At 58.6% G+C, this 68,736-nt stretch overlaps 3 protein-coding genes across 3 annotated transcripts in view; 2 read left to right on the top strand and 1 right to left on the bottom strand.

Moving 5' to 3' along the window:
- Positions 1-17,066, top strand: part of LOC115641302 (protein jagged-1b-like) — a 17,294-nt gene extending 228 nt beyond the window's left edge. Inside the window, exons 2-13 of the mRNA XM_030544349.1 lie at positions 2,148-2,450; positions 7,796-7,859; positions 8,246-8,500; positions 8,731-8,791; positions 9,697-9,827; positions 10,677-10,796; positions 11,745-11,858; positions 13,217-13,330; positions 14,234-14,280; positions 15,248-15,424; positions 15,924-16,026; positions 16,446-17,066. Of these exons, the coding sequence (XP_030400209.1) occupies positions 2,148-2,450; positions 7,796-7,859; positions 8,246-8,500; positions 8,731-8,791; positions 9,697-9,827; positions 10,677-10,796; positions 11,745-11,858; positions 13,217-13,330; positions 14,234-14,280; positions 15,248-15,424; positions 15,924-16,026; positions 16,446-16,759 (1,803 nt within the window). The 3' untranslated portion in view covers positions 16,760-17,066. The remainder of the gene's footprint in view (positions 1-2,147; positions 2,451-7,795; positions 7,860-8,245; positions 8,501-8,730; positions 8,792-9,696; positions 9,828-10,676; positions 10,797-11,744; positions 11,859-13,216; positions 13,331-14,233; positions 14,281-15,247; positions 15,425-15,923; positions 16,027-16,445) is intronic.
- Positions 17,067-23,372: 6,306 nt separating this feature from the next.
- CALM3 (calmodulin 3) lies at positions 23,373-34,743 on the top strand. The gene is made up of 6 exons (XM_030544467.1): positions 23,373-23,455; positions 29,541-29,571; positions 31,087-31,230; positions 31,761-31,867; positions 31,999-32,134; positions 33,443-34,743. Exons 1-6 carry the CDS (start codon positions 23,453-23,455, stop codon positions 33,469-33,471), a joined length of 450 nt encoding a protein of 149 aa, XP_030400327.1. The 5' UTR covers positions 23,373-23,452; the 3' UTR covers positions 33,472-34,743.
- An 18,376-nt stretch (positions 34,744-53,119) lies between these two features.
- Positions 53,120-67,819, bottom strand: PTGIR (prostaglandin I2 receptor). Its single transcript, XM_030544678.1, has 3 exons — positions 67,744-67,819; positions 66,551-67,432; positions 53,120-54,029 (listed from the first exon to the last, which is right to left on the bottom strand). Exons 2-3 carry the CDS (start codon positions 67,400-67,402, stop codon positions 53,799-53,801), a joined length of 1,083 nt encoding a protein of 360 aa, XP_030400538.1. The 5' UTR covers positions 67,403-67,432; positions 67,744-67,819; the 3' UTR covers positions 53,120-53,798.
- Positions 67,820-68,736: the final 917 nt, after the last annotated feature.

Below are 68,736 nucleotides of genomic sequence, written 5' to 3'. Positions count from 1 at the left end.
AGGCCACCCCGCTGCCCAGGGGGCGCTTGGAATTGGCGAGGAGCAAGGGGGCCTCTGGCCCGGGCGGGCGCCCCAGTGGGTGGCCTCCAGGAGGAGGCAGCTGAGGTTCCTCCCCCCCAGTCCTGTGCCCCCCCCCCGATGGGGTGTGGCATAAATTGAGGTGGTGGGATTTAAAATTGACACGAGGGCGAATGCTGGGAACCCCAGCTGGGGAGAGCCCATCCAATGGGTCAGACTCCCCTTGGGTCCATCCACACCCATCCTGCCCAGTGGGCCCAGCCCTCCATGGGGCACCTGGGCCTTGCCTCACCCTGGGGATGCCAAAGCGAATTCTGTGCTGGGGAAAGGAGCCCCCTGAATTCTTGTTTCTGCCTGGAGCAGGGGGCGCAGCGGGGTGGCTGGGCAAACGCCTCCCTGTCCAGGCTGCTCCTTGCCCAAGGGTCTGAGCCCTGCCCAGGCAGCTCTTCTGGCACATTCCAGCCGGCCTCCGCCCACCACACCTGGGCTGGCTCAGCGGTTGGATGGGAGACTGCTGAGGAAACGCAGGGTGCTGCAGGGAGCTGGGCGGGGGTGCTAGAGGGTGCTGTGCTCCTGGAGGGTGCTGGCTTTCCAATGAGACGATCAACCAAGATCTTAGTGACCTAAGCGCCCTGCCCGTCGCAGATGTGACCCCAGGCATCCCGCTGGCTAAATCCACTGTCAGTGATTCCATTTGGCTTCCCCCCCCGTTCCCGCTGTGGACTCAGATGGAGGCATCTTCCGGGCAGTCCAGTGCTGCTAAACGGGCTGCGCCCCACCCCAGAGGTGGCTGCATCTCAGCACTGGGTGAGGGATCCCTGAATAAATAGCAGTTGCGCCTCACGCCAGAAGTGGTTGCACCTTAGCATAGGGTGAGGGATCTCTGTATATTTGTTGCCTTGGGCCTGCTGCTCCATCTAATGGTGGGTCCTGTTTCCTCAGGCTGGGCTTGGAGGCTGAGCTGGGGGGGTGCCACCGGGGTCTGGATCTTGGGTTTGGCGTCTCCCTGCCCAGAGCCAGAAATGGTCCCCAGTCCCAATCCCTCCTTCCTCTGAGCCAATCTCCCTGGGAGATCAGGGTTTGAACCCCAGGTCCTGCACAGGCTGGGGACCTGCCAGGGGACCAGGTGGGTCTGCAAGGGGATGGGAGACACCCTGGGGGGCAGCTGATGAGACTCCATCAAAGGCCCAAGTGCCCCTCCCTCTGAGGAAAGCAGAGCAGAGGTGAAAGCAGGCTCATAAAACACCAGCAACGCCCTGCTATTCCCCGGGAGGTTGTTTTCCTTCCGGCGGTGAGGTGGTGGGGCCCTGGCACCCTGGGGCAGAGCAAGATCTGGTGAAGTGGAAACATTCCCTGCCCCCCCTTTCCTCACACTCAGTTCGGGGCTTGCCTGGGATCAGAGCTGGAGGTGCTGATGTGAGGGGCGCAGCAGTGGGTGCAGAATGCCTAGACCCACACCCCAGCCCTTGAGGAAGGGGAGGCTCTGTGGGGTTAGCTCCAGGTGTTCACTGTCCTGTGGCAAGGTCCTTAGGTACTCCGTGAGCTTCCTGGGTGTCAGCATTGATGTTTTCCCCCAGCGTTACGCGCTGCCTGGATGCTGCGCTCCGCCCCAGAGGTGGCTGCATCCCCATTGAACTGCTGTTGCAAAGCCCCAGAACTGTGGGGTGAAGCCAGGGCTGGGAGAAAACTTGGCAGCCATCTCTCTGAATTCCCTGGGCTGGGTCCAGCTCCCAGCCCTCAGCCTCAGTCCCTAGTAGTGATGCCTGGTGGGAGTTCGCCCCTCCCTGCTGCTTGCTTGGGGGCCTAAGATCATCGCGACACCCCCCCCTGCCCCTGCATCGCATGCTTACTTCACCTTGGATGACAGCAGGAGCTGGCAACGGGCAAGGGGCTGCTGCTGTTACTGCCAAGGGCGTGGACATGCCGCTGCCTCCCGCTGGATGGAACCAGCACCACTGTGTTTCATGAGTCCTGTACTACTCAGAGCCGGCAAGGGATTCTCCCTTCACGCCTGCAGCACAATGGGAAGAGCTGGGCTTTCAGAGCTGGGGGGTTCTGAGCTCACAGTGAGCAGGAGGGGAGGTGCGGGGGACTCTGACCCACTGTAACTGGCTCCTCTCCACTTCCAGGTCCCTGAAGCAGCTGGCACTTTCGAGCTGCAGATCCGGCTGATGCACAACGAACGGGGGGTGCTGGCAGACGGGCGCTGCTGCCGGGGCGGGGCAGAGCTGCCATGTCCCACTGGGGAGCAGTGTCGGACTTACTTCCGGGCCTGCTTGAAAGAGTATCAGCTGCGTGTCCTCCCTGGGGGGCCCTGCGTGCTGGGGGCTGGCGCCACTCCCGTGCTGGGGGGCAACACCTTCACAGCCAAGCCCAGGAGGGGCGCAGAGCATGCAGGCAGGATCACCATACCATTCCAGTTCGCCTGGCCGGTAAGGACCCTTGAGCTCTTCCACTGGTGGGTGGGGGGCTGTGGTGTCAGACTAGGCAGCAGCAGCTCTGGGCTGAGGTGGGTGTGCAAAGGGGAAGGGTTTATCTGCTCTGGGTGTGCAAGGGTTGGGCTTTATCTGCTCTCGGTATGCAAGGGGGAAGGGTTTATCTGGCCTGGGTGTGCTGGGGGGGTATCTAGTCTGGGTGTGAAGGGGTGGGATTTATCTGGTCTGGGTGTGCTGGGAGGGAGGTATCTGGTCTGGGTCTATAAGGAGGAAGAGTTTATCTGGCCTGGGTGTGCTCGAGGGGGGAGGGATAATCTGGTCTGAGTATGAAGGGGTGGGGTTTGTCTGGTCTGGATGTGCAAGGGGGAAGGGTTTGTCTGGCCTGGGTGTGCAAGGGGGAAGGGTTTATCTGGTCTGGGTGTGTTGGAGGAGTATCTGGTCTGGGTGTGCAAGGGGGAAGGGTTTGTCTGGTCTGGGTGTGCAAGGGGGAAGGGTTTATCTGCTCTGGGTGTGCTGGGGGGGTGTATCTGGTCTGGGTTTGAAGGGGTGGGGTTTATCCAGGCTGCTGGATGCAGACCGCCCCTGGGGTTCTCCCAAGCTCGCCACCTGGGGCTGCTGCCAGTCTCCTGGGCTGAGCAGCTCCTGGGGACGGGGCCATCCCCCGTGCCAGCCCCAATCCATCCATCATGCCTATGCCAGGGGTCCCCTCCAGAGGCTCCATTCAGAGCAAGGATGGGTTGGGAGAGTGATCCTGGCTGTAACCCAACCAGGGCTCACAGAAGGTGCCTGTTGAGCTGTCATGCCAGCTGGAAGCAACAGATGTGGAGAGGGGAGCAGGGTCTGGTGGTTAGAGTGAGGGGGCTGGGAGCCAGGACTCCTGGGTTCTATTCCGCTCTGGGAGGGGAGTGGGGGCTAGTGGTTAGGGCTGGGAGGGCTGGATTTTAGGACTGTGAGGCCATGTTGCTCACCTCTCAGGCAATGGTGCGAGGAGGCCCCCAGGAAGAGGGTGGGGTTGAGCTGCGGAGGGTGGTGCATCTGGTCTCTCCTCTCACCCGGGAGACTGTGGCAGATGCTAAATCTCTCTCCATCTGTATGAATTAGCGGGAGGCCTAGTCTGCTCTGTGATTTATCGATCCTGGGCTTTGTCCAGCTCCCGCCCCCCTGGGCATCCCAGCCCTTCGCTCTCCCACTTTCATTCCAAAACCACTTCCGTCAGGCAGCGTTATCAGGCGTCGCACAGAGCACGAGACAGTCCCTGCCTTGAACAGCTCGCAGTCTGAATGCACAAAGATTGAAGAGAGGAAACTGAGGCACGGCAGGGCAGTGGCTCAGAACCCAGGGTTCCCATTCCCTGGGCCATGAGAAGCTGGACCCCATCACAGGGGCTGGATCGATCTCTCTGCTTGTGCATTCCCTGCCCTCACTCCTTCTCTGTGGAAGCTGGGGGGGTTCCCTGCTACCCTTACTTTGGGACTTCCCTCCGCCCCGCTCCCAAGACACTTGCAGCTGCCAAAAGAATAGACTATGAACACACACACCCTCCCTCTCATGCCCCCAGCTCTCTGCATCCTCCTCGCACTGGGCTAGGGGAGCCACTGACACCATCTTGTTCTTGTAAACCTGGCAACAGAGCCCAGGCATCCTGGATCCCAGCCCCTCCCCCCCCGTTCTAACCGCTAGACCCCACTCCTCCCAAGTTGGTATCTCCATCCGGCTCTCTCAGATGCCCTCGGGAGCAGAGGGCCGGGCAGAGATGAATGCACACAAAGGGCCCAGCTGATCTGTATGCGGAGAGGCCCATTCTGCCCACTCACTTGGCCCAGGCACCTCCGGCCGAGGGATGCTGGGAGCCCGTGATCCGCCCTGGTGGCATGGGGCTTCCTGGAGCCTTGGCGGGCTTCGGCCCCAGCGGGTCAGCAGCCAGCCCTGCATGACCTTTCCCAGGGCCGGGATCCAACACTGCTCGCTGATCCCAGCATACCAGGAAGGGGTCCTGGGCTCTCACAGCACCCACACGCCATCCCCATTCCCCACCGCCATAGGGAGAGGCAGGGGGCTCCCGCACAGCGCTGCCTGCTGGGAAAGGCTGGGACTGCAGTAGCCAGGACCTCCCCCCACAGTCAACTCCTGCCCCACTCCCTATACCCCCCTCCCCAAAGAACCCTCCTCTGCATCCCATTTCCGGCACCCAACCCCTTAGCTATGCCCCAGGTTCCTGCCCCCAGTGTGGGTTTGAGTTCGTCGCCGTCTACTTGGCCATGGCCGCTGCTCAGCGCGGGGCCCCAAACTCCCTTAGAGCGTGCCCGAGCCACCGGCTGGCGGCGCTGCCCGGCGCCCTCATGCCATGGGTCCCAGCGCTGAGTCACAGATGTTCACGGGCTGAGATGGGGGTGTGGGCTGGAGGGGGCCACGGGAAAGAGCCGGAGATGGGGCCTAGAAGCACAGCGCTCCCTAGCGCCCTGCTGAGGTGCTGAAACATGGGGTGCGGCCAGGTGAGGGGGGGACAGCGCCCCCCAGTGCCCGGCTGGAGGTTGCCTTCATAGCAGTAACTGCTACCTCACGGTAGGACAGTGTCCCTTTGTAACGGCTCGGAGCAGCCTGCTCAGGGCCAGCCTGAGAGCACACACACGTCAGCGCACACGTGTGTGACATAGGCCAAGGCTGCCCACGCCCCATGGGGAGGGGGCGGGTCTCATCCGGAGCGAGGGCCCCTCCTTGACTCTGCCAGTCGACAAGGCTCCCAGCGGGTGTCTCCGCTGGGATAACGGGGGTTGCGCCGCTGGCAGACTCAGCAGGGGCCAGGGATTCATTGGGCTGGGAAGACGGACCTCCCCTCTTGGTCCCAGAGGCAGGGTCCACTCTGCATCACGACTGAGGGGCACCAGCAGAGCTTGGAGGAGGGGAGCCCGGGGCTGGGCTAGGAGGGGGCTGCAGGTCAGGATTGGGGGGCATAGGCAGAGCTGGGGGGATGCATCAGGCTAGGAGGGGGATCCCTTGGGGGAACAGAAGCTGCAGGATCTGCCTGCCCTGGGGGAGCAGAAGACCCTCCTTGCCCATAGAATGATGCCCCATACCCCTCCCCCAGCCTCTGAGCCACCCCACTGTGGCGGGGGCTGCTGATGGACCCTGGGTGGGGCTGGAGCCCGGGGCGCTCTGCAGCGCCAGGCAGGCCCGGCCCTGCATGGAACAGAATTTCTGGCAGATGCCAGCAGTGGGAAGTGAAGCCCATCACGCCTAGCCCACAGGGCCTGTGTGTCAGATGCTACCCGGGAAGTGCGGGGCTGTGGCCCCGCCGCCGTCCCTCGCCCACACCCAGGGGGGAAGCAGAAGGTAAATAACTTAATTAAATAACTTCTCTAATTACGAGGAAGACACTTACCCTGCACCCTTGAGCCAGCAGGCAGGGGCACGGATGTACCATCTGTTATTGGCCAGGCTAGCAGAGTATGTGTGGCGAGCTTCCCCGTAGCAGTGCCCCTGCCGGGGCCTCAGGTGTGGTGAGCTGTCCTGCAGCGGTGCCCTGGGCTGGATCCACAGGGGAGTTCTGTCCGGGGCGAGGCTGCTGGGCCTGGGAAGAGCCTGGGGGGTCTGCTGCAGCCCCCACCCCCATACACAGGGCTCCCCGCTCCCACCAGACACAGACCAGAGAGTCAGGCAGGATTGCAACAGGGCCAGGATGCTACTAGAAGGGGATGTTGTGGGGGCAGTGGGACTGGTTCAGGGGTCCCTGGAGTATGGGTGAGGAGAAGGGAACATGGTGCTCCCACCCCTTCTACTTTCAGAGAGTGGGAGGAAGGGGATACCAGGCTGGATGGACCCAATGCTCTGATCTGGCACACCAGGGAGACCGCGTATGTGTGCACATGCACCACTGCCCTCTCCTGGGTTCAGTTGGACCTGCTGCTCCATGTGTCACAGACCCTATACTGCTAGCAGCTCACAGGGAGTCTCCTTTAGTTGGATGGCATTTGCAGCAGCTGAGCTCTGTCCCCAGTGTGGTTGTTCCCCCAAGTGTTACAGAAGCCCCAAGGGGATGGGGGACCCTCCCGCCCCCAGGCTCTGTGCGTAAGCATAGATGGGGCTGCAAGATGTGTCGGGCTGGGAACGTGCAGTGTCCACGGGAAGGGGGTGGCGGCTCAGTGCCCAGCTGCCTGTGAGAAGGGAAATCAGCTCAGTCAGTTCGGCTAAAGAAGGCAGCGTCTCTGGCTGACGCCCTCGCTGGGCCCCGGGGGGCACTGGCAGGGGTGGGGGCAGGGAGCCCCCCGGCGTGGGCCACGCCTAGAACATTACGTGGGCAGAAGGAATGTTTTGGCGCAGGCAGCAGCAGCTGCAGGAGGAGGCCAGGGATTTCTTCAAGTAGAAGCCCCCAGAGTGACTCCAGACCAGTGTGGGGTGGTGAGGCAGACCCTCCTCTTTGCCCATCTCCTCTCAATGCCCGGGCCCCAGCCAAACACCTTCAAGCCACCTCTCTGGGCCCAAGCACTGGCACCAGGCGTGGCATGGGAGAGCCAAGACGGACCTCGCCAGGGGTCTGAACTCCAGCATCCGCCCCTTTGAGACATCTCCCTAATGCTGGACCTGCACTGGCAACCTCCATCTGTTAGCTCACCCCTCCACCCCTCCACTTGGAATGAACAGAGCCAGGCTTTGCTCCCAACTCTGCTACTGGCCTGCTGAGGGAGCTTGGTCATGCTCCCCCCGTGCCTCAATTTCCCCACCAGTGTAATGGGAATGATGACACTGACCCCCTGGGAACTGTTGTTGTTTATTGGCCGTCTCCCAAGCTGTCCTCCGTTCGTGCAGTACCTTGCGCTCCCATGCCGCACACAGCGGGCACGGCACCTCGGACAGTGCAGCCACCTCTGAGGTTTGGGGAAGGGACTCTGAAAATGCCCAGTGATGGTCAGTCTCCTCCCACAGTGGGCAGGAATTCATCGGCATGGCCTCCCTGCAGCAAATGGGAGCCAGAGCTCCTGGGTGCTATCCGTAGCTCAGGGGTGGGACAGTGGAGGTCTAGCAGATTAGAGCAGGGGGGCTGGGAGTCAGGATTCCTGGGTTGTATCCCCAGCTCTGGGAGATGAGTGGTGTCTAGTGGTTAGAGCCGGAGGGGCGGGGGGGCTGAGAGTCAGGATGCCAGCTCTGTGCCTCAGTTTCCCCAACTGTACAATGGGATTAAGGCTCCCCACCCAGCCATGAGAGCTCATAGACACCGAGACAGGAGGCATTAGGTTGCAGGATCGGTCAGTCTCACCCCCAGCCGTGGAACGCTCGGGTCACAAGTTGGGGGGTGGGGGTCGGACAGTGACACCTGGCCCCTTTAACCCTGTGCTTTGATCTCCCAGCGTTCGTACTCACTGATCCTGGAAGCCTGGGATGCTGACAACATCACCAGCCCTGGCACCCCAGGTGAGGCACCCCAAGTTGGCCAGCTCCCCTCGCCCCCCTCCCCCCGTCCTGGGGCCAGATCAAAGCTAGCGCCCTCTAGAGGGGAAATGCCCCATGTCACATTTCCTACTACAATGAGCCAGCCAATCCCCCACCCTGGGGCCAGATCGAAGCCAGTGTCCCCAAGAGGAGAAAGGCCCATGTCCCATTCCCTGCCCCCTGAGCCAGCCAGTCCCCCACCCTGATGCCAGATTGGAGCCAGCACCCCCTAGAGGGGAAACGCCCTGTGTCCCATGCCCTGCCTCTCTGAGCCAGCCTGTGGTGGAGCTCCCTGCCTGGGAGGGGTGCAGCTGGTGCGGGGCACATTAGGTTGGGGCAGGGTAGTGACGGGCTCCCCTCTCTGGCAGGCGGGGGGTCCCTGGTGGAGCGGGTGACACGATCGGGGATGCTGAACCCGGGCGAGGGCTGGCAGGATTTCCAGCACCATGGGCGGGGCACAGCGCTGGAGTACCGGCTGCGGGTGCGCTGCGCCCCCCACTACTACGGCCCCGCCTGCAACCGCCTGTGCCGGCCCCGCGACGACTTCTTCGGCCACCACGACTGCGACGCCGCAGGCAGTAAGGTCTGCCTGGATGGCTGGACAGGAGCGGAGTGCACTCGTGGTACGTGCCAGGGCAGGGGCGGCACGGTGCTCGCGGGCAAGGGTAGGAGATGGGAGGCACAACATGAAAATGGGAGGGGCGGGGAACAGAAGGAGGTGCTTGGGGAGGCACGGTGCCCAGGGAAATGGGAGGGGGCTGGGGGGGCATGGCGCCCAGAGACAGAGGAAGGGGGAGATGACAGGGGGCATTCCCTGCCCCTAACTCCCCCACACCCGTCATTTCTATCACAGCCATTTGCCACCAGGGCTGCCACGAGCTACACGGCTTCTGCGAGGAACCTGGAGAATGCAAGTGAGTCAGAGGGGCCCCCACCTGCTCCCTTCCCCAGCCCCCACCCCCATAATCCTCTTTCACTCCCCCGCTGGTTTCCTACCTCAGCCACCTTGGGAAGTGGAGGGGACCCCAGGGATGGGATGGAGAGAGAGTGGAGAGGGATGGGGGCGGCTGTTTGGGTGGCTTCCCTGGCAGGCTGCTGGGGTCCCCTCCAGGCTTGTCCCTGCTCCCAGGCCAACTCTCCCCTGGGTAGGATGGGAGGAAGTGCCAACGGCCAGGGATGCCCGCTGCCTCCTGCCCTTTGGGGACAGAGCGGTCGGATGGGCCGGGCCCAGGAGCGGGGAAGTGCTGGCATCAGGTCAGGGAAGGGAACTCCGGGCGTTTTGCTTCACTGACAAGGCCTGGGGGCTTTGCAAGGCAGAGAAACAGCCCAAGCAAACCCACCCCACCCCATGCAGAGACAGAGAGAGAACCCAAGAGTCCTGGCTCCCAGCCCCCCTGCTCTAACCACTTAAACCCATTCCCTTCCCAGAGCTGGGGATAGAACCCAGGAGTCCTGGTTCCAAGCCCCTGCCATTTAACCACTCGACTCCACTCAAGGAACTACCCTTGTCTCCCTGCCCAGCTCTCTCCCTAACATCCCGCCCTAAGGCATCGTCTGACTCTCTGCGGCCCCCTTTGGGCTCCAGCTGCCCCCTGCTCTGCCCGTCCCAAACTCCAGGAACCCCCAGGGCCAGGGATTGCTGGGGAGAGGCGGTTGGTCATGAGCAGAGGCAGAATGCTCCCCCCAAGCAGACGTTCCCGGGGTCCCCAGAGGACCAGATGCCTCTGGCTGTTGCTGAGGGTGGCTCCGTGCCAGGCTGCCCCCCTACTCCGCCCCCGATGTGCGTCCATCTCTCCCCACCCTGGATCTGTCTGCCCAGGTGTCACTACGGCTGGACGGGCTCCAACTGCGACGAGTGCATCCCCTTCCCCGGCTGCCTCCACGGGACCTGCACCGAGCCCTGGAAGTGCGACTGCGACACCAACTGGGGCGGGCTGCTGTGTGACAAGGGTGAGCTGCTGGGTGGCTGGGTGTGTCCCGCCCCACAGCACCCCCTGCTGGGAGAGGCTGGGGCTGGTGTGGTCAGGGTCTCCCCCCACAGCCGGCTCCTGCCCTGCTCTCCACAGCGCCCCCTGCTGGGAGAAGCCGGGAGTGGAGTAGCTGGAAGCTCCCCCGACAGCCGGCTCCTGCCCTGCTCCCCACAGCGCCCCCTGCTGGGAAAGGCCATGGCTGGAGTAGCCGGGAACTCCCCCTACAGCCAGCTCCTGCCCCACTCCTCACAGCGCCCCCTGCTGGGAGAAGCTGGGAGTGGAGTAGCTGGGAGCTCCCCCGACAGCCGGCTCCTGCCCTGCTCCCCACAGCGCCTCCTGCTGGGAAAGGCCATGGCTGGAGTAGCCGGGAACTCCCCCTACAGCCAGCTCCTGCCCCACTCCCCACAGCACCCCCTGCTGGGAAAGGCCTTGGTTGGAGTAGCCGGGAGCTCCCCCCACAGCCAGCTCCTGCCCTGCTCTCCACAGCGCCCCCTGCTGGGAGAAGCCGAGAGTGGAGTAGCTGGGAGCTCCCCCCACAGCCAGCTCCTGCCCCGCTCCCCACAGCGCCCCCTGCAGGGAGAGGCTGGGGCTGGAGTAGCCGGGAGCTCCCCCGCAGCCAGGTCCTGCCCTGCTCCCCACAGTGCCCCCTGCTGGGAAAGGCCGGGGTTGGAGTAGCCGGGAGCTCCCCCCACAGCCAGCTCCTGCCCCGCTCCCCACAGCGCTCCCTGTGGCAGGTTGGCTGGGTTCTCCCGCCCTGGCAGGATGGCAGGGCAGCCCTGGGGTCAGTGGAGTTTGGTTGGAGCTGAGCCAAGCCCTTCTTCCCCCCCAGACCTGAACTACTGTGGCTCCCACCAGCCCTGCCGGAACGGCGGCACCTGCACCAACGCGGAGCCAGATGAGTACCAGTGCCTGTGCCCCGCGGGCTTCCGGGGCCGGGACTGCGAGAGGGGTGAGGGGGCAGCGGGCGCTGGACAGGGGGTGGAATGAGGTGGAGGGGAGGGGGATGGCTTGGGGGGGACCCCGACTTCTCCACCTGTCCCCACGGCTGCTCTCGTGAGCTTTGTGGCACCCATGGGGTGCGGGGAGCTGGTCCCTAGGGGCCCCATTGAGATGAAGGCTCTAGGGCCCAGCAGCAGTGGCTGGCAGCCTGCAGGGGAAAGATTTGGGGGTTGGGCTCCTCTTGGGAATGGAGGGATGGTGGGGGGGCCTGGTGGGGACCAGAGGAGAGGGAGATGGGGGCTGAAAAGAGGCCTGGGGGGGGGATGGAGCAACAGAAGTAGGGAGGTCAGGGGGAGAGAGACAAGGGGCATGGGGGTCCTATTGGGGGTTAAAGGGGCCTTGTTATAAGCCATGGGGGAAGGGAGATGGGGAGTTCAGGGGGTCAGGGGGGAGAGCTGGGGGCCAGGGATGCTGCTAGGGATTTGGGAGTGCCCTGGGGGTAAAGGGCTGAGGTCCTGTTGGGGTCCTGGGGTGCTGTGAGGAGTTGAGTGGCTGGGGAGAGGGGGACATGATGGGCTCAGCTGCGGGGCAGGAGATCAGGAAGAGGGACTGGGGGTGATTGGAGCAGAGGAAGCTGTGGGGGTGGGGTGGAGGAGGGGCTGGGGGCCGGGGCTGACCCCACTGGAGGTGGATCCCCCCCTAGGCTCAGGTTGCCCCAAAGCACCGTGAGGCAGGATCCCTGACTGGCTTTGGGAGGGAAGGGGCTCCTGTCTCAGGACCAGGCCTTGTTCTCAGGGGGCCCCCCATCCAGCTGGACATGCAGCATGGCACGATGCCATGGCTGGAGGGAGGGTGCTGGCCCGACCCGGGGGCCCTGTGGGCCTGGCTGAGCCCATCCCACTCGCTGTGGGGGGGGGGGGGCAGGGTCCCGCCCTCCCTAACCGCTCCCTCCCGGCAGGGCTGGACGAGTGTCTGCCGGAGCCCTGCGCCCACGGCGGAACCTGCCACCCCCTCCCAGATGGGTTCAGCTGCACCTGCCCGCCCCAATGGACCGGTAAAACCTGCCAACTGGGTGAGGCTGAGCGCGGGGCTCTGAGCTCGGGCACCCCCTCCTGCCCCCCATGCCCTGACACTGCCCAGTGGCACCTCCCTCCTGCCCCCTCATGCCCTGACACTGCCCAGTGGCACCTCCCTCCTGCCCCCCATGCCCTGACACTGCCCAGTGGCACCTCCCTCCTGCCCCCCATGCCCTGACACTGTCCAGTGGCACCTCCCTCCTGCCCCCCATGCCCTGACACTGCCCAGTGGCACCTCCCTCTTGCCCTCCATGCCCTGACACTGTCCAGTGGCACCTCCCTCCTGCCCCCTCATACCCTGACACAGCCCCCTGCTCCCTGGCACCCCTCTTCTGCTTCCCATGCCCTGACACTGCCCCATTGCACCTCCCTCCTGTCCCCCATGCCCTGACACAGCCCCCTGCTCCCTGGCACCCCTCTTCTGCTTCCCATGCCCTGACACTGCCCCATTGCACCTCCCTCCTGTCCCCCATGCCCTGACACCGCACCCTACCCTTTGGCACCCCATCGTGTTACCCCCATACTGACACTGCACCCTGCCCTATTGCACCCCCGTCTGCCCCTCACACACTGTCACAGCCCCTTGCCCCATGGCACCCCCCTCCTGCTCTCCACGCCCTGACACTGCCCCATGTCACCCCCTCATGCCCCCACACGCTGACACAGCCCCCTACCCCATGGCACCCCCTCCTGCTCCCCACACACTGACACAGCCCCCTGCCCCATGGCACCCCCTCCTGCTCCCCACACACTGACACAGCCCCCTGCCCCATGGCACCCCCTCCTGCCCCCACATGCTGACACAGCCCTCCACCCCCCTAGTCACCTCCCCTCTGCCCCCCATACCTTTGTGCCGCCCCTCCCCTTCCTGTGAATCTGCAGCAGGGCACAGTGAACTCTCCCCTGGGCTGGCTGTGCCCACCTCTGCCCCCCAGCCGTGCAGATCCAAGGACCCATGACCACTTGTGGCCCATCTCTCTTGCCACCCAGGGCTGGCAGCTCGGACCCTGCCCAGGGCCATAAAGGTGGGGTGGGAGGGTAGGGGAAGCCACAGCATCCCTGTGGCGGGAGACAAGCCGCGTGACTGGCACTCGGGACTGCTCACTTCGTGGTAGCCAGTCTGAGCCGGGCGCTGGGCCCTTGGGGGCTGAAAGCCAATGCCCACTGAGTCGGGGGTTTCCAGCAGGACAAGGGCCCACGATCCCCAATCCCCGAGCCAAGGGCTGGACAGGTACTTGGGGGACGGACACATGTCTGGCCCTTCCCACTGATCTCACCTTCCCACGCTGATCCCACAAGGGGCCACCAGCCCCCCCGACCGTGTTCTGCTCTGACCCCAGCCCCCCGACCACAGATGCCAACGAGTGTGAGCAGGAGCCCTGCGTGCACACCCGGGGCTGCAAAAACCTCATCGGGGGCTACTTCTGTGACTGCCTGGAGGGCTGGACCGGCCCCAACTGTGAGACCAGTAAGAAAGCAATCAGTGGCCGTGGCTGCGGGGGGGGGGCATGCTGGGAGGGGGCACAGCCTAGGTGTGGCCAGGAGAGGCTGGCTGGGACTCGGCCGTGGCCAAGAGAGGACAGAGCTGGGCTGTGGCCAAGACGGGGCAGGGCCAGGCCATAACTGGGAGGAGGCAGGGCCAGGCCCCGGCTGGGAGGGTGGCAGAGGAGAGCTTAAGTGCTGCCTTGGAGGGGTCTGATTCCCAGCGCCCCCCCGCTGGGGGTGGAAATGCAGAGGACTTTATCCCCTCTTTGTTCTCCCCATATTCTGGGTCCTGCCTGGCCCCAGGGTCATTTGGAACAGCCCTGATGGGCCCTGGACGGCAGGGAATAGCCACCACAGCACCGTGCGCCCCAGCCACCCCACTGCACCACGGGGTGGGATCAGAGCCATTACAGCTGCTCCACACCGGCTCGGGGAGTCCCAGGGGGCTGCTCCCACCTCCTTTCCACTATGGGAGGGGGCCTGAGCGTGACCGAGAATCAGGCCCCTCATTCCCAAGCCCCCAGGCCGTTGCCCCTGGCTGGTGCTAATCGATCCCACCACTAGGGAAAGACACACACGCGCGTGTGCACACGCAATTGGATGGGGCATGTGAGTCGCCAGTTTGAATCCTGCCCTAGCAGGTAGGGGCCCAAAGCTGACGGCTGGTCCGTACCCCCAGGCCCCTGGTTGGGATGCAGTGGGAGAGCCCTGCCAGATGCCTGGGAACCAAGGGGGTGGGTCTCAGGGCCCCATGATGCCTTGCAGCTGATATCCCTGCTGTGGTGAGCTGGGGCTGCAAGGCAGATGGGGCGCTCAGCTTACCCCCCAGGATGGCCCCCAGCGCTGCCTTGTCTCTCCATGACCCCCGGCTCCTCTCCACCTGCAGGAGACGATGGCTGCCAGGGGCGGTGCCGCAATGGGGGGCAGTGCCAGGTGGGTGTGCGCCCCCTCTGACGCGCCAGCTGCAGGAATCACCCCTCTCCTCCCAGTCTGGAGGCAGCAGCTCCCCCCTTAGCTCCCCACCCCAAGAGCAGAACAGTGACGTTCCCACTGCAGCCTGGGCCAGGGAAACGGAGGGCCCCCAGAGAATGTGCAGAGCCCCTGCGGGGAGGGGACAGACACGGGGAGCCCCCAAACAGTGGTAAGGGATGGGCATGGATGCTGGGTGGCCCTCAAAGGCCGCTGGGGGGTGGGAATGGACATGGGGGCAATCCCAAAGGCTGGTGGGGAGAGGGGATGGACTCACGGGGGACCCCAAAGGCTTGGGGGAGAGGTGATGGATTTGGGGGGACCCCAGAGGCTAGTGTGGAAAGAGGATGGGGAACCCAAAGGCTGAGGGGAGAGGGCACAGACACATGAAGGACCTCATAGGCTGGAGGTGGGAAGGGGATGGACACGGAGGACCCCAAATGCTGGGGGGGGGTTGGGATGGATATTGGGGCTTCCCAAATGGTGATGGGGAAGGGGATGGATTGGCGGAACCCCAAAGGCTGGAGGAAGAGGGATGGATTCGGAGGGGGACTCAAAAAGCTGGGAGGAGAGGGGATGGATTGGGAGGAGGGGATGGATTTGGGGGGGACTCCAAAGGCTGGGGGGAGAGGGGATGGATTTGGGGGGGACTCCAAAGGCTGATGGCTGTGGATACTCATGGTGCCCCATCCCCCTGCTGCTGGGGGGTGGGAACGTGAATGTGCATAGCCCTGAACTGGCCACGCTCCAGCCCTGAGGTCGGGGTGTTGCCACCTCCATGAGCCCCCTCCTGCCCTAATAGCCTGTGTCAGGTTGCCCGTTGGGGCCTGGAAGGCTCTGTTCCCATGTCGCTGAGGGGTCTCGTCACCATGGGGAGCTGGTTTCTGCTATGCCAATGCTCCTCCTCCCCCCTCTCCACTGTCCCCCCCAGGCAGTGGGTACCGGGCACGTGTGCTCCTGCCCCGCTGGCTACACGGGCGCGGCCTGCGAGACGGAGCTTGGCGGCTGCGCCAGCACCCCTTGCCAGCATGGAGCCCGCTGCCAGAAGATGCCAGGGCAGGGGGTGGCGTGTAGCTGCCCGCCTGGCCTCAGTGGGCCCTTCTGCGAGGTGAGGGCCGTGGGGATCCGCGGGGGTGCCGTGAGGAGAGGCAGCAACCATGTCAGAGATGGGAGGGGAGAGGGGGCTAGAGGTTAGAGCTGGGGGGAGGGGCTGGGAGCCAGGACTCCTGGGTTCCATTCCCAGCTCTGGGAGGGGAGTGGGGTCTGGTGGGTTAACGTGTGGAGGCAGTGGGGTTGGCTGGGAGCCAGGACTCCTGGGTTCTATTGCTCTGCCACTGGTTCCCCCACATGACCCTCTGCAAGTCACGTCCCAGCTCCAAACCACCTTTGTGCCTCTGTTTCCCCCCTCTACAAATTGGGGACCATGATCCTGTCCCACGGAGGCTGTATGGCTTCAGTGGGCCAAAGCCAGTCAGGGTGGGGGGGACTGGATCAGCCCACTGGGGCTGCACAGACCACAGGCCCCCTGGTCTGGCAATCTCCCTGCCCACCCCCACCCCAGCCAGGTAGTGCTGGGCCCTGCTATCTCTGCTCTCTTTGTGCCCTAGGTCTGGCTGGATCTCTGCTCCCCGAACCCCTGCCCCAGAGGGGCTTCATGCCTGGGTGGGGCAGGCAGCTATGTGTGCTCCTGCCCGGAGGGGGGCTGCACAGGTATGGCCGGGCGTGGGAAGCGGGGGGTCCTTATTGGCAGCTACTATGGGTACAGGTGCAGGGGGGGCAGGTAGGGGACAGCTCTGGTTTGTGACAGGTGGGGGAGGGGCAGGGAGGTTCACATGTGGGAGGTGGCAGGGAATTTTGAGAATGGTGCTAGGGCATGGGAGGGGCACATCCCAGGGCAGGGGGAGGAGGGTGGGCACCATGCCAGGCAGAGTGGCAGGGAGTTCCAGGCTGGCGCTGGGGGAGAGGGGCTGAGGAGGGGACGACAGGGCCCAGTTGGTGCCGTGGCAGGGAGGGGTGGATCGAGGAGCTATCTCAGGGTGGGGGAAAGGCTGGGCATGGGGCTGGGGTTTCAGGGGGTGGCTGGCACTGTGGGTCTGGCACTCCCTGCTCACCACTCTCTGCTCCCGCAGAGGCCGCCGGACAGACCCTGCTCTATGCCCTGCTGCCCCTGGCGCTGTTGCCCCTCCTGGCTGCCCTGCTCTGTGCCTTCCTGATGCTGTGGACCCGCCGGAAAGGCCGGGCGCTGCCCCCGCAGGAGCTGCTGGCCAACAACGCCCCACACCTCATCCACAATGCCACCCAGGGGGACCACGGCCAGCCCCTGGACAAGGGGGGGCTGCCCTTCCCCCTGCCTCGCAGCCTCCCCAAGACGGACATCTCCAACCTGGAGAGAGCCAAGCTCAACGAACTCAATGTGGCGGCCGGCCTGGAGCCCAAGCTCTGATCCAGCGTGGGGGGAGAGCGGGCTGGACCCACGTTGCCCCCCCATGCTGTGGTATAAGGGGACCGGGGTAGGGCTCAGCCCTGCACTGGGGACCCTCATGCCCCCTGATTCCCCGCAGCTCTGCTAAAGCACCTTAACCGCCCCTCCATGCCAGGGGGGCACATTCGCTCTCCTCACCCCACCAGGCGAGCGTGGGTCAAACCCAGAGGGGTGCTCCCTGGAGGGAGGGTAATTCAGACCAGCCGGTTGAGGCTGCCCCAGTTCATCACACAGGTGGAAGCTCGCCAGGGGAGGGGAACCAGATGCCTGTGGTAGCTGGGTCACCACCTCAAAGGAGACTGGCCTGCCAGCGATCTACAGCCGGGGGTGGGCGCTGTACCCCTGCCAGCTGCTCCAGCGCAAGGTAACAGGCTGGCTGGTGAGGATTCCCTGTCAGGCTGCGCGGCCTTGGCTAGTGAGCTGAACGGTGGAAGTGGAATGGGCACAAGGGAAACTTAACTGGTATATTGTGAGCAACTGGCTGGCTTAGGGGATGGGACGCGGGGCCTTTCCCCTCTAGAGGCGCCGGCTCTGTTCCCCCTGAAATTCATTCCCATTGTCAGCGTGAAGCAAGTTTGCAGGACTCAGCCCAGTTCCTAGCGGGACCAGTGTCCACATCCCTCCTGTTCAGCCCTCACTCCGGTGTCTGTGCTCCATGGACAGAGACCAGATCTGCCCACTCCCAAGAGCTCCAAGCCCCACCATCCACCCCCACCCATCACCCAGCCCAGCTCCATCTGTTACTGTTCTGAGAAGTGCATTGGTCATGCGCTAGGCCCCTCTGTCTTCGAGCCACCCACCTAGGAAGGAGTAGCTGGGGCTGGAGGGAAAATTTCCATCTAAATCATTTTTCTCTACAGGAAATTGGATTTTCGACCAAAGGAAATTTGTCTCGAAAAGTACCTGCTCCCCAGGGAAGATGCCACAAAAATCAAACACCTGGACACCAAAATTTTTCAATTTAGAAGTGGCACTCCAGTGTCTCATGGGAGTCGTAGTTCAGTTGCCTCATGCTTCTCTTCTCTGTGGGTTGGGCTTTGTGATCGGAATACATTTCCCATGATGCACCATGGCCAGGGACTCCCCTAGTACATCATAGGAGAGGTAGTACAACCAGGCAGCCTGGACTACAGAGACTGGGAGCATGAGGCAATGGGAACTACATCTCCCATGATGCACCACAGAGTCCCTTGGTGGAGAGGCAGTTGCATCTGAGGAGCCCCTTGCTATGGTGTGTCATGGGAGATGGAGCCTGGAGAATAGAGAATGAGAGTTTATGGCACTTGGACTACATCTCCCATGATGCACCATGACCTCTCATCTTGGCCTTGTGGTTGCATCATGGGAGACATAGTCCAGTTGGGAAGCCTAGGCCATAGAGTTAAATAGGAGCATGTAGCAACAGAACTACATGTCCCATGATGCACCCCAGCAGCATATCCAAATCTAGCTATGGCAGTATTTGGAGTTTCTGCCAGAAATCAACATTTTCCATGGAAACTTCCCCACACACACTCCCTATTTTCAATCAGCTCTTTACCTAGGGTCCCCCTTGGAGATTCCACAGCCCCACCCTGACATACACACACACACACAGCCTCCCTTGCCTTTCTACTGGACCCATGATTAGGAAAAATAAATTATTCTGTGCCACAGTCAAGGCGCACCCCCCAGCATTGAGGGGGAGGGGATGTGTACTGCAGCACCCCCTGGTGGCAGGTGTGTGCATGTGCTGAATGTATCTATGTTGTATGATACTGTACAGATTCCTTTGTAGAGTTTTCGTGACCTCTTTGCTTTTTTGTACCAGGTTCTATCCCGCCCCCCGGCGTGAGACGGGCTCGCTCAGGGTGAACAGTGTGAACCACGAATAAATATTTTCCAAGCCTCACCCCAAGGCTGTGAGACTTTTTGTCTTGAGGCGGGGAGGCAGTCAAACGGGAGGAAGATTGAGAGATGGCTGAGCACAGTGGAAAAGGAGGGAGGAGAAAATTAGACCATGAGAGTCAGGACTCCTGGCTTTTCATCCCAACTGTTATGGCTAGAAAACATTTTTTTTTTTACATGAAGTCTGAGATTTGACTGTACCACAAGCTGCAGCATCAGCCAAGGGCCTGGCTTGCTGAAGGCTTGGTCCAGCACAATACCCCACTGACCTCTACTGGTTGCCACCAGAACTTCTGAGCTGCATGTCATAACCCCTGTACTGCAAATGGGGATTCTCCGGTAGCTCAAGAGGTTTTCAGAGCTGAGGGATCTGGGCTCTAATCCAGCTGCAGCCATTGCACATGAAGCACCACAAGGGCCAACATGGGCAGAGATGGTCTGCGATGCTGAGGAAAGCACTGCCCTGTGGTACACCAGGATAGTCAGGGAACCTCCGGGGCAAAGGGTGAGAGGAGGGAGCAGAGATGAGGACGAGGGGAACAGAGGCACCAGGGAAAGGCAGGGAGGCAGTGGGAGGAGAGCGGAGCCTGGGTCGTGTCCCTGCTTGTTAGAGGGATGCACTCAGGGCTAGTGAGGCAGCTGAGGAATCTGAGCCTTGCTCCTCTCCATGCCCTTCTCATTTAAACCCCACTGGAGCGTTAGTGGTAAGAAGGGGAAGGGAGAACTGCGGGCCTCCTCTTCTGAAACTATGTGGACTGATGGAGAATCTCCACTAGCTACCTGCAGTATGGGGGCTATGACACACAGCTAGGTAGTACTGATTGCAGCCAGCAGAGGGTAGCGGTGGCCACACACATAGTGTGCTCTCCATGTCCTCATCCCAGACTCTGGGGAATTCAGGTTGATGGTGCCGTGTTTCCTGCTGATTCACAGCGAAACTCCTGCAGGGTTTCATGGACGCGAGGCTGTAGGGAGGAGGCACCGCCCTTGGCAGCTGTTCCCTGTTCTAATGCCCCCTGTCCCCACCCAGCTGCAGCTGGAGGAGCGGCTGATGTCCAGCCAACTGAAGCACCGGCGCCTGGACCGGATCCCTGGCTGCCAGCAGGATGAGACCTGCCCCGCCTGCAGTGCTGGCAGCAGGGAGAAGGTGCCAGGGGTCCTAGCGGAGGCAGGATCCATAAGGAAGCAATAGGTGGGGAATCTGAGGTCGGTCACAAGTCACTGCTTTCTGGTTCCCCCCATGGCTAATAAACTGTGGGGAAAGGGTGGGGTTTTGATCCCAATCCCACCAGGCCAAGTGTCTATATCCCAGAAACCATCAGCACAGCTGGCCCCTTCCCTGGGGTGGCAACTTTAACAGATGCCAGAGGCTCGAGTCCCTGGTTCAATTCCCAGCGCTGGCCAAGGTGGTGGCTGAGCTATCGCCCAGGGCTTGTTTTAGAGGCTGCAGCCCCACCAGGCGAACGGGATAAAGGAAGTGACCACCGGTGCTGCTGAGAGGGACGAGCCCCCAGAGCTAGCTGTGGCATTTGGGATGTTGATGGGGCCGCTATGGTGGGGGCGGGGGATGCTAGTGCCTGCTGGAGAGAGAAAAACTGGGTTAGAAAGATACTGTAGAGGGATCGGGGGTGGGTGGATGGATAGATATGGGGGAAGGAAGGAAGGATGGATAGAGAGAGATACTGGGGAGAGAGGGATGGGTAGATAAGGAGATATACTGGGGTAGGGTGACCAGACAGCAAATGTGAAAAATTGGGATGGGGGGGGGTAATAGGAGCCTATGTAAAAAAAAGACCCAAAAATCGGGATTGTCCCTATAATAAACCAGGACATCTGTTCACCCTATACTGGGGCAGGAAGGATGGATGGATACAGCAGAGAGAAGGAAGGATGGCTAGATTGGCTGCAGAGGAAAGGAAGAACAGCTAGAGAGTAGACAGATAAAACAGATGAGCTACATACTGCAGAGAGGTAGATAGATCCTGTGGATGGGGTGGGAGGGAGAGAGAGCAGTAGACAGATATTGCGTATGGAAAGAGGGAAAGGAAATAGATCCTGTGCCGGGAAAGATGGGGGAAAAGTAGGTAGCTACTGAAAATAGAGCTGGTCGAGAAAATCTATCCGGCTGCCAGAAGGCGAACTAGCCCAGATCCCCAGCCAGCAGGTCCCTAACCATGGAGCAAGGATTGGGCACAGCTGGCAGGGGATTAGAGGCGGGTGGAGTGGGAGGCAGGGGAGCTATTCCTCCCCTCCCATTTCAGGCTGCAGGTATGGGAAGTCAATGCAGGCCCCACAGGCTTTATCTGCCACCTAGCGGCTGAGAAGGGGATGCAGAGAAGCAGGGAGTCTGGGAAGGGGTGGGGGGTGGGGTGGAGGATACTAGTGGCTGGAGGTGTTTGGTGGCGCCGGGGATGGTGGGGGCTGTCAGGAAGTGGGGAGGTGGACGGAGCACAAGTGGGGTGTTGGATTGCAGTCAGCTGCTGGGTGGGAGGGTGCCATGGGGAGGTGGCAATGTTTGGGAGCGCTGGGGATATTGGGGGGGAGTCAGGGTGGGGGACGGAGTGCATCCTTAGATATTTCAGAGGAAGGCGGAACTGGGGAGGATCCAATGGGTCATGAACCGGGAGGGTTAAAAGTGGATTTTTGCCTGCCGCAGACAACTCCCAGGATGTGGGGTAACAAAATCCTTGGGGTCACTCCCTCAAGGCCCATCAAAACCAGGCTCGCAGCAGCTGAGCCGATGAGCAAGCTGTGGAACCTCTCGTCTCAGAATCACGGGGATCAGACCAGAGCTTGGGAGGAGATATGGAAGGAGGGAGATGGGGAAGGGGGTGTGAGGCGGGGAAGGGGGTGTGGGCTGAGCATGCACTGACATCCCCCTATCTCTTCCTGGGAAGGGGAGTCCATTCCATTCAATGGGCCAGGTGGTGGGGAGTGCGGAGGGTCCTCAGTGGGTCACACCAGCTGCCTGCCAGATTCACCAGGGTGTGAATGCAAAGTCTTGGGGGACCAAACTGTAGGGGACACCCCTTCCCTGAGCCCCAAATAGACAATGGTGTAGACCGGAGGTGGGGAAACTACAGCCCATGGACCACATCTGGCCCGCGGGACCCTCCTGCCCAGCCCTGAGCTCCTGGCACGGGAGGCTAGCCCCCGGCCCCTCCCCTACTGTTCCTCCCTCCCCTGCAGCCTCAGCTCACTGCACCACCGGCTAGGGTGACCAGATGTCCTGATTTTATAGGGACAGCCCCGATAGTTAGGGCTTTTTTTTATATAGGCTCCTATTACCCCCCACCCCGTCCTGATTTTTCACACTTGCTGTCTGGTCACCCTACTGCTGGCGCAGTGCTCTGGGCGGCCGGGCAGCGCAGCTGCAGACCCGTGGCCTGACCTGGTGCTTTGTGCTGCGTGGTGGTGTGGCTGGCTCCAGCCGGGTGGCACAGCTGCCTGTCCTGGTGCCTGCACCGCCAGCCAGCAGTGCTCCAGGCAGCACGGTAAGGGAGCAGGGGAGTTGGACAGATGGCAGGGGAATTTGGGGTGGTGATCAGGGGCCAGGGGTGTGGATAGGGGGCAGGGTGGTCGGGGAGGAACGGGGGGCCATCAGGAAGGAGAGGGGTGTTTGATGGGGCTGCGGGCAGCAGTCAGGGGCAGAGGTTCTGTGGACACTCAGGGGACAGGGAGAAGGGGTGGTTGGATGGGGCAGGGGTCCCGGAGGGGCAGTCAGGAATGAGAGGAGGGGTTGGATGGGGCGGATGGATGCTTCACCCTGGTGCTGGGGGCAGATCTAGGAACCCAGGCGACTGAGGACAAAGCCAGGGCTTGTGACCTGAGCACAGGGGGCGGGGCCCCCAAAATAGTTCAATGATAATACACACATGGTATTAGCATAGGGGCGTGGCCAGACACGATGGAGGCATGACCCTGACAATAGGAGATTTGGTCAATGATAATATGGGCGAGATATAGGGCTGGGGGCGTGGCCACAATTGATGGGGCGTGGCCCTGAGAGCTGGGGGCGTGGCCTATGATACCATGACCATTCCAGGCCCTAGCCATAAGTGACGTAGACTAATATACTAGAGATGAATGGGCGTGGCCAAAAACCCAGGGGCGTGGCAAAATGGGAGTGCCGATTGCTGTGTTAATAAGGGCGTGGCTTTATATTAGGGGCAGGGTCTTATGTATCACGTGATCTCCGGGGCTCCGCCCACTCCCCTGGGTTGGTGCATCTTTCTGCTGGGGTGGGCTTCTCCAGGCTGTTCCATTCCGGGAAAGGGGGTGTCCATGGCCCTCTCCTCCCCCCAGCTACCCTAGTCTGGCTGTGCCTGTCCCGTGATCCCCCTCCCGCGCTTGGTTCCATCCCTGTCCCCCCGCCCTCCCCCTAACATGGCCCGGTCCAATTTTTACGCATTGCAGGTGAGCAGCGTCCAATCAGCTCCGCACTCTCATCCAGCCGCCGCCTCCGGGCCAATGGGAAGGCGCTACACATTGGTGACGCGACAATGTCATGTGTTCCTGCGCGGAGAGAGAAAATAGTCCCCGGGACGGGGCGTGACGGCTGCGTCCGGCCTCCACTGCAGGCGCCTCCGCTACGGCGGGCCTGGGGGCGGGGCCAGAGCCGCGAGTGGCTGGCGGAGCGGTCTCGAAAGGGGGTGACGGTGAAGCGGTTAGCGAGTCCCGGCTGGTGCTGGCGGTGTCTCCCTCCCCCACCCGCCGCTGCTGCCGCCGCCGCCCGGAGCCTCCTGCCGCCGCGAGCCGGACCCCGCCATGGTGAGCGGGGGGGCCGGGCCCGGGGAGGCGCCTAGGAGGGGAGGGGGGTCGATAAGGGGGGGCTGAGAAGGGGGGGTGCAGGGCTCGGGGGGGGGGGGCTGAGGGCGCCAGGAAGGGGGGGTGCAGGGCTCAGGGGATGGGGGCTGGGAGGGGTGTGCAGGGCTCAGGGGGTGGGGGCTGGGAGGGGTGTGCAGGGCTCAGGGGGTGGGGGCTGGGAGGGGTGTGCAGGGCTCAGGGGGTGGGGGCTGGGACGGAGGTGCAGGGTGCCAGGAAGGAGGGGGTGCAGGGGGCGGGGGGCACTAGGAAGCAGGGGTGCAGGGCCCAGAGCATGGAGGGGTTTGGGGGCCCTGGAGGTGGGAGGGGTTCGGCAGCTGGGTTGAGTTGGGGGGGTAGGAAGGGGCTGGGGGTGGGGCTGTCTGTTGGGGGGGTTCTGGGTTTGGAGGGGGTAGGGGTGTCGAGCGGGGTGGGAGCTGTCTGCTGGGGGTGGGAGGGGTTTGGGAGCTGGGCTGAGTTGGGGGGGTTAGGAAGGGGGCTGGGGTGGGGCTGTCTGGGGGGGTTCTGAGTTTGGAGGGGCTGGGGCTGTCGAGCGGGGTGGGAGCTGTCTGCTGGGGGTGGGAGGGGTCTGGGAGCTGGGTTGAGTGGGGGTGTTAGGAAGGGGGCTGGTCCTAGGGTTGGAGGGGCTGTGGGGGTTGGAAGGAGGGGGTTTGGGTGTTGTGGGGGAGGGAGGGGATGTCTGCTGGGTGGGAGGAGTGTAGCTGGGGGTCTGTGGCTGTGTGTATGGCTTGGAGAGGGGTGGAGAGGTGGGGGTGGTAGTTTCAGGCTGTCTCTGGGGGTGGGTGGAGGGGAGGGTGTCTTGGGGGTGGGCCAGTTGAGCTAGGAGTTGGATGGTACAGTGAGAGGGATTGGGGTGTGAGGAGGAGGGGCCGGGTGGGCTGTGTGTTGGGAGTGTTGTGAAAGCCGGGTGTGTGGAGAGAGATTAGGGATGTTAGGCAGGGCATGTGGAGAGTCTGGCAGGTGAATTGGGGCATGGGAGGGTTGGCGGCAGCACTTAAGGGGTGTCACAAGGAGACTGAAGGGTTGTGGAGGGGGAAGATCTGGGGGGTTTAGAAGGGTTTGTACAAGGTGGGTTGGTGGCTGGGGTCCTGATAGGTAAATGTGGGTGACAAGCTTAGGGGATCTGTCTGTCTGGATCTGTGCAACTTGGGGGTATAGTGGGGGTGCAGTGACCTGGTGGAAGCTCTCTGGCTCAAGGGGGAAGCATTTGGAGGTTTTGGGAGGATTAGCCGGAGAGTGTGAGGCTAGGATGGCTTGAGGTTATGGGAGGCAAGCGGGGGAGTGAAGGGCCTGGAATAATTGGAGATCTGAGGGTTTGGAGGTAAGTGAGGAGTGGGAAGGAACTCTGAGGGAATGGAGTTAGGGATATAGGAACTAAAGGCTGTGGGTGTTTATGACGGAGACAGGACTTTGGGGTGTGTGGATTGGGACCATCTTGGTTTGGGTTAGATGCACTACGGGATTGGTGGAGGAACTCCCAGAGCTGATGGGAGGAGGCTCGTGGGGTTGGCAGTGAAGTCTGAGTGGGAGATGACTTTGGGGAGTTCTGTGATGGCTAGGGAGAGGGATGAGGTGGGGTGTGTGGCTGGTGTGGTTGGATGGAGATGGACTTGAGGATGAGTGGTATGAGGGTGCAGGAGGGCCTTGCTGGGGTTTTCAAAGTTGGGGGGAGGGTACCTCGTGAAGGGTTGGGGGGGGGAGAATCACTGATTTTGGGAGCTGGTGCGTCAGTTACAGGGAGCAGCTGACCAGGCTTTTGGTTGAAGCGCCCTGGAATTCGTCCTGAAGGAATGTGACCTTGGCATGTGCTGAAGAGCGCGCTTAGGAACTTGGTAACCTAGGGCTTGCCAGGCTGGATCAGACCAGAGGCTGCAGAATCCTGTTGCTGATGGTGTCCAGAGCAGGGTACAAGAAACTCAGTGGGTAGCCCGTAGGAGAGGGGAGACTTGTTGGCCGTGGGAGTGCTGAGTGGAGAACAGGAAGCTGCAGTAGGTGATTCAGCATGAGTAAGGAGTGGAGCTCGGCTGCAGAGGAAAGAGATTCCTACCTGAACAGGATCTTGGAAGGGAAACCCACTGAGCAAGCACCCAGATGGGCATGCCAGGAGGAGGTTAAACTTCATGTCCAAGGGATGGAGGCTCGTTTTTGGGGAGGAGGATGGTTAGGATGCTGAGCTCCTGCTGGGGAAGATCCTGGTGCCACGTTGAGCTTTGGTCTTTTGCCTTGTGAGGTTACAGGCCCTGGCAGGATCAGAACCGTGAAAGGAACGGCCATACTGGGTCAGACCAAAGGTTCATCTAGCCCAGTATCCTGTCTGACAGTGGCCGGTGCCAGGTGCTTCAGAGGGAATGAACAGAACCCGGCAATCACTGAGTGATCCATCCCCTGTCATCCAGTCCCAGCTTCTGGCGGTCAGAGGCTTAAGGCCACCCGGACAGCGCGTGGTGGTGTCCCGGAGCATCCTGGCTAACCGCCATTAATGGGCCTGTCTTCCATTAACTCATCTCATTCTTTTTTGAACTCAGTTATACTTTTGGCCTTCACAACATCCCAAGACAAGAAGTTCCACAGGTTGACTGTGCTTTGCGTGAAGCATTTCCTTTCGTTTGTTTTTAAACCTGATGCCTATTAATTTCATTGGGTGACCCCTAGTTCTTGTTATGTGAAGGGGTAAATAACACTTGGTCACTCTCTCTACCCTAGTTTTATATATCTGTATCGTATCCCCCTTGGTCGTCTCTCTTCCAAGCTGAATAGTCCCAGTCTTATTAATCTCTCCTCACGTGGAAGCTGTTCCCTACACTTAAATCATTTTTGTTGCCCATCTCTATATCTTTTCCAATTATATATCTCTTTTTGAGATGGGGCAACCAGAACTGTACATGATTTTCAAGGTGCGGGCGTACCAGGGCTTTATATTGTGATGTGCACTGTCTTGTCTGTCCCATTCCTAATGGTTCCTAACATTCTGTTTGCTTTTTTGACTGCTGCTGCACACTGAGTGGATGTTTTCAGAGAACTAGCCACAATGACCCCAAGATCTTTCTTGAGTGATGATAGCTAATTTAGATCTCATCATTTTGTACCTAATGTTGGAATTATGTGCATTTATATGCATTACTTTGCATTAATCAGCATTGTATTTATCTGCCATTTTGTTAGATCCCTTTGTCTTGTTGCGGTCTGCTTTGGACTTAACTGTTTTGAGTAATTTTGTATCATCTGTAAACTTTGCCACCTCACTGTTCATCCCTTTTTCCAGATCATTCATGAATATGGCGAACAGCACAGGTCCTAGTACAGACCCCTTTGGGAGGGTGCCACGAATTCCCTCTCTCCACTGTGAAAACAGACCATTTTTCCTACCCTTTGTTTCATATCTTTTAACCAGTTACTGATCCATGAAAGGCCCTTCCCTCTTATCCTGTGATGGCTTGCTTTGCTTAAGAGTCTTTGGTGAGGGAGCTTGTCAAAGACTTTCTGAAAGTCCACATGGACTCTGTCTACCAGATCACTCTTGTCTACCTCTTTGTTTGACCCCCCTCAAAGAATTCTAATAGATTGGGGAGGCGTGATTTCCCTTTACAGAAGAAGTGTTGACTGATCAGCCCTTTTTTTTCTCTGATGGGGTGATGCAGGATCTCTTCCTTTCCCCAAAGCCCTCCAGATTCTCTAGTCTCTCCCCGCTGCAGCAGGACAGAGTGCTGCTTCCAGTACTGGGGAGCTGTGTAATGACCTTCCACCTCTATGGATGGAGTCACCTCATTCACACCAAGCCATGCGGGGGGGGGGAGTTTTCTCCCCCACAAACTGCCATCAGCTGTGGCTGCCTTTCCCTTTCTCAGTTAACTGGTAGATATTCCTGCCTAACAAATAAATCTTTGCTCACTGCTCTCTCCTTAACAACCTGTGTTTCTGGAGCACCTTTCATCTGAGCTGTGTCTTACAAGATGTTCCTGTCTCATCACTGCCTCAGCAATGCTTGCGCAGCAGAAAGACGAGAACTGTCTCCTACTGAAACTGCAGGGGAGTTTAGGGAGGCTGAATCGCTCTGCCTGGTTGGAACTGGGCCAGGAAGTTGGGGCTAACATGCAATCTCTTAGGGGAAGTGCCTTGGGATTTTTAGTGACTGTTTGGGCATCGGTTTCACTCCACAGTTGAAGATACCTTTGCCCCCTCGATGCCCGCCTGGTGTCAGAAATCTCTGTCGCTGCTCTGTATCTTCCCTGGAGGGTTCTCTCTGCCTGATCCTGCTTTCGGCTCGAGCTTGGGTGGCTGCAGAATTTGATCTATGGGGAGTGACAGTCTCCAGGCTAACGAGCAGAGATGAAAATGTCCAATGCCCCGTGCTAGTCCCCTGGCGTGTGCTTAGGCCAGTGCCGGAAACGGATGGAATTGGATAAAGATTGGGGCAACTTGGTCCTGTAGTTGATTCTCTGCCTCAACGTGATTGCCCGGAGCTGACCCCACCCTCATCACCCCCTGTGGCTGGGAAAAATACTGGTTTGCACCCTCCCTTCACTCAATTTTAGAATTGCTCTATTGTCTTGATTCCCACCCTGGCTGGCTGTGGGGCTGCTGCATTTCTAGTGGGTGCTGCTCCCCAAACACTATCCTGGGGCTTTCTGCGGTGAGCTGTTCTCTGGAGCAGGGCATCGCTGTCCCAAAGGGGACAAGGCTACTAGGGACCTCCCTCTGGCAATTGATTTGACACGTCCGGATACTGTGGTGATAGGCTGCAGTATGAAACCTTCATTGTTGCTCTGCTCCACCCTTGGTGCTGAAAGCCCCCAGGCACTGCACCGTTCTCCCTTCCTTGGTACCAGGGATTAGATCGCATTCACAATGGAGCCTCGTTAATTTCGCTATTTCTAGTTGTTTTCATGCAGTTGCCTCTGGGTGCTGCAGTTTCCAAAACTGTAGACAAAGCTTGAGGTCCGAACAGGCCTGTGTGCTGAAATCCTATTTCCCCAGCCTTGTGTCAGGAGCTTTTTCACAAAACCTGCGTTTTGGGGCTCCAGCAGCTTTGGTGTTCTCCTTAATCCGGATGCGGGCACGTGTGGCTCAGCAAAGGGCTGCACTGCCGGCATTACTGCAATGGTATGGTTGTCTCTGGAGGAGAGCCCATGGGTGCTTGGACTGGTGGCACCCTTGCAGGCTCAGGAAGCTTGGCTAGGCTGTCTGTTAATACGCTGTCCTTCCCTGATGTCTCAACTCAGTGCTCCGTAGAAACTCGGGGTAGGCAACCTATGGTGCGTGTGCCAAAGATGGCACGCGAGCTGATTTTTCAGTGACACTCGCACTGCCCGAGTCCTGGCCACCGCTCCAGGGGCTCTGTATCTTAATTTAATTTTAAATGAAGCTTCTTAAACATTTTTAAAACCTGATTTACTTTACATAAAACAATAGTTTAGTTAATATATTATAGACCTTTAGAAAGAGACCTGCTGAAAAGGTTAAAATATATGACTGGCATGTGAAACCTTAAATCAGAGTGAATAAATGAAGACTCGGCACAGCACTTCTGAAAAGTTGCCGACCCCTGGTATAAACCCTACTGAACTAAGGCCCCTGTGAGGCAGATCTTGGCTCCATCTCACACTTAGAGCCAGAGGGTCGTGCGGTCTATAGTGGAACTGGAAATACACTGGCGGTATTGGCTGTGACAGTGGCTGGGGGTTCAGCTACCACCCTCGAGTGGCACCTGCCCCCTTGACTTCCATGCTGAGGGGTTGGGGCAGCGTACGTTGGCCCTGGGAGGCAGTAGCCTGTCAGGAATGGCTCTGGTGATCATGGTTTCTGGAACAGATCAAGGAGGCCTGGGCTGTGGGGAGCTAGGGCTGTGCCCCCCCATTATCCTGGAGGTGGTGCTCTCAAGGCAGGGGGTGGTTATGTTGCCACCACCTGAATCAGAGAGGAGGGCACTGGTAAGGCCTGTCAATCCAGCCCCCTTTGCCAAGAGCTGCCTTCTCGATGTAGTAACAACCTACTGTTTCCGTGCCCTGGTGACTGACTTCTCTGCTCCTTCTAGGCCGACCAGCTAACCGAGGAGCAGATAGCAGGTGAGTCTTAACCTCCCCCACCTCCGCCCCTAGCTGAGTGTTTACTGTAATCGTGGCGCTCACAAAGGCTCTGCGTTGTGGTGATCGTCCCCAAGCCCAGGGCTCAGAAGAACGGGAAGGGAACCCAGTACCCACAGCATCTCCATGTGCAGCTCTCCTCTGTCGTACCCACTGGGGACACGGGCATGTAGGGCCGGAAGAACGGATCCAGGGTGTTTAGCTGCTCAGACTAAACACAGGGGAGCCCATGTAGAATGAAATGGGGTGAGAGTCTCCTGACACACCACTTCAGTGCAGAATCGGTGTAGCTGCAGTGACCCCTTCCTTTCCCCTCCCCCTCCACCTGTGCTGTGGATGAGCAGGGGAAAAGGAGTCGTCTCTGGTTTTGTTGCAGATGCTGCCCAGTGGAGTATGAAGATGACTTTTGGGGAGTGGGGTGGGCCATGCTTCCCACAATGCAGGACCGAGCATGCTCCAGGGCGGAGGCTAGGTTCTCCGCTGTGTGTAGGACTTTCAGGTGTAGCTGTGCTCTGTAACTCTGCCAAGTCTTCATGCTCATGGCTGCAGCGTTTACAGCCCCACTCCTGGAGCTCACCTTGTGAGGTGGAGCTAAGGAGTCATTGATGGGGTTCTGCTGCTGGGGCATGAATAGGCAGACAGTAGATGAGATTCTCCAGCAAGCGCCACCTGGAGGACTGTGCGCCCGACTACCTGGAAACCCATTAAACACTTAAAGACATCTTAAAAATCTGATTAAAATCCTGTCCCTGCTATGAGTAGCATGGAAGGTTGGTTCTAGTCTTTCGTTAATGACGGTCTATTTCCCTTGACTTGGTGCGTAGCCGGCTTTGCGGTTCCCCCTCTTTGTGGCGGTCACGGAGAAAAGCAAGTCTTAGGGTTTTTGGCGGATTGGCATCGGAGACCGCTCAGCTCTTGCAACGGGCCACGTTTCTGATTGCTGTCCTATGGCCGGGGCATCCGGGCTTGCCCACTGCAGCCTCCGGTCATTTGAGTTTAGCAGCAGCGTGATCCCTGGCTAATTTCGTTGGAAAATTCAAAGCTGGATGGGACCAAGCAAAGAGGCTGTCTGTGGGAGACGACTGGGGAATGGGATGGACACAGGAACTCCCGGGTGGCACTTGCAAGAGCGGGTTACCCCACTGGCTGGTGCCCCTGCTGATAGCTGTAATTTAGCTTCTTGCCAGTCCTTTAGCATTAGGCTCTCTAACCATCCCTAGGCTGAGAGGTGCTGGTGACCTCCCCCCAAGTGGCCTAACTTGACCAGCATAGGAATCGCCAGCCAGGGGGCCATCTCGTCCCGTCTCTGGCAGCAGCCAGCGCTTGAGCTGGGCCCCTTACAACCGTTCACTCTCCTTTCAGAGGCTCAGCGGGATGACGCAGCTCCACTCTAGGGTCAGACTTGGCATGGAAAGCAGTGGTGAGGGAATAGGGGTGGGGAATTCACGGTCACGGCATGCGAAGCACTGACGGGTGGCAGGTCTCTCCCTCCCACAGAGTTCAAGGAGGCTTTCTCCCTGTTCGACAAGGATGGGGATGGCACCATCACCACCAAGGAGCTGGGGACGGTGATGAGGTCCCTGGGCCAGAACCCCACCGAAGCGGAGCTGCAGGACATGATTAACGAGGTGGATGCGGACGGTAAGCTGGAAGGGCATTGAGCGGCCGAGGGCGGTCTGCCTGGTGTGGAGCAGAATGGGAGGGGCTGGCGGCCAGGAGCAAACCCATCCCACCACCTGAGATGCTGGATGAGGCATTCTGGGCACTCTGCTTGGCCCAGGCATCCTGGCTTATCCCAGTGGGGCTGTGTGGGCAGCTGTTCTTGGGTGCCCGTTGCCCTGGCCTGGCAGGCTTCCAGAGGTAGCTTGTCCCAAGGCCGGTGCCTGCTGCTTGCAGCCGTTCCTTGGGACCTCAGTCCGGTTCCACAGTGAGTCACTTCAGCTGAGGCCCTGGCTTGAACAGCCCATGGGCCCAGAACTCCTGTCCCGCCCTTAGGGGCAGGTCCCACCAGAGCATGTGGCCTGTGGCTGCCTACTCTGCAGACAAACAGGCCTTTAGGCTCCAAGCTGGGCCTGGCACAGCCTCTCACTTATCCCCTGGTGCTTTTCACCAGCTCATCAAATCGGTCTCCCGCTAGTCCCCTTCACTCAAAGGCAGCACTTCCTTTCCAGGGAACGGCACCATTGACTTCCCAGAATTCCTGACTATGATGGCGAGGAAGATGAAGGATACAGACAGCGAGGAAGAGATCAGGGAGGCATTCCGGGTCTTTGATAAGGTGAGCACCCATCTGGGAGGTGGGGAGCAGGGCGTTGTGGGTGCCAGACTCACTAGGCTGCCATGTGGGGGGGGGGGAAGGGGAGCGCCTGTACTGAGCTAAATCCTCACTCCGTTGCCCCCGCCTCGCAGGATGGGAATGGCTACATTAGTGCTGCAGAGCTGCGCCACGTGATGACGAACCTAGGAGAGAAGCTGACTGACGAAGAGGTAGACGAGATGATCCGAGAGGCTGACATCGACGGAGATGGGCAGGTCAATTATGAAGGTGAGTCAGAGAAGGATGCTAAGATGCCTGACTCTTTACGCCTCACCTGTCCTACATAACCAGCCACCAGGGCTATTGTCCTTAAGGGTCCGGCAACACAATGGTCCCCTGCAGTTGAGCACCATTGACCTGACCTGACCTGGCCCTGGATGTTATGGTCCTGCTGGCTGAAAAATGCCACAAGAGGTCTGCGATCTCAAACTTATCATGCAAATGCATGTCCAGAATGAGAGGACTCTTGTAGCTCTCAGCTGCTGGTGCTGCTGTACAGCTGTTCCAGCTGCCGAGTTCCACCTGAGACGTGGCTGCATTTCTGCATTGGGTGAAGGTCCCAGAGAACCTGAGCGCTGAACTGGAACTTGGGAGTGCTGGGTGCCAGTCCCAGCTCAGCCACTGGCCTGCTGGGTGACCTTGGGCATGTCACTTCTCCTCCTTATGCACCCACCCCCATGATGGGGGCAAGCTTGACCTTTTTGAAGTGCTGTGTGAGGGCTGTGAGATCTGACTGGCTGAGAGGGGTGCCCTATTCCCCTCGTACCCGGGGAGTGCTTAGCTCTCCATCCCCCACTTTCAGACAGCTCTGAGCACAGGGTCTCCCCGAGCCCTTTGGGGATTGAGACTAATGGGCTGTCCCTGTTGCTGAGTCCACCCTTTCCTCCCCGTTCATAGACTCTAGGACTGGAAGGGACCTCAAGAGGTCATAAAGTCTGGTCCCCTGCCCTCATGGCAGGACCAAATATTGTCTAGCCCATCCCTGATAGACATTTATCTAACCTACTCTTAAATATCTCCAGAGATGGAGATGCCACAACCTCCCTAGGCAGTTTATTCCAGTGTTTAACCACCATGACAGTTAGGAACTTTTTCCTAATGTCCAACCTAAATCTCCCTTGCTGTAGTTTAAGCCCGTTGCTTCTTGTTCTCTCCTTAGAAGCTAAGACGAACAAGTTTTCTCCCTCCTCCTGACACCCTTTTAGATACCTGAAAACTGCTATCATGTCCCCTCTCACTCTTCTCTTTTCCAGACTAAACAAACCCAGTTCTTTCAGCCTTCCTTCATAGGTCCTGTTCTCAAGACCTTTAATCGTTCTTGTTGCTCTTCTCTGGACCCTCTCCCATTTCTCCACATCTTTCTTGAAATGTGATGCCCAGAACTGGACACAATACTCCAGCTGAGGCCTAACTGCGCAGAGTAGAGCGGAAGAATGACTTCTCGTGTCTTGCTCACGACTGCCTGGAGAAGGGCAGAGTGGGGATGCGATCCTGGCTCGCTGATCCTGTACCCTCCCCTCTCTCTCTCTCTCGCAGAGTTCGTGCAGATGATGACCGCAAAGTGAAGGCTCCTGGACGGGCGGCTGGCGATGCCCATTCTCCTTCAATACTTTTCTCCAACACTCTCTCTCTACTTAAGTAACCTGGTTCTTTCAGCAAACTCCAATCGGCTGTGGGAGAAATCTGACTAAGCAACAAAAAATTTACTTGCCCCAAACTGCATGATTGTGCCCTGTCCCTCCTTCCCCTTTCCCCTTCCTCTCCTCCCCCACCCAGGCCATCCCTCTGGCCCTAACTCAACCTCCCCTCCCAGCCCACCCCCCCAGAAATCTCAGCCTTGCAGATATCTTTAGTTCCTTTGGGGGGTTCTTTGTTCTGCGGACGGAGCTGGCCGGTGTCCCAGCACGCCGCGGCGAGAGCAAACTTTAACCATGTTGCATGCGTCTGGCACTGTGGGTCTGTGCATTCACCCCGCGGCCTCAGAGCGTCTCGCCCCTGGAAACGACAGGGGGTCGGCAGGAAGGGAAGCCTCTTGTCTTGTCTCTTTTTTTTAGAAAGGGGGTGGCGAACGATCCCAGAGACTGGAGTGTGGGTTCCAGAGACCTTGTCACGCCATCCGGGGGGAAAGGGGGGTTTAACAGCCCAAAAAAAAAAAAAAAAAAACTTAAAAAGAAATTGGCTCTTGACACGTGATCCTAAAAGCAGGACTAGTTTCTCCTTGCTCGTAGCCCTGTACAAACTGTAAATGTCCATGCGATGTTTCCTAAGCACCGTCCACCTCTCAGAGCTGCTGTGTAAATACTGGTGCTAAACCATCCAGTCCCCGCTCTGCACAAGGCATGGCTGCTTTCTGCCTGGCCAGCGCTAGCGGGCGGGAGGGGATTGGCGAAGACCTGCGGCGAGCGCCAGCTGCCAGTGGCTGGGTGGGCATCACCAGCGCGGCCCCTGTTCTACCTAATGACCTGCCTTTGCTTTCTTGATGTCTGTGCTCTTGTTGCTAAGGCCACCCCACCCCCCTTGCCTGACCAACCCGCTGCGGACAGCATGAGCCGTCAACTTGCTTCTCTTTATTTTTAATTTTGTAAAAGTTTGGGGTGGGGGCGGGGCACTCAGAAAAAAAAACAGCTGCATTTTTTCCCACTGCCCCCCCCCCCCGGAAAGCAGGTGCTTGAGCGTGCCCCGTGGCGGAACCGGGGGGAGGGGATGCCTGTTTTGAGAGCCGGGGCGCGGGGCTGGTGGGAGCGAGGCTGTCTGAAAGCGGGCGATGTTGTGTTCAGTTCAAGCTGTGAAAATAAAACTATATCAATGTTTTCCAATAAAATACAGTGACTACCTGACGCTGCTGAATCGTCTCTCTTCCCCCCCCCAACACCCCGTCTTCATCTTGCCTCAGCGAGAGGGCCTGGCTTTAATTCAGCTTTTCTCCTGCCCGCAGAAATTCCCTTCCTAGCTGGCTCTGGTTCCCGGCAGACTCCCTGGCCGGCTGGAGAGCTAGGAAAACAGATCCCAAGCGGACAGCCGCTGCGGCCTAAGAGGAGCAACGCTTTGCTCCTTTTTTCTACGCCTCTAACTCTCATGGAAACTCTTGGTGGGAGGTTTCAGCAAAGCCGCGAGGGCTGTTGGACCACAGGTCCCTCTCTTCTCTGAGGCTGGGCATGTCAACTCTGATTTCACTTGGGGAGGCACAAACCTTGCATGCGCCCGCCCCCTCCCCCCCCCCCAGATTTGTCTTCCATTTAGCAACGGCTTCTAGAGGTTTGCAGATTGTAGGATGTACCCTCCCCAGGAGGCCATGGAGGAATGTTTGCAGAGGTGAGCTAAGCATGTCCTTTTGAGTTACAATTTTTGGTGGCACCTTACCAACCCAGCAATGCCGCGTAGCCCCCTGAGGTGAGTCGGGGTGGACTGGCGCTCCCACCCTGAGCCCAGCTGCCAGGCCCTGGCCTGAGCCCACCTGGCATTACTGCTTTCTCCCCCCCCCCCCCCCCAACTTTAATCCGTGCCCCCCAGTTTGATAACTTGTGCAGTACATAAAATGTGTTGTCTGCTGCCTCAGGATTTTTCTCATATCCCCCCTGCCGAGAACTCGCCTTCCCCAGTTAGAAAACCGCTGCTCTGGTGTGTGTCACCATGTAGAAGATGTCACATGAGGCAGGCAGCGGGGACCTCCGGACTGGAGCTCAAAGCCCAGCTCCCACTGAGCTGCTGGGTGACCTGTGTCCGTTTCCCTCTGGCTCCCCTTTGCTGATTTAGAGTTGAACACGTGGGGCTGTTCTGTACCATGTGTAGGCTGCTCCTGAGTTCTGATTGCTGGGGGGGACCAGGCAGCGCCTGGCCATGGGATGGCCTATGCTCGCTGCAGGCCCCTGAGTGCTCCTGTCACATCTAGGGTTTTTGGTAACCTCAATGATGCTACAAGGTGTGTGCCACAGCCTGCCAGCCCCCTACATTCCCCTAACCTGTAACCCGACACAAACTCAGTGCCCACAGCTTCCTGCTTCATCTCCAGCGGCAGACCCCAAACAGCACCCGGGCAGGGCCTTGTTCTGTTGCCTTTATGGTGTGCTAAGATACCAGCTGCCCCTCTGCCTTGAAAAACCCACTGCACCTTCCAGCCCTGCAGGAGAGGCCAACAAGGGGACTAGCACCACTTCTGTCCTCTTTAGCTTGGCAAGCTAGCACCGGCTTTAAACCCTGAGGTGAGGACACCGGTAACAGCTAGAGTTTAGGGGTCTAGTCAGGGAGTGGGTGGGTGAGGTTCTGTGGTCTGCAGTGTGCCTGAGGTGAGACTAGATCCTCACCGTGGTCCCTTCTGGCCTGGAAGTCTCTGAGTCTCAGTGCTGGGCAGGGATCTTGAACCAGCTTTGTCTCTGGCTGCCGGCAAAAGTAAAAACGTGCTGCCAGGAGCTTGTTTGAAATGGACAAATCTCTGCCAAGCTGCAGTGTGGGGCCTAGCTGGTGGCCCCAGCACTGCCTTGCTGATGGATCTGGCCTCGGGCCTGCGGGGTTGGAAGGGGCAGGCAGCAGGGCTGGGCTTACGTTTATAAAAACCAGAACTGACTCCCAATTCCTAGGCACCAGCCTGACAAGCTGCTGGTAGCGGGGCCATGCCCAGAAACCAGACTTGTTAAGCAGCCCCAGCTCTTAGGGGGTGTAGAAGGAGGTTAAGGCCCTAGAGCTGGGAGAGGGGGAACTGGCCTGTTAGTGGGCTCTGCTAGCCCCTGGGAGCTGGCCTGAGCTTGGGGCCTCAGGAAATCTCCCCTGGGAATATCCCTGTGCTGGGGAAGGGTTGGATGTAGCAGCTAGTTGCTATGATGCTGGGAAAGAGGCACCCAGGGCTGCAGTTATAAGGGGAGAACGCTGGAGGGAGGCAGTGACCACAGAAAGGGACCCAGCTGGCTAAGGGAGACCAACAAGGTGAATGGGTAGGAAGGCAGGTGCCTTCTGCTGCTGGAGTGGGTATGGAGGATTGGGGGCCACCCCCCTGAGCCAGCTGATTTCCCCCTGCTCTGGGGCTGGATCAGAGCCAGTGCCAAGGCCCCATGCCCCAGCCCCCACCCCCCTGAGCCAGCCAGTCCCCCTGCTCTGGGGCTGGATCAGAGCCAGTGCCCCTGGCAGGGGAAAGGCCCCGTGTTCCCCTCTCCCCTGACCTGTGCTGGGTTGTGTGATGCTGGGATCAGCCCCCTGGCTCCTGTTGCTCCTGATTTACCCTGTGGTAACTGCAGGCTGGTGCTGGCCCACGGTTTTCACCCTGGCTGGTGGGTCACAGAGGGCGAGGCAGGTCCAAAGGCCCGTGTGCCAGGAGGGAGATGTGAATCTGTAGCCCTCCCTAAATGGATGGAGGGATGGCCTGGGGAGAGGGGTTTCCATGCACTGCTCCCACCCCAAGCGCTGGCTCTGCAGCTCCCATTGGCCAGGAATCACAGCTAATGGGAGCTATGGGGGTGGTGCCTGTGGGCAGAGACAGTGCGCAGAGCCACCTGGCCATGCCTCCACCTAGGAGCCGGCAGGACATGTCTCCAATTGTGGGGAGCTGCCTGAGGTAAGCTCTCCCCAGAGCCTGCACCCCAAAACCCATCCCATGCCTCAGCCCCCTGCCCAGCCTGGAGCCCCCTCCCTCTCCCAAACTGCCTCCCGGAGCCCGTACCACAAATCCCCTCTTGTACCCCAGCCCCCTTCCCATCTCGGAACTGCCTCCCGCTCCCCAAACCCCTCATCCCTGGCCCTACCCCAGAGTTTGCACCCCCAGCTGAAGCCCTCACTCCCACCCCCCCACACCCCAACCTCTTGCCCCAGCCCAACTCTCCCTCTCACACTCTGAACCCCTCATTTCTGGACCCAGCCTGGTGCCCGCACCACTAGCCCAGAGCCTCTATCCCCTCCTGCACCTTAACCCCCTGCTTCAGCCCGGAGCCCCCTCCCACACTCTGAACCCCTCAGCCCCAGCCCAGAGCCCCCTCCTGCACCCCAAACCTCTCATCCCTAGCCCCAGCCCAGAGCCTGCACCCCCAGCCGATGGCCTCACCCCTGTGCACCCCAGCCCCAGGCCAGTGAAAATGAGTGAGGGAGGGCGGGGTGGGGGAGAGTGAGCGAAAGAGGGAGGGGCTGGAGTGTGTGGGGGTGGAGCCTCAGAGGAAAGGCGGAGCAGGGGGCGGGGCAAGGGTGTTCCATGTTGTGCAATTAGAAAGTTGGTAACTCTAGGTGAGGCTGATTCTCTGGGGGTGTCGGGGCTGGGGGTTGTTCCCATCCATGCTGCAACTGAGACTGGACACACACACCCTGTGTCGAGTCAGGCTCCCCCTCAGCAGCAGAGCCCCATCAAACGTTGGCTCCCGGGAAAGTCTTTGAGGACGTTCCCAGTATCCCCATTCCCAGGGGCAGGCAGGGCTGCTGAGCTGGAACGGGGAGCCCACGGGGGGCAAACAGCCTGACGTGATCGGTCTGGGAGCTGGGCCAGCTGATGGGGTGGAAGGAAAAGGGCCAGTGTCTCTTTAAGCCCCAGGGCCAGGCGGGTGCCAAGACACCTGGCACAATGGAAAATGTGCCTGCCGCGACCTGGCTCTGGCTGCATAAACACAGTCAAGGGAGCGTTCTGCACCTCGTCAATCCAGGGTGACCTGTTGGTGCACCCGGGGATCAGACACCACTTCCCTGCCTTTTCAGGCCAGCGGCCAGCCCCTTCCCGCAAGGGAGCACGGCCCCCAGGTGGGAGCCAAGGGCTGGGATCGCAGGGGGGTGGGTCAGGATTGAGAGGATCTGGCAGGAATTGGGGGAGGGGGGAGCCCAGGGCTGGGATTGCCGGGGGCTGTGGGTCAGGACTGAGGGGACCTGGCAGGGATTGGAGGAGTGGGGGACCCCAGGGCTGGGCTAGCAGGGGGCTGCGGGTCAGCATTCAGGGGCATTGGCTGGGGGAGGGGGGAGCCCAGGGCTGGGATCCCAGGGGGCTGCAGGTCAGGACTGAGGGGACCTGGCAGGAGGAGGGGGAGGAGGGAACTCAGATCTGGGATCGTAAGGGGCTGCAGGTCAGGATTAAGGGGCACCGGCAGGAAGAGGGGGAGGGGGCCCAGGGCTAGGATCACAGGGGGCTGCAGGTAAGGATTCAGGGGCACTGGCAGGGGGAAGGGAACTCAGGGCTGGGATTGCAGGGGGCTGCGGGTCGGGACTGAGGGGCATCAGTAGAGCCACGTTCGTGAAGCTTCCAGTCACTACCTGCCCTGTGTGTGCCTGGCTCTCGTCTGCCGGCTTGTACATTTCTGCCATACCGGGCTCGACGGCTGTTTATGTTTCCCGGCACAGGATGGCTGAGCAACGTGCAGAACATGATATGGGGCTGGGGCAGGCGCTCCCCTCCCCCTCCCCAGGCAGGGTGACCCTGAGCCACCCTATCCCCTTAATAGAAAACACTCCGGTCGATCTAGCCACGGCGCTGACAGTGTGGGACAAACATCTACAATCACATGGGGAAACCGAGGCACAGGGGTGGCAAGGTGATTTGACAGTGGCAGAGTGGGAACAGCCAGCGTCCTGACTCCCCCCACCCCCCCACACTCTAACCAATAGACTCCACTCCCCTCAGAGTCAGGGATAGAACCCAGGAGTCCTAGTGCCGCACGCTCTAACTGCTGACCACTAACCTCTTGCCCAGCCAAACATTTGGAGGAGACAAACCCAGCAGGTGGAGTACTGGGGCTGGCTGGAGACAAGGCAAAGCTCCTAGGGCCAGCCTGCCTGGGGCTGGAGGGTGGACAGTCTGTTTACTTGGTGTCCTGCCCATTGCAGGGAATCGGATGGTCCACCCTTGCAACATCTGCTCTTGGCTGGGCCTACAAGGAGCGCAGGGAAGGACCCATAGCACCGGGCCCATAGTGCCAGCCCCACTGCGCAGCCCGGGGTTAGGCAAGGGGCTGCAAGTAGGGCCGTGCGAGGGCTAGTTCTCTGCTGTGCATCAAAGGGGTGGGGGTGGGGTTGGAATCCTGTGTCTTTGCTTGATGGATTTTGGGGGTGAGGGGGCGGGGAGTCAGGACTCCTGGGTTCTATCCCCAGCTCCGGGAGGGGATTGGATCTAATGGGCAGTGGGGGCGGGGAGTCAGGACTCCTTGGTTCTATCCCCAGCTCCAGGAGGGGAGTTGGATCTAGTGGGTAGCGAGGGCTGCGAGCCAGGACTCCTGGCTTCCATTCCCAGCTTTGCCACAGACTTGCTGCGGTACCCTGAGGCTCACTCAGTTCCCCAGTCCATGCCTCAGTTTCCCCATCTCTGTGCTGGGGGGTTCAGCTCGTCCCCTTCCCCCACAGCACAGCTCCGGGAATCATTTTTGTTTGAAACATCAGTTTTCTCTTCCCCCCGCCAGCCCCCTGTTTGCTTTGCCACCACTTCCTGCCCCGAAACGTGCCTGTATCTGTAGCCCACAAAGCAGGAGGGGGCCACAGACCGGCTGCTCTCTGCCATGCTGAGGGGGGGGGGCAGGGGTCTGGCTCGGGAGGGGGGCGGGATTCTGCCCAGTGCATGGGCAGGCTGCTGTCCACCTGCAAAGGGGCCGGGGAGCTAATCAACGGGCCCCCCACGGTCAACTGCTGCTAGACTCGCAGTGGTTAGTACAGGAGGCGACAGCTGGGGAGACACAGCCACAAAGAAGGGGTGGAGGTTTGTGTGACCTAGCTAAACTCACACAGGGAGTCAGAAATAGAACCCAGGAGTCCTGGCTCCCAGCCCCTCCCGCAGCCCTTTGGGCTCCTTTCAGCTAACGTGGGAGCAGTCGGAGATCAACAGGAGGTCAGACTGGATGTGCCGGGGAGGTGGGGCCTTCCAGCCTTAGACTTTGGAACCACTGGACCCCTCCCCACCCCCACCCCAGGGCTTGAACCCAGGAGTCCTGCCTCTCATTCCCCCTTTCTCCAAAGCGTCAGACTCCACTCCCCTCCAAGAGCTGGGGATAGAACCCAGGCGTCCTGAATCCCAGCCCCCCTGCTAACCATTGGACCCCACTTCCCTCCCAGAGCTGGGGATAGAACCCAGGAGTCCTGACTCCCAGCCCCCCCAGCTCTCATTATTAGACCCCACTCCCCAACCCAGAGCCGTGGATAGGATCCAGGAGTCCTGAGTCCCAACCCCACATCCAGTTGTCAATGGCTGCAGTGACCCTCGATGGGGGAGCCTGCCAGGAAGCCTGCTAGCCCAGCGTCAACCAGACTTTTAACGGCCCAGTCAAAAGCTGGACCCCTGGCAGGCTCCCCGGGGGACAAATCAGGGGCATGGCCGGAGAGCACTGTGTGGTGGCTTTTCTCTGCCCCCCAGGGCCCATAGGGTTTATCCTGGGGGCCAGGCAGGGCCCAGAATACCAGGAGGACTAAGGGGGTTTAAAAGCTTCGGATGGGGGAGCTGGGCATTGGCTCCCACGGTGCATCTAGCATGAAATGTGAGCAGGTTCCCTCCTTGCCGAGATCTCCCCCATAGCTACATTCCCTCGAGTCCCAGTCTGGTCGCTCCTCGGGCTGCTCCTGCCCATCCCCAGGTGCCTGGCTAGGCCATGCTCCGTTCCGGCCTCTCGTCATGGCTCCAGCCTCATTGCTCTGCTCCTGCCTCGGGACAGGGGTTGGGCATGTCTCTGGCCCACTGGCGCAACACACGCTGCTGTGAAGCCCATTGCAAACTCCAGCCTAAGCTCTGTGGGAATCCTTCCTCCTTGCTGGGATTGGGCCCCTCCCCATGGCCCATAAGCTGCAGCAACCCACCCGTGCACCTTAGCCTGTGCCCCTTTGGGCTGCGCTCGCCGTCTCCAGAGCCTAACTACAGCTCCTGGTTTCCACCGCATCAGTTTCACGTGTTGGCTGTGGCATGCGGCTGCTGGGGGCGGCGATCAGGCGGCTAGAGAATCTGGGGGCTCTGTCCCCCACTGCTCCTTCCACACACACTTCCCATGGCCCCTCTCCCCTCATAGCAGCCTGCCCCCCCCCCTTTTAGGGTGACCAGATGTCCTGATTTGGGGTTGTTTTCTTATATAGGCTCCTATTATCCTCCACCCCCACTCCTGATTTTTCACATTTGCTGTTTGGTCACCCTACCCCCTTTACTGATGGCCCCCTAGTCAGCTCTGACGTCTCCCCTTTGATAGCTGAGCCGGTGGCAATGGATCCGGGGAGTGCGATTCCACGCGACACCGTATTGAATGGTCCAGACGCGCCCGCACCAGCATCAAGGCTCAGCCAGCCACCAATTTTCTGCTGAGATCTTACAAGCTACTTTTTGGATAAATATTATAACACCAGCATGTTAGATGTGATGAGTATGTCAGGCCTGACAGGGATTAGAGGGCAGCGTGTCTTCTGGCTGTTGGCATGAGGGGCTCTTAGGGACACGGTCCCACTGGCTATTTGGTATGGACATGCTTTGGGGCAGGGCTTGTCTCTCCTTCTGTGTCTGTGCAGTGCAACAGGGCACCAGTCTTGGTTACTGTGTGTCCACACAGTGTCCAGCACAACAGGACTCTGATCTCAGGCAGGGTCTGTGCAGCGCCCGGCACGACGGGCCCCTGAGCTCAGCCTGGGTCTGTGCAGTGCCCGGCACAACGGGGCCCTGAGCTTGGCTGGGGTCTGTGCAGCGCCCAGCACAAGAGGGCCCTGATCTCAGCCAGGGTCTGTGCAGCGTCCGGCACGACGGGGCCCTGAGCTTGGTCTGGGTCTGTGCAGCGCCCAGCACAACGGGGCCCTGATCTCAGCCAGGATCTATGCAGCGCCCGGCATGACGGGGCCCTGATCTCAGCCAGGGTGGGGTCTGTGTCATGCCTGGCACAATGGGGGCCCTGATTTTGATGGGGATCTGTGCAGCACCCAGCAAAATGCGAGGCCCGATCTCAGCTGGGACCGCTAGACTCTGCCGTAATAGTAACAAAGGAAACGTAAACAGGAAGGGGGTTGTGCAACCAGTTATGAAAGGAGCATTCAGCTCCATGCTGCTGTGGAAGCAACATCCGGGCTTGTCACAGCCCAGTTACTGCATCATCATTTCCCCTGGGCTTCCTGGCCTGGGGATCGCGCACGTGTGGTTTGGGCTGCTGCTTCCTGCAGAAAATAACAAAGCCTGTGTGTGCACCCGAGGGTCCTGGCTGGTGTCAATGGGAGTCACTCCATTGGAGTCAATGGGTCAGATCCCAGCTGGTGTCAATGGGCCGTAGCTCCATTGGAGTCAATGGGCAGATCCCAGCTGGTGTCAATGGGTTGTAGCTCCATTGGAGTCAATGGGGCAGATCCCAGCTGAGGTCAATGGATGTCGCTCCACTGGAGTCAATGGGGCAGATCCCAGCTGTGGTCAATGGGCTGTAGCTCCATTGGAATCAATGGGCCAGATCCCAACTCGTGTCAATGGGCTGTAGCTCCATTGGAGTCAATGGGGCAGATCCCAGCCAGTGTCAATGGGCTGTAGCTCCATTGGAGTCAATGGGCCAGATCCCAGCTCGTGTCAATGGGCCGTAGCTCTATTGGAGTCAATGGGGCAGATCCCAGCTGTGGTCAATGGGCTGTAGCTCCATTGGAGTCAATGGGGCAGATCCCAGCTGTGGTCAATGGGCATTGCCCCACTGAAGCTGAGGGTGCAGCGCCGATTCCACCAGCTGACAATCTGCCCCTGCTGCTAGGGTTTTTGGCTCTGTCACAAACGTTTTGCCTCGGTTGGATTCGTGGCTCCTGACTTCAAAAGACAAAGGAGCTCCCAGGAAGCATTTTCTCGCTGGCGTCCCTTGGGGCTTGGCTTGCAGCTCAGCTGGTCCCTGGGCCTCCCACATCTGGTCCCTGCAGTGCAGCCCCCCGCGGCCGGAAGGGACAGGTGGAAATGCACGACACAGCAGCAGGGGGAGGGTGTCGCTGTGAAGCACCTGGCAAAGGGCTATGTTACTGCTGGGGGGGCGGGGGTCTGTGTGTGTGTGTGTGTGCACTAATACCAGTCAGCAGGGCCGGCTTTAGGCCAATTCCACCAATTCCCCCAAATCGGGCCCCGCGCCTAAGAGGGCCCTGCACCCAGTGAGAATCCCTTCCCTGGCTAGAGGTGCCTTTTTAATTTTTACTCACCTGGTGGCACTCCGGGTCTTTGGCAGCACTTTGGCGGTGGGTCCTTTTACTCACCTGGCGGCGGTGGGTCCTTCGCTTGTTCTGGGTCTTCGGCGGCACTTTGGCAGCAGGCCCTTCAGTGCCGCCGAAGATCTGGAGCACGTGAAGGACCCACCGCCAAAGTGCCGCCAAAGACTCGAAGCACTGCCCGGTGAGTACAAGCCCCACGTGGTTTTTTTACATGTTTTGTCTTCCCTGCCAGGGCCCCCTCTAAACTATTCAAATTGGGCCCCGCGCTTCCTAAAGCCGGCCCTGCCAGTCAGCTCTGTGTTTTGGAGGAACCAGGGCGCAATGTCTGGCCTGTCTGACTCCTGAGGGACACACCCCCACGCAGGTCTCTGCTTGAACCAAGAAGGATCAGAGAAAAGGCTTGCAGAGAGCAGTGAAGGGCGTTGGGAGGCACACCTAGACCCCTCCTGACAAGGGTTACAAGCTTAAGACATCTCCATTTGCATACAGAATGGAGAGCAGAGAGGACTCCCCTAGCCTCATCTGCATGAAAGATGGGACAGAGATTAGCATGCAGAATGGAGAACAGAGAACCGCACTGAACTCTGGGACCGGAAAAGCAGGGACGCACTGCATCATGGGAATCTCTGCTCCAGATAATGAACCTACGCCTGCCCACACCCAGCGCAGCAGTTATCAGACCAATTCTAGTAATGACTCCTTGATTGGGATCCAAAATACTGAAAGCCTCGTTGCACTGTGAGCTCCCTGGAAGAAAACACCACCCAGAGCCAAGAGTGACCAACTCCTATTGTGTAGCCTAAAGAAAACCCTTGAGTCACCGGTTTACCCATAAACAAATCTAGTGTCTCCCTTGAACCATTGTATTTTCTCTACAAACCCTCGACCTGTGTCCAAGTAAGTGTTCTGATGCTTGGATCCAAACTCTGCCTCAGTTCCACTGGGACTCTGTATTCTCCTGACTGATCCTGCTGGGGGATCTGCCTGTCTCCAGCCCTCAGGACCCTGAACTACCACCATCACCTGGGACCCCCGACCAGTTCAAGTCTCATGGAGTGGGTGAGATCCTCCCTCTTTCTCTCTCTCTCTGTTTTCCTTTCTACCTTAGGTATTAATCTGTAATGATGTAGGTTATGTTGGTTTAGGCTCCTTGTGTAGTGATCACTAGTATTATATAAATAACTTTTATAGTTAAGCTGGTTGCTTCTCTCTCTCTCGCTGAACTTGACTCTTTTGTGTTTTAACTTCCCCCATTTACTCTACAGCGACGCTGCTTTTACCTAAGCTAAAGATCCCTGCAGCGCCCAGAATCCTGTGGGCGTTTGCTCATCAAGTAGGTTATTGCCAGTACAATTGTGATGTGAGAGTGGGGATAGGGACATGCTGAATCTGGGACACATAGGGCGGGGGCAGCTGGAAAGTGCTGCTTCGTCCAGCCCAGTGAGTCCAGGGACATATAAGGGGTCAGCTTGACAGCGCTGATTGACCCGGTCTGCTCAGACTTGCTCTGTTAGAGAGAGAGAGAGAGAAAGAGAAAGAGAGAGAGAGAGAGAGAGAGAGAGAGAGAGAGAGAGAGAGTGTGTGTGTGTGTGTGTGTGTGTGTGTGTGTGTGTGTTTCATCCGGTTCTGGGGCTGGAGGAACCCAGCCCTGGGGAACCTAGGTCCTGCAGGGTAGCTCCATTGGGAGGGGATTTGCAGAAGGGAGAAGTTAAGCTCCACATGAAAACACACGTGACACAGGCAGCACACTGATAGAATTACAGACCACTCCCCTCCAGAAGAGTAACCTGAATAAATGAGCATACCCCAAAGTAACGTGCAAATCTGGTAACAGCATGTGTGTGTGCAGACATAGGTGTATGTGCACAAACATGTATGTGTGTGTGTGTGTGTGCACACAAGTACATGTGTGTGCACGTGAGTGCACAGAATGCAGAATGCACGGTTCCCTCTCCGTGCCCTCTGGGAGGCCCCCAGAGCTGGGATCTGTACCAGTCCAGCCCTTCCCACCCACCCCCTGCTCTGGTACCTGCTCTGCAGATGAAGGGGGAGGGACAGCAGCCCCTCCCCACCTCCCTGTCATTCCCACCTGGCCTTTCCCCGAAGCAGGCATCACTGGGGGACATGGCTGGGGTTGCAGAGCCCCTGCACTTTGGGGAACCCATCTGCCTTCTAGGGGCGAGGCAGGAACACCCCAGCACAGAGCCCCTTTGAGCAGGGCTTGACACCCCCTTGGGCCCGGCTGAGGGATGGAAGGTGCAGGGCGCTGGGTTTTTCCCCTCCTTCCTGCCAGACCTGATGTCATGCACAGCACAGGTGTGCTGCGGGGGAGTGGAGGGGAAGGAATTCTCCAGACCAAACCCTTCCTGTCCATCCTGCCTGCCCCAGCACCCAGACACCACCGATGCCAACAGTCTGTTCCCCCCATGCTGCCCCTTCTAGATGCTTCCTGGGGTGACATTTGCTCCCCGACCCACGCACAGGCCAAATTCTCCCTCTGATAGCCCAGCTGGGTTTAATGATACAGGATCCTCCCTGGGCAGACTGTGGTGGCTCTGAGAGGCTAAACCTGGTCTTAGAGCAGCTCAGGGGTAGCGGGGGACCTCGCTGAGCTGGGAGAGGAGCTCTGATCAGCTGCCTTTGTCAATGGGTAGAGGCAGAGCTCAGACCCCCTCTCCCTGCTTCAAAAATCCACCAGCACTTGAGCTAAAGGAAAATCCCCATTGATTATTAGCATTATAGGGCATATGACACACAGTTCTGAGTCATCTAGTAGAGGACAATGGTATATATATATATATATATATATATATATATATATATATATATATATATATATATATATATATATATATATATATATATATATATATATATATATATATATATATATAGTCTCTGTTCCCCTGGGACACTGATTCTGCTCCTGGGTCACCATATCTGATGCCTCCTCTCCCTCCCTGGAAGTCTGGCTCATCCCTCTCGGGAGTGAGGATTGAACAGCCCGGAGCTGTTGGGATGAGCGGGGCTGGGAAGCAGCACAACCCCCATCTCGGCCCAGCAGCTTGGAAAGGGTTAAACCCTTCCTGGGGAGAAGCCCCGGGTTAGGATGGCAGGGAACAGTTCCCCAACCCCTGTCAGTCCCAGTTGGTCCCATTCCAGGGGGGGTGATCAGTGTTAAAGACACGTGGCCCACGTCTTTATCTGCATTCCTAATAATAGCTCCTTCGATTATTAACTCGGAAAGAATGTCAGGTCCTGTGTACGATCTCACCCCACATCCCCTTGGACTGGATATGTGTCTGCGCTTGGCTCCAGCCGCACAGCGGCCCTGGTCAATTTCACTGTCTCCTTCCGATCAGCTTGCCTTTAAGGGAGCGGAATTCAGGCACCCCCAATCACTAGCCATTTGTGAAAACGGTGGCCCAGGGCGTGCTGCACACTCGGATGGTGCTGGTGCAAGGCAGGCTGGCTCGCCGCACCCGTTCCCTGCCGGTGACCGGTCCATGGGGCATCCACAACACCCCAGCCTCCTCTGTTTTCTGCCCGGGGACACCCAAGTTTAGCCTCCTGCAAACCGAAATGCTTTCGTCTAACTAAAGTCATCAGGCTCAACATAGAGACAGCGCTTGGGGTAGACAGGAGATCAGCCTACATCAGGAGGGGCCCTAAAATTTTCAAATGCAGGTACAGACCCCTTTGGAAATCTTAGACACAGTCTGCCAAGGGTCCAGGCCACCAACCACTGGTTGAAAACCACTGGCCAAGACGCTGACAATCTAATGCGAGATGATCTACTGCTCCTTCCTAGCCTTATACTCTGCGGATCTTGGAAACTAAAAGTGCGATTCTGAACAGATTTCGTTAATCAGAGGCAATTCTGTGTGTAGCCCAATGCGCTCCTGAGGATCTGTTTAGCATAAGCCCTGCTCTACACCCAAATTTTGTCCTGGTATCTCTATCTGGGTCGGGGGGGTGATGCTCTTACCAATACCATTATGCCGGGATCAACACTCGTGCAGGAGAAGGTGCACCTGGAGAAAAGTTGCCTTCCCAGCCATTCTGAAAAATCGGGGAAAAAGAAATCATTTCCAGGCTAAATGAAAATGATTCCCCCCACCCTCCAAAATGTTGGGGAATTGGAAATGTTTAAAAATATTACTTAATAGATTCCTCGAGTCCACGGCCAGAAGGGACCATTGTCTGCCCTCCAGAGAACAGCCCACAATCATTCCCAGAGCGGAACTTTTAGAAAGATTATTGGAGTATCGAGTCCAGTTTTGGGGCCCCCACTGCAGAAAGGATGTGAACAAATTGGAGGGCAACGAAAATGATCAGGGGGTTGGGGCACATGACTTACGAGGAGAGGCTGAGGGAACTGGGGTTATTTACTCTGCAGAAGAGAAGAGTGAGGGGGGATTTGATAACAGCCTTCAACTACCTGAAGGGGGGGTTCCAAAGAGGATGGAGCTCGGCTGTTCTCAGTGGTGACAGATGACAGAACAAGGAGCAATGGTCTCAAATTGCAGTGGGGGAGGTCTAGGTTGGATATTAGGAAACACTATTTCACTAGGAGGGTGGTGAAGCACTGGAATGGGTTCCCTAGGGAAGTGGTGGAATCTTCATCCTTAGAGGTTTTTAAGGTCCGGCTTGACAAAGCCCTGGCTGGGATGATTTAGTTGGGTTTGGTCCTGCTTTGAGCAGGGGGTTGGACTAGATACCTCCTGAGGTCTCTTCCAACCCTGATCTTCTATGATTCTATGAAACACAGCCAACCGGGGCTTAAAAACTGTCCATGCTGGAGAATCCTTCATGACTCTTGGTCAATTGTTCCAACAGTTAACGACTCTCACCACTAAATATTTCCAGTCTGAATTTGTCCAGCTGCCACTTCCAGCCATCGGATGGTATTAGACCTTCCTCTGCTAGACTGAAGAGCCCGTTCTTCAATAGTTGTTCCCTGTGTCGGTACTGATAGATGGGGATCCAGTCATCCCCGACTTGACTCTTTGTGGTTCTTCTCTGATGCCTCTTCAGTTGATCAACATCCTTCCTGAATGGTGGGCACCAGAACTGGACACAGGAGTCCAGCAACAAACACAGAGGGGAACTAACCTCTCTGCTCCTACTCGAGATTCCCCTCTTTATACAGCCCAGGATCACATAGGTTCTTTTGGGCCCAGCTGGGAGCTTATGTTCAGCTGATTATCCACCACAACCCCCAAATGTTTTTCAGACTCACTGCTTCCCAGGAGAGAGTCCCCCATCCGCTAAGTACCGCCTGTGCTCTTTGTTCCCAGATGTCTGCATTTAGCAATATTAAACACAGCTTGCTTGCTTGGGCCCAGCTTAGCCAGCCATCCGGATCAGTCTGTATCAATGACCTGTCCTCTTCACTGTTTGCCACATCCCCGATTTTTGTGTCATCCTAGACTTTATCGGTGGCCAGCTTTGGGGGCAAATGAACTGGCACCTTTAGATTTTGAGCATTTTTTAAAAAAAAAAATTTTTTTGTTACATTTTCTAACTAAAACCAACAGCCATTTGGAACCAAAAAAGTCATTAAAAAGCAACATTTAAAAAAAAAAACCGCAAACTGCTCAAAAGACCTCCAAACAGTTTGATTTTTTTCCAGCTGTATTCATTTTGGTCAAAGAGGTTTTTTTCGACCAGAACAATTCAGCCAAACAACCCAATTTTGCAAGAAAGAAAGAACGGAATGAATCTTTCAGCCTACCCAAAGCTGCAGGTTTTTGCTGGGGGTGGGGGAACAATGATCTGGAATATCTACTGACTAATATAACAACCTGCTGTGCACACTCACCCCCATCCACACACACACATGGCCGCCCTAGCTAGCTTCTGGTGGCTTCTGCAGCATGCAAGCCGGTGAGCACCACCGGAGGGCTCACCAACTATTTTAAAAGGATCCCACTTCTATGTGCCCACTCCTATACATGGCCCTTGGCAACTAGATCTAACTCCGTTAAACTGGAAACCCTGTTCCACAGCCCAGCCAGCAGTGGGAGATAAGGAACCCCTGGCGTTAATACAGGTGTATTGGTATCATATCCAGTCATTAAAGGCGTCTCAGCTGCATAATTTCCCCAGGTGCCCCCATGCACGGGGGTGAGGGGGTGAACGCAGTGCCCACCCCCAGACCTGCCTCTTTTCTGCAGCTCTCCACGAAGCACCTAGTGGGAGCTGCAGTTAATGTCACTTTACTGATGCGGGTCTCCTTTTAACCAGCCTTCACCTGCTCACGAAGCCCAGCATCCACCTCGGCCTCTGTCTGTGGCCTAGATCCATGGAGGTATTCAGAGGCGGCTGCCTTCTATGGCTCTGAGGACTGAAACGTTTTGCTCTAACTAAAGGGGTTGGGTTTGATATTTGGGTGGCGTTTCATGCCCTTGTACGCACCCAACGATCAGTGGTCACTTCTGGCCTTCAACACTATGACCCTCAATGCCGTCATGATCGGACCGTCCCGGAACTGTTTCTGTTCTGATTTCTTAGAATCATAGAATATCAGCATTGGAAGGGATCTCAGGAAGTATCTAGTCCAACCCCAGACAGATTTTTGCCCCGGATCCCTAAATGGCCCCCAGGATGTTCTACCACCAAGAGTGAGGGTTTTTAACGCTACAAGTGGAGGGGGGGAGAAAGTCGATTGGGTAGACCCACTTCAGTGTCAGGGCTGCAATGAGCCCCTCCAGCCTTGGCAAATGCACTCCGGCTGTCACAGGCTTTAAAGACATTTTTATTTTTTTTTATTTATAGTTTTAATTCATTTTTCCACATACAACACATGCCAAAAACCAGAGTCCTCATAAAAGATCTTTATAGACTTGCTATTTGACGCATCTGATAGCATGCTTTTAATTAATTTTATTTATTACAAATCAGAAAAAAGGCGCTGATTTGTGCTGAGCACTGCAAACACACAAATTGACTGAGATCAGGGCCCCGGCACGCCGGGCGCTGCCCAGACCACAGTGACCGAGATCAGGGCCCCGTCGGCCCGGGCGCTGCCCAGACACACAGTGACCAAGATCAGGGCCCTATCAGGCCAGGCGCTGCCCAGACACACAGTGACCGAGATCAGGGCCCCATTGGGCCGGGCGCTGCCCAGACACACAGTGACAGAGATCAGGGCCCTGTCGGGCCGGGCGCTGCCCAGACACACAGTGACCGAGATCAGGGCCCCGTCGGGCTGGGCGCTGCCCAGACACACAGTGACCGAGATCAGGGCCCCGTCGGGCCGGGCACTGCCCAGACACACAGTGACCGAGATCAGGGCCCCGTCAGGCCAGGCGCTGCCCAGACACATAGTGACCGAGATTAGGGCCCCATCACGCTGGGCGCTGCCCAGACACACAGTGACCGAGATCAGGGCCCCGTCGGGCTGGGTGCTGCCCAGACACACAGTGACCGAGATCAGGGCCCCGTCGGGCTGGGTGCTGCCCAGACACACAGTGACCGAGATCAGGGCCCTGTCGGGCCGGGCACTGCCCAGACACACAGTGACCGAGATCGGGGCCCTGTCGGGCCGGGCGCTGCCCAGACACACAGTGACCGAGATCGGGGCCCTGTCGGGCCGGGCGCTGCCCAGACACACAGTGACCGAGATCGGGGCCCTGTCACGGGCGCTGTGTGGTAACTGAGGCAGAGCAAGTAGGAGGCAGGAGGGAAGGTGTGAATTGATCGTATGTTATTATTCCCTTTATTGATTACTGCAGTGTATTGGGGGTGGTTGCATGTGTGTTTCTGCCCTCTCCTGGACACAATCAGAACTGCTCCTGCGTGTCACAGACCCCTCTACCGCTTTCTGCCGAGAGTCCTCTTTGCCTCTGGGGGCGGGGTGCAAGCGGGGCAGAGGCTGGGTTCTGTCTGTGCTGAGTGATGCAGCTACCCACCCGAATTCCTAGGCAGTGAATTGCTCCGTCCGGTGACCTCACATTTGCACAGCACTTGTTCAGACATGGCCCCCTCCATCCCACCCCTGAACAAGTGGCTTGAGATTTCAGTGAGAGATGCCAAGCCGCAGGCCAGGGGCGGGTTGCGGGGGAAGGAAACAGCTGCTTCAGGGGATGAGCAGCCCAGAAGAGGGCGAGGTGGGCAGTGCCTGGGCATGGTAGATCTTTGCACCAGCCTGAGCCCACCGCCCAGGGGAAAGGGGGAGGCTGATGGGTTCTCGGGCGCAGGGAGCCGCGAAAGGCACAGGTGCCATGGGGCAGTTCCCCGTGGCCACACTCGCTAATTCAGACCCCCAGCCCAAGGATCAGCCTCCCCACCAGTCTGGGGCACGGAGGGGGGCTGCCTCCGCGGCTGCGAGTGGGAGGGTGTCATGGGCCAGTAGGTTTTGGCACTCTGCCCGCCATAGGACAGTGCTGCAAATATTTAGACATGGGGGGATTAGCCAGAGGCTGCGTGGGGGAGGCTAGACGGGGATTAATTCAGCAAAGGAAATATTTACATTGGGCTCAGAGCTGGCTGCAGCGTCAGCTCCGGCACCCGGATCCCAGCGTGGGGCAGAGCCAGACAGGACAGAGACATGCTGGGGCGTCGCAGCACCAGCTGGAGGGAAAAGTGGGCACTGGAGGCAGAGGAAGGGGAGAATTTGGGCAGGGAGACTTAAGCAATTGGGGGCACACACAACCCCCAGGCCACCCCATGGCATCCACGCACGCAGCTCTGCCTATGCCCCTTAATCCTGACCCACAACCCCCTCCATGTTATCCCAGCCCTGGGTTCCCCCCTCCAGTTCTGCTGATGCCCCTTAATCCTGACCCACAACCCCCCACCCCATGTTATCCCAGCCCTGGGTTCCCCCCTCCAGTTCTACTGATGCCCCTTAATCCCAACCCACAGCCCCCCTGTTATCCTGGCCCTGGGGTCCCCCCACCACAGCTCTGCCAACAGCCCTCACTACCAACCCGCAGCCCCCTCCATATTATCCCAGCCCTGGGCTCCCCCCACAGCTCTGCCGATGCCCCTCAATCCTGACCTGCAACCCCCTCATGTTATCCCAGCCCTGGGCTCCCCCCAAGAGCTCTGCCAACACCCTTCACTACCCACTCGCAGCCCCCCCATATTATCCCAGCCCTCTGCTCCCCCCCCAAGACAAATTGATGACTGGGAAGCGACTCTGTTAAATTATCTTTAATAAGGAGGATGGAGGCATTTAATTGCAAGTGCTATTAACAAGCCAGAGGCCGGACTGTGCCATTTCCACAAGGGTGTGTGTGTGTGCATATAGCCCAGGCACATAATCCCTATGCCCCTCTCCACCCCTCATTTAGATCATGCCCAGGGTATGGGGGGGAATCAGTGTTGGGATCAAAGTTGCCCCTTTTCCCCTTGACCCTAGTGTCCCCCTGCCCCCCCCCCGGGGTGCTCAGCCTCTGGCCTCCAGCACCAACTTCCACCTGCTGGGGGAAGGGGGGTATGAAATGTCCCTTATACCCCACCTGGGGGGCATCCATGCCCCTCCCCCCCAGGTCCCTCTGCCCCACACCGGGAGGGGCATCTCCCCTGCTTGGCCCCCTTAGCTCATTCTCAGTCTCGCACTGTCACCGCCCCCAGTCACGGCCCCACCCAGCCATGTGCCTGGGTCTCCTCTTCATCCTCTGCAGCCAGTGGGTGCGGTTGGGGGTGGAGAGCCCCAGGTGCCCATTGGGCCCCATGCCCGGAGATGTCATGGTGCTGCGGTGGGGCCCATGGCAGGGCACCTGGAGGTGTCCATGGTGCCCCCGGTGGGGCCCATGGCTGAGTTCAGTGCCTGTGGTCCCTGCAGCAGGGCCTGGCAGTGCCCGGGACCCACGTCTCAGCAGGAGAAGTTGGGCCGGAAGGGGACGCTGTCCAGCCGGCGGGGCTCTGGGCTCCGGCGCCCAGCCCAGGGCCAGCAGAGCAGCGTGCGCAGGCTGCGGAAGACGGCTTTACGGAACAGGATGAAGATCCAGGGGTCCAGGATGGGGTTGAAGGCACTGAAGCGAAAGGCTACCATGTCGCCCTTCTCATAGCCGTCCGGGGCCAGGCCGCCGATGTAGGCACGGATCTGGGGGGAGAGGGGAGGTTACAGCCACTGCCCAGGGAAGGGACTGATGTTAGAAGAGGCTACAAGGGGGGATGGAGCTGGGGAGGGGATGCAGAGCGGGAGGGACCAGAGTGTGTGTGTTCAGCTCTGGGACCTTTTAACACCCATCCCCAAAGTTTCTACTTACTGATTCCACCCCTCAAGCTCTTACACACAGCGGTTGCCCCCAGAGCTATCTGCCCAGTGCTGGGAAAAACCCACAGAGTGTTGGGAACCCATCTACCTGGGATGCCCCAGTATGAGCCAAACTCTGGAGCTGGGGATAGAACCCAGGAGTCCTGCTTCCCAACTCCCCAGCTCTAACCACTAGACCCCACTCCCCTCCCTGAGCCAGGGAGAGAAACCAGGAATCCTGGCTCCCAGTTCTCCAGCTCTAACCAGTAGCCCCCACTCTTCCCAGAGCCATCAGGGGCCAGTTTCAGGAGGGGCCACTGTCAGGCCCCCCTCCCCATGGGTGCCTATGTGCTTAAGGTCTCTGCTCTCTAGCTGTGTGTGACGGGGATTACAATCCCTCTCCCTAAAACTGGGGCCATGTCACCCTCCAATGACTGGTCTGCCTGAAGAAAAGAGTCTGCTACAGCTGCTTGCTGGAGGAACTGCTCCTTTATCTCAAGCAGCAAAGCATCTGTTGAAAGCCCCAAGCTCAAACAAGACTGGATTTACACCCCCAGCCCAGGGCTCCGCCTTCTGGCTCCTCCTGGAAGAGGCAAGGGCTCCTCTCCCCTCCCAGGGCTCACCCCAGCAGCTGGGGTATCTCCGCTTGCAGGAAGAGGGGGCTGGGCTCAATGTGCTCCTCTCCTCTTGCCCCACACAGAGCAGTGGGGCTGCGAATTAGCACCAGGGCTGCACAGGGCAGCTACCCCTCGGAGCAATCGGCTCAGGCTCTCTGCAAACCCCGGCAGCTTCGCTGCACCATTCACACCTGTCTCATGTTGCAGAGCTTTTCTCGCCAACCCCACGGCTGGAACCACTTGTTTAAATATTTTTATTGTCGCTGGGATCAGGAGCATCGAGGAGCTGGGGTCTCACATAGCCTTAGCTGACCCTGGCTTCAACCCCCCCCGAGACCCAAGCCAGACTCACTGGCCAATCTCAAGGAGGGATTTATAGGTTCCATGGCCAGAAGGGACCATTGTGGTTATCTAGAACGACCCCCTGTATGACACACAATAATCCCTAGAGCAGATCTCAACTCCCAGCCCACCCTGATTTAAACCTTGTCAGCGTCGGAGAATCCACCACGCTCCCTGGCAACCTGCTCCCAGGGTTAATGACTCTCACCCTTGAAAACTGACCCCGTATTTCCGGTCTGAATTTGTCCCACTTTAACTTCCAACCGTCGGATGGTGTTTGACCTTCCTCTGCTAGACTGAAGAGCCTGTTATGCAACATTATTCCCGATGTTGGTACTAATAGATGGGCCTCAAGTCCCCCCCTCTTCACCTTCTCATTGTTAAACTAAATACATCAAGCTCCTTGAGTCTCTCACGACCAGGCAAGTTTCCTCACCCTCTGATCATTCTCAGGGCTCTTCTCTGACACCCTCTCCAATTGATCAACATCCTCCTTGAATGGTGGACCCAGGATCCCAGCAGCGGTTGCACCAGGGCCAAACATGGAGGGAAAATAACCTCTCTGCTCCTACCTGCGACTCCCTTGTTCATACATCCCAGGATGGCACGAGCTCTTTTGGCTCCAGCATCGCACTGGAAGCTCCTCTTCCGCTGATTATCCACCACGACCCCCAAAATGTTTTTCAGAGTCGCTGCTTCCCAGGAGAGAGGCTCCCCCACCCCCCTCGTAAGTGCAGGGGACATTCTCTGTTCCCAGATCGATACAGTCACATTTAGCCGGGTTAAAACACGTATTGTCGGCCTGCGCCCAGTTTACCCAGTGACCCAGATTGTTCTGTGCCAGTGACCCCCATTTGGGTGTCCTCCGCAAACTTTATCAGGGAGGATTTCATGGTTTCTTTCAGGCCATCGATAACACACTTAAGCAGCGAGGGGCCAGGAACCGATCCCTGTGGGACCCCACTGGAAATGGACCCACGGACGGTTCCATCTGGAGACCTGTCTGCCGGCTTTGAATCCGTTTAACGTGGGCCTGTGTGTTGTGTGGCACCAAGTCACAGATGGGGCAGGGGAAGCCGCCCGCTGTTTTGGGTCTGTCAGTGACCAGAGCCCGGCTCCAGTGAGCCCACTGTCCTGCCCCCGACCCTTGTGCCCGGGGCTTGGCTGCTGTTAACGGCCCATGACGCAGCCTTGCTGGGCCCTGATACCCCACCCCTACGCTGGAGGCTATTTCTGGCCCTTCTCAGCCTCCTGGTGCTGGAGCACACGCAGGCTCCCCCCTCCTCACCCACAGGGCCCCACCAGAGCAGGGTACAGCCTCAGGGGGCCCATTCAGACCTCAGTCCAGCTCCCTACATTATCTTCCTTCCAGCAGATGCAAAGGGGGGACGACCTGTCAGGCTCTGCCCTTGGAGGGGGCCAGGAGACCTGGGATCCATTTGTATAACCCCATGTAGGGGAGGTTTAGGTTGGATATTAGGAAACACTATTTCACTAGGAGGGTGGTGAAGCACTGGAATGGGTTCCCTAGGGAGGTGGTGGAATCTCCTTCCTTAGAGGTCTTTAAGGCCTGGCTTGACAAAGCCCTGGCTGGGATGATTTAGTTGGGGTTGGTCCGTCTTTGAGCAGGGGGTTGGATTAGATACCTCCTGAGGCCCCTTCCAACCCTGATATTCTGTGATTCTATGATAAACACCCACACCCACACCCACGGCGACAGCTGCCCTCGCTGGCGGTGGATAGATCCTCATGTGTGACCAGTGACCCAGATTGTTCTGTGCCAGTGACCCCCATTTGGGTGTCCTCCGCAAACTTTATCAGGGAGGATTTCATGGTTTCAAGGGGGGCCTTGGACGGCTGTTAGCAGTTAACGGTGATGAAAGCTCTGGGTTAGCCAGGATTAACAGGGTCATCTGAGAGGGGGGGCTGGGGCCCCAAGGGCCCCAGGAGCAGAAGCAGGTAGGGTCAATGAGGGGACAGATGAGGGCAGCATCTGTCCACAAAGCACCAGCAAGACCATCCAGGCTCATCAGAGCTCAGTCTAAATTAGACAAGGCAGGGAAACTGAGGCATGGGGAGCTGTAACACACACCCACACACCTGCCCAGGCCAGTGGTGGGGCTGCCGCCCGAGGCTACACACTTTTGTGCTCCCCCGAAAGCTGGGTCAGGCCAGGGGCTCACGGAGCTCAGTATCCCATCCCCAACACTAGCTAATTTGGGGGGAAAAGGGAGTGCAGACCGCCCCTTAGCAGGCAACAGTGGGATAACCTAAGCCCAGGAGAAGTTACCCCTCGTCCCCTTGCACCCCCCCCGCTTTATTCATGGCCTCTCCCAGATGCATATTAATTCAGCTGGACTCTTAAAGCCCCAGTGATGGGGGGTACGGGGGTGGAGGGAAGGATGGAAAGCAGCATCCCCCCCACCTCCTCCCCAGAGCCAGACGCATCTCCCAGGCGTGCTGGCAGCCATACCCCAGCGCTGGGCTAGAGCCCCCATAAGCGTGCCCGGGGCTGCTCCCCCACTGGGCAGCCATCACCCAGCAAGAAGGGGAGGCACATGCTGGGAACCCTCTGCGCCCCTGTGCTGTCAGTGCCCTCCCCCCATCGCCCTGGCAGGATCACCCCCTGCTAGGCCCCTCCACTCCAGCATGAGGACCTCCCTGCGCTGTCAGCGCTTCCTGCCCTGGGTGTCCGCCCAGAGCGCCCACACAAACTGGAGCTGTGCCATGCCGTGGTTCCCCAGCGCCCACCCAGCTGTGCCACACTCCCCCCAGGCCCATCCGGGGAGTGCCCCAAAGACTCTACCATCTCCTTCTATTGATCAGGGTTCCCCACAGTGACAAGCCACTGTAGGGGGGGTGGGTAGCTGGGGTTGCTATGGGGCTGGCAGCTATCGCCAGGGGAAATCTAGAACCTACAGCTGACACGAGTGGAAACAATCCCCGGCAGTCGTTAGTGACACTCTGTGAATCAAAGGGCGCCTTTGAAAATCATCCCTTTTACAGGCCCTGGTTATTGCCAGGCTGCCCGGGAAGGCCACCCGGCTGCAGAGAGACTCCCTCGCCCACCCTGGTGTGAATCTCGAGTCGCTCCATGGAGCAGCATCGGGGTGGATGCAGGATAAATTCGATTCCGGGCAGGCCGGAGTGTGTTCCCCGGAGAGGTAACTGACTAGTCTTCAAAAAAATGCTGCTCGACTCAAAGGAGGGAGGGGGTTGAGTGTGTGTGCTGCGGGGAAGAGTCCCAGATCCCGGCCTGCTGGGAACAGCACGGAGCACTAAACAACTAGCAGATGCAAGCATCCGTATCACTCAGGGCAACCTCTGGCGAGAGGGTCCGGGGCATGGGAGGAAGGAGATTACTGCCCTTTAACCATAAACTGTAATGGAGAGCTCAGCCCTTATCTACAAGCCCCTTTCACACATGCTCCCAGGACGGCAGCAGCTTCCCCCGCTCGCGGGGAGAGAGACAGAAAGGCTTCTGGGGGTGTTCACCACCAGGGTGCCTTGCTTTACCCGAGCTGGGGATCTGGGCCATTGATTCCAGATTTACACTATAATCTCCAAATAATGCCAGAGACACCAGGTGGAGCCAGACAGAGGAGGGAGCAGAAGGACACAATGGATACTAATAATGATGCATAAGAGGGGCTCAGTAAGGTTGAGAGAGGGTTGATTACAGGCTATAAATGCCTCCACAGGGAGGAGAGGGTTGATTATAGGCTACAAAAGCCTCCATGGGGAGAGTTCTTTAGTCGAACACCCCGAACAAAGCGAGGTGGCTGGAGCCGAAGCAAGACAAATTCAGACTGGAGATAAGGTGTGCCTCCACAACAAGGGAGGGGAATCGTCCCCAAGGGAAGGGTGGAGTTTCGCCCTCAAGATCCAGCTGACTTTGGCTAAAAGCTCTGCTCTAGCTCCACCACCAGATATGGGCTGCCTAGAAGAAAGGGCTGAGCAGGACTCGCAAGAGATGGTAGTCTGAATGGGACTTTCATAGCATTTAAATCCAGAAGAGACCCTAGATCTTCTAGTCACAGTCCCGCCTGGCCTTGAACGTTAGGACTCCAGCTGTCCCAGCATATATCCCCTCGCCTGCTGCCTCCTCCTTAATAACGCACCCTTGTTAAATTTAATGCCAGAGGCCTTATTAAATTCAACGCTGCACAGCCGCTAGCTGGGCGGACAGCTCCCATCAGCCCCCAGCCAAGTTTGCTTCTTAAGAAGGAGCGGATTGTAAATAAACATCTCTTTCTTTGCAACCAGAGCAGAGTCCCCAGAGGGTGTGAAATGAAACTGGCCAGAAATGGACTCCCGAGAGACCCGAAACTGACCGATTCTCATGGCGCTGGCTGAGGAAAAACTAGAAGTAAGTCCAACAAGGAAAGAGAAGTAGTGAGAAAAGGGCTGTTGGTCGGGGAGACGAAGGGGGGTTAAGTTCTAACTGGACCATCTGTGAAAGTTTCATGACTTTTGATTGTGTGATTTTTGTTTGTTTGTTTCATTTTTCTTTTTTTTAAGGACAGGGCCAGAACCCGGATCTCACAACAGAGTGTGAATGGGCAGTAACTCCACGGGAATCAGCAGGCCCCATGTAAATCCAGAATGGCTGCACTGAAGACGGAGGACATGGACCAGTGTAAATCAGAAATAAAGGCATGGAAACCAGCAGGCCTAATTCTCTTCTCCCAGTGGTGCAGGCCAGAAGTGATTCCACTGAAATCATCGGAGTTGCAGGTTCAGGTCTCTTGACAGCTGCTCTGTAACCAGCTAGCGTAAGGAGAAGGGTGATTCATGCCCTGGGGAGAGCCCAGGCACATACCACACGTGATCGATGGTGAAAGAGAAATGGAGCAGAACGTGGCTGCAAAGGAATTGGTATCTCAGCCTCCTTCCGTCAGCTGCTGTCCTCAGTCACCCCAGGGGAAAACACGCAGAACCCCAAGGAAATCAGCGACGCTCGAGTGAGAAAGAAGGGGGCGTAAGATCAGAATCAAGCCCAGAGGCTGCGGAATGGGAGAGGAAGCCAGTGCATGTGGCCAAGAAGTGTCACTTGCACCAACATGAGTATGCAAGGGGAGGGCAACGTGCACACTAGGGGGTGGAAGCGAAGCCGGGACAGCCACCAGAAAGGAGGGAATCAATTAAGTCACACGCACACAGACACACGCATGTGCACTCTACACCCCTGCCCGTCCAGATACACGCGCACACGGGGGGGCACAAACACACACAGATGTGCTCCTGCACACTCACGTGGGGGGCATATTTCTTCTCTGCCCTGCACCTTGCGCACCAGTGCAAAACAAGTGTGAAATGCTGGCCAGTCAATCTGGTGTTTGCTCTTTACGATGTGGATGGTAGGGGAGAGCCAGAGCAAACTCATGTCTGGTTAAAAACACCCGAAAGGGGGTTTTAAAAAAATAAGAATGTAGTCAGCTGCCGACTCTGTTCAGCTGATTCTCCGTCCTGAGAAAAGAAGATTTTAGATGGGCATCACTGCACGGGTGTCAGTGGGGTGACCCCCTGATTTGCACCCAGTGTGAGCAAAAGGAGAATCGGGGCACAGCTCCCCCGTTGCTCGCCCCGTGGGCATGGAAGTGGGGCCCTGGTGGCATAGAGGAGACCGGCCTCAGGCCCTGTGATCCTCACCCTCTCAATTTAAAGGCTCAGCCTGGAAAGGCAAGAAAACGAACCGCGAGAGCCAAGGCCTGGCTGTAATTTGCAGACCCGGGAGGAAAACCGAACCCAATGAGGAAAGGATGAATCACGCTGGGACAGACGGCAGAGATGGGCAGATCTGTGCACGTTGGGGATTCCAGACATGAACAGGCAATGGGGGCGGGCAGAGCAGAGGCCCCAATCCCATTAGTTCTTGGGCCAGATCGGGGTAAATCGGCCTCGCTCAGAGGACTCCAGAGGTGCTCAGGCAGAGAGCTGGGCCCGCCGTGGGGCTGTTGCGTGTTGCCGGAGCATTGGGAGCCAACCGGGAGAAGTGATAGAACAGAAAGGCAATATTGAAACAGGTGAAGAAAACACGGGGTGGGGCCGGCCAATGCACACTATCAGCACTGGGCGGACGATAAGCGCGGTAGAGCAGGGAGGGTTTGGAAGGACGAGGAGTGTGTTAGGAGCCGCGTTCAGCGAGACGCGCCATGGCAGCATTTGCTCAAGGCGCCACGGAGTCCCATAAGCTGCCGGGACCACAGCAAACACTGCAACAAGCCCACAGCCCTTCCTGGCTACGGAGCCGCTGCAGACAATCAGACCAGCTTCTAAAGCCCAAATGTCCAGTGCCTGAGCTACAGGGAAATCACCACCAACTGGGAGAAGTATGGGGGCTATGACACATGGATGAACAGTTCTGATTTCATCCACTAGGAAGCAACAGTGATATCACACACACACACACACAGATGGGGTTGGACAGTACTCTGTACTAACGCGCCATCTCTCAGACCTCGCTCACTTTGTAAATGTCAGGGGGCCCCACTCCTTTGCCATCTGTTTCATAAATAGGGGGGAGGCATGGGGAAGTGACCTGCCAAAAGCCACCCAGAAGAGCCGGGAACAGAACCCAGGAGTCCTGGCTCCCAGTCTCCCCTGCTCTAACCCCTATACCCCACTCCCCTCCCAGAGCTAGGGACAGAACCCAGGCCTGTGGTGTGTGTACTAGACCAGAGTTTCTCAACCCGTGGGTCGCGACCCAGAACGCATCAAAGGGTCACAAGAGAGGGGTGTCAAGTCAGGAGGCTCTGTGGGACTGTTTGAAGAGCTCAGCCCACCCGCAGGCTGCCTAGGTCCGGCCTGGTGCACAGGGGCACAGGGCCTCTGAAGTGGCCCAGCCACCACTCTGTCATGATGGCAGGCGGCAGCCAGTGGTACTGTGGCCCCATATGCCAGCTCACGGTGCCACTCACACAAATTTGACCCACCTGGCCCCACTGGGGAGAGGGGTGGGCCAAACCTGAGCAGCACAGCCACCCCAGAGATTGCAACGCCCAGAGTGGGCAGCTGAGGCCAGCCGGTCCCATGGGACGGGAGCCGTACGAGATGCTGCTGTGGTCTGCACAATGCACTGCGTGTATATGTAAGAAATATTTTGCCAGGTGATTTTTGCACTAAAGCTATTTACTGGGTCACGACAGGCCAGCGAGGTTGGGAACCGCTGTTCTAAACCACACGCTGCTCCCCCACAGCCCCGGAGCTCTCTGCAAACCAGTCTGGTCGCCTTCCTGCCCCGCTGTTGGTTTAACAATCAGAGAACAATAAGCTTGTTTGCCTGGTAATCACCTCTAGGGATTTGCTTTTCTGATTGTTAGACCAGGAGCACAGAAGGATTGGAAGCCCTGGATCTGGTGTGCAAAGGAGGCCATACACCAGGGCATTAGTACCAACACTCACTCCTGGATCCAGTGTGCACTTGGGGTTGCACACCAGGGCTCTGGCACCAGCACTCACTCCTGGATCCGGTGTCCACTAGGGCCTCCCCCATGAATACGACCGTGATATCGGCCTCCTCAGCACCACACAGGAGCCACCACTGAAGTCAGTGGGGTTATGGATGGGATCAGGCCCGTATCCTCCCCTCAAGAGCTGGGAGGGGGACAGCACCCCCTTTCCCCCCCTTTCAGATTCCCAACCCTGACTCATCCCCCCAATCAGCGGCTTCTCCCCAAGGGCTGCACTGGTGCATTCTGGGATCCCAGCTGCACCCCGGCCCAAGGGATTTGGGGGCAATAGCCCCGAAGAGACACACTGAATTGTGGGAGAGCCCAGTCACACTAGGGAAACCTTGGCAAGTGACGTGAGCTCAGCTGGACCCGAGCTAAAGACCTGGTCCCCAGTGCCTTGGACACCTGCCACATAGGGGCGGCTGCGCCAGTGTCACAGGATCCCGGCGTCCCTGGAAACTTCCTGCTGCAAACGCTTGGTTCTTAGTGGAGATGGGACTTTCCTCCCCCAACCCACAGCTGTTTGCGGTAACGTTTCAACAGAACAGCTCAGGAAAATGCTCCAGGTCTCCCCTTCCCTCTGCTGGATTTTAAACAAGCCCCCTCCCCGTTTTGAACCTGAAATCTCTGATCCTCTCCCCTGCGGATCCCTGAATCGCCCCCACCACCCCAGAAAAGGCTCATGTTCAAGATGTAAATCCTGATCTCTGGCTATTTGCTGATACGCAGCAGGGAGTCTCAGCTGCCTGGAATCTCCCCCCCCCGCCAACACCGCCCCTGTATTCCCAGGAAAGAGAAGGCGCAGAAGCAAATCTGTCAGTGCAGTCGGCTGCGTCTTAAGGGCCACACATGGGAGAGAACCCCAGCATCTGCCCCATGCCGCTTAGAAGGATCACAGCCCAGCCACCCCTCGCCTGCAGGGTGACAAAGAAAACTTCCCATCCGTGACTTGAGGCTGCGAGGTCTGCCTGAGACTGCAGGCAGCCTGAGCCGCTGGCGCCACGAGGGGTGAACGTCTCTAGTATCAATTTGTTCATTGGGTGTTAACCCTGGAGTCTAATGAGGACACTCCAATGGGTCTGACGCTCCCTGCTTCAAGCAACCTGGACTGCCTCCATTTATGGGTCTGCCTTCTCACATAGCTCCTCAATTGCAGATACATGCGAAAAATCTTAATTCAAGGCATCCATCCATAGCATTATCAATCATTCATCTATCATATCCCCTCTGTTTGTACCTTAATGGACAAATACACTTTTAGCAAGAGACAGACAAACGGAGAGGTGTGTATAGGGGTGGGTATACCTAGGCAGCTAGATAAATGAATGTAGTGACACACAGAGGGATGGATGGGTGTGCGGGGGGATAGATGACCGTGTTAATTGGCTACCATGGCCCGCCCCAGAAGTGGCTGCATTGCAGTGCTGGAGTGGTGGACTCCTGGGTTTAAGAAGAGCCCATGAGGGCCTGTCTCCAGTCTCCTGATGTCCACAGCACCTGCTGCTTCTTCTCTAGGGCCTGAGTCAGGGCTCAGCTCCCAGCCCCTCAGAATCCATCAGCACCCCGAGCCACTGAGGGGAGGGATGGCCATGGGCTCGCAGGGACTCCCCTGGGCAGCTGCTCAGTTTTTCCGTCAGCCCACACGTTTTCCCCTCATTCATCTCTCCAGTGCCCTGGGGCCCTGCAGCCGGGAAGCTACAGCCTCCCTGACACCCCCTGACAGACAGCCGCCCCTCCCCACCCCCCCCACATCTATAACTTCCCTGACAACCCCTCCCCAACAGACAGGGCCGGCGCTTGCATTTCGGCGGCTTAGGCAATCGCCTTGGGCGCCAGCATTATTAGGGGGCGGCATTTTGCCGGAGGGGGCGGCAGGCGGCTCCAGTGGAGCTGCCGCAATGGTGCCTGCGGACGGTCTGCTGCTCGCGCGGCTGCAGTGGACCTCCCGCAGGCAGGACTGCGGAGCCGGGGGACCAGCGTGCGGGGCAGCGAAATGGCCGTGCGCCTAGGGCGCTCAAAGCCCTAGCGCCGGTCCTGCCAACAGACCTACCCCTCCTGATGCCTGTCGAATTCCTGACAACCCCCACTCCCCCCAACAGACTCCCCTTCCCCCCCAGGAGCATCCCTGTCACACACGTGCACACATCCTGACAACAGCCCCGCAATGGAGTCACCCCACCAAAAGTCTTTCATAGAATCAGAGCATATCAGGGTTGGAAGGGACCTCAGGAGGTAGCTAGTCCAACCCCCTGCTCAAAGCAGGACCAATCCCCAACTAAATCATCTCAGCCAGGGCTTTGTCAAGCTGGGCCTTAAAAACCTCTAAGGAAGGAGATTCCACCCCCTCCCTAGGGAACCCATTCCAGTGCTTCACCAGCCTCCTAGTGAAATAGTGTTTCCTAATATCCAACCTAGACCTCCCCCACTGCAACTTGAGACCATTGCTCCTTGTTCTGTCATCTGCTACCACTGAGAACAGCCTAGATCCATCCTCTTTGGAACCCCCTTCAGGTAGTTGAAAGCAGCTATCAAATTGCCCCTCACTCTTCTCTTCTGCAGACTAAACAATCCCAGTTCCCTCAGCCTCTCCTCATAAGTCATGTGCTCCAGCCCCCAATCATTTTTGTTGCCCTCCGCTGGACTCTTTCCAATTTTTCCACATCCTTCTTGTAGTGTGGGGCCCAAAACGGGACACAGTTCTCCAGATGAGGCCTCACCACTGCTGAATAGAGGGGAATGATCATGTCCCTCGATCTGCTGGCAAGACCCCTACTTATACAGCCCCAAATGCCGTTAGCCTTCTTGGCAACAAGGGCACACTGCTGACTCATATCCAGCTTCTCATCCACTGCAACCTCCAGGTCCTTTTTTGCAGCACTGCTGCCTAGCCATTCGGTCCCTAGTCTGTAGCAGTGCATGGGATTCTTCCATCCTTTTCGGACAACCCCCCTCCTGACAGAATCCCGCTCTCCCCTCCAGGAACCTACATCACACACACACTCCAAGGGATCAACCCTCCCAGGAGTCTATAGCATCCCTGACAATCCCCACAACGGATCCACACTCGGCTAGGGGCCTACAGAATGAATACCTCACCCCCACCCACCCACCCATCTCCCCAATGGATACCCCAGCAGGAGCCTACAGCCCGATGGATCTACCCCCTCAGGAACCTCCCTGACCATCCCCCCCTCCGTAGGAGCCTATAACAACCCTGACCATCTCCCCCCAGGTAAGCCTGGGGGTGCCAGCAGGGCAGTGTTCCTATCTAGAGAGTGTGGTGATGTCGGAAAGCCAGGGGAGAGAGGGGGCAAGCAGCACTTTGGGCCCGTGGCAAACAGAGTCTGGGAACTGGGCCCAGTTGTGTTTGTATTGGCCCCGTGTCCCGTTCCTGGGGAGGGGAGCCCAGGGCAGCTCGGAGCCTGGCCGGAAGGGATCGAGTGTTCAACAGATCTGGGGGGGACGAGGGGCCTCAGACGCTCTGATCCCAGCGAGTGCCACAGCAAATACTGGGGCAGCCAGGCAGGATCCTCTGCCCTGGCCAGGAGTCGCTGGCCAGCCAGTCATGGCCTCCCCAAGCCCACTCCCTGGACCCCAGCCCAGGAGCTCTCCCCAACGGGCTCAGTCTCCCCACACGCCCAACCTTCCCTAGGGGCATCCTCAGCCTAATGACCCACAGCCTCCCCAACCCAGGGTGTCAGACTCCCCAGTGCCCTCCAGGGTCCCAAGAATTCACAATCCCCTCGCACCCTGCTCTAACCACTAGACACCGGTCCGTTCCCAGAGCAGGGGATAGAACCCAGGAGTCCTGGCTCCCAGCCCCCAACCTTGCTCAACCCACTAGACACTGCTCTCTTCCCAGAGCCAGCGACAGAACCCAGGAGTCCTGGCTCCCAGCCCCCCCACCCCTGCTCCAACCACTAGACCCCACTCTCCTCCCAGAGCCGGCACTTACCGTGAGGGGCAGGGAGCAGATGACGAAGATGATAGTCATGAGGGCCAGCAGGACCAGGTGATCCACCTCTTCCTCACCCTGGCTGAACCAGCTTTTCCGGCGGCGCTGGGCCGGCCCCAGGGACCCACGCCGGGCCCGCTGCTTGCGGTACATCTGGCAGAGGCTGACGATGACGGAGCCGTTGCAGAGGAAGATGGCCAGGATGAGGAAGGCCATGAGGGTGGCATAGGTGAGCGAGAAGGCGGCGGTGCCCGGCTGGCCGGCTGCCATCTCCACGAAACACCAGGTGCCAGGGCAGTATTGCTTGTGCCGTCCGACGCCCAGGAAGGGCAGGCAGCAGAAGAGGACGCTGAAGGCGTAGACAGCTGGCAGCGCCAGCTTGGCCCAGCCGCGCCCGTTATGCTGGGAGTAGAAATAGGGGTGGCTGATGGCCAGGCACCGCTCCACCGCCATGGCGCAGAGGATGAGCATGGAGGCGAGGCCGAAGAAGGTCATGGCAAAGGCGAAGAGCTGGCACAGGCCTCGCCCGCCGTCCGCCAGGCCCAGCAAGGAGGCGTTGCGGGCATAGCTGACGAAGACCACGGGGCTGAGGAAGCAGGTGCCCAGGAGGTCGGTGGCAGCCAGGCCGGTCACCAGGATGCAGAAGGCCGAGGACTTAGTACGCAGCTCCTTGCGGTGCACGCCCAGCATGGCCAGTGCCACCACGTTGCCGGCCACACCGGCGGAGAACATCAGGGAGCTCAGCACCGGGCTGCCGTCCTCCCGCAGCTGGGTGGTGTTGGCGCACAGGTCGGCCAGGGGCCCCAGGGAGGGCGATGCCAAGGGACCCGCACTCTTCTGCAGGAGGAGCATCGGCAGGGGCAGGACTCCCGGGTTCGGTTCCTAGCGCAGGGAGGGGAGTGGGGTTTAATGGGTTAGAGCGGGAAGGGGGTGGCTGGGAGTCAGGACTCCTGGGTTCTATCCCAAGCCTGGGATGGAGCAGTCAGAGCAGGGGGCAACGGGAGCCAGGACTTCTGGGTTCTATCCCTGGCTCTGGGAAGAGAGCAGGGTCTAGTGGTTAGAGCTGGGGGGGGCTGGCAGCCAGGACTCCTGGGTTCTATTCCTGGCTCTGGGAAGAGAGCAGGGTCTAGTGGTTAGAGCAGGGGGGCGCTGGGAGCCAGGACTCCTGGGTTCTGTCCCAGGCTCCAGGGCACCTGCAGATGAGACGCGCCCACGTGGAACCCCCGGAGATCCGCGTCCTGCAGACGCCGCTGGCTCGGCTCAGCCCGGGACTCTCCAGCGGCGGCTGGGAAGCAGCTTCTACTCCTGTCCCGGCTGGGAGGAGCCGGCCCGGGGCGGGGCAGCCACCGCCCACTTGTTTCCTTTTCTTGAAGCTGGGGGGCGGGGACCAGCTGCTAACATCAGCCCCGGGACAGGGGCCCTTGGCCCGCAGTGCATCCTGGACCGGGCGCGGGGGCTTGAACTCTCGCGCAGCCAGGGAGGGGGCACCCAGAGCCGGGTGGAGGGAGTGCGTGGGGGGGGGAGAGACAGAGGGGGTACATGGGGGAAGAGAGGGCTCGAGAGGGGTGTGTGCGGGGGTCAATGGGGGGAAGAGACAGAGGGGGTGCTTGAAGGGAGAGAGGGATCGAGAGGGGTGTGTGCAGGGGTGAAGGGGGTGTATGGGGAGAGGGAGGGATTGAGAAGGGTGTGGGCAGGAGTGGAGAGGTATATGGGGGAGAGAGAAGGAGGGCATGTATGGGGGGATAGAGAGGTCGAGGGGGTGTATTGGGGAGAGAGATGGGGGTGTGTATGGAGGGAGAGACAGGGGCATTAATAACAATCCCTGGCTCTTTTCACCACTGGGTCTCAAAGCACTTTACAAAGGAGGTCTCATCTGTAACATGGGGAAACTGAGGCACAGAGCAGGGACGGGACCTGTCCAAGGTCACCCCGCAGGCCAGTGGCCAGTATATAAAGAAAGCCAAGGTCTCGGCGTTCCAGCCACATTCCTGCAGCGAGGCCCCGCAGGATTGCAGGGCCGTGACCAGCCGTCTGGAGGGAATGCAGCGTGGGCGACTTGGAAGGGACCGTGTGCCCGGAGCCGCGGCTCAGAGTGAAGGATAGGTGGATAACGCCAGAGAGGGAGGATGGATGGAGAGCGGAGACTGTGGAAAGGGAGAGGCAGCATCCTCGTCAGTTTCTCGCAT

Source organism: Gopherus evgoodei, unplaced genomic scaffold (genome assembly GCF_007399415.2).
Source record: "Gopherus evgoodei ecotype Sinaloan lineage unplaced genomic scaffold, rGopEvg1_v1.p scaffold_34_arrow_ctg1, whole genome shotgun sequence".
Taxonomy (NCBI): Eukaryota; Metazoa; Chordata; order Testudines; family Testudinidae; genus Gopherus; species Gopherus evgoodei.
The sequence above is the reverse complement of the archived record's forward strand: the minus strand, read 5'-3'. Positions and strand labels throughout refer to the sequence as shown.

Coding starts and splice junctions, on each gene's coding strand:
- CALM3 (XM_030544467.1), top strand. Junction 29,572..31,086: donor AACCGAGGAGCAGATAGCAG/GTGAGTCTTAAC, acceptor TCCCTCCCACAG/AGTTCAAGGAGGCTTTCTCC. Junction 32,135..33,442: donor TGGGCAGGTCAATTATGAAG/GTGAGTCAGAGA, acceptor TCTCTCTCGCAG/AGTTCGTGCAGATGATGACC.
- PTGIR (XM_030544678.1), bottom strand. CDS start 67,402: ATGCTCCTCCTGCAGAAGAGTGCGGGTCCCTTGGCATCGCCCTCCCTG. Junction 54,030..66,550: donor TCTGCTCCCTGCCCCTCACG/GTAAGTGCCGGC, acceptor CTCTCCCCCCAG/ATCCGTGCCTACATCGGCGG.